This window comes from Semicossyphus pulcher, unplaced genomic scaffold (assembly GCF_022749685.1).
Source record: "Semicossyphus pulcher isolate SPU_LCO1_2020_fin unplaced genomic scaffold, fSemPul1.0.p SCAF_21, whole genome shotgun sequence".
Lineage (NCBI taxonomy): Eukaryota > Metazoa > Chordata > Actinopteri > Labriformes > Labridae > Semicossyphus > Semicossyphus pulcher.
The window spans coordinates 22,716,800-22,785,000 of NW_027211695.1; the positions used below are offsets into that span (position 1 = coordinate 22,716,800).

General features: G+C 44.7%; 5 protein-coding genes across 6 annotated transcripts in view; 2 read left to right on the forward strand and 3 right to left on the reverse strand.

The window, feature by feature from the left end:
* Nucleotides 1-7,186: 7,186 nt before the first annotated feature.
* On the reverse strand, nucleotides 7,187-9,666 carry LOC138600686 (early growth response protein 1-like). The gene is made up of 2 exons (XM_069672161.1): nucleotides 9,373-9,666; nucleotides 7,187-9,186 (listed from the first exon to the last, which is right to left on the reverse strand). Exons 1-2 carry the CDS (start codon nucleotides 9,497-9,499, stop codon nucleotides 7,991-7,993), a joined length of 1,323 nt encoding a protein of 440 aa, XP_069528262.1. The 5' UTR covers nucleotides 9,500-9,666; the 3' UTR covers nucleotides 7,187-7,990.
* A 2,845-nt stretch (nucleotides 9,667-12,511) lies between these two features.
* On the forward strand, nucleotides 12,512-18,299 carry cyp17a2 (cytochrome P450, family 17, subfamily A, polypeptide 2). Its single transcript, XM_069672159.1, has 9 exons — nucleotides 12,512-12,762; nucleotides 13,785-13,905; nucleotides 14,164-14,302; nucleotides 14,555-14,784; nucleotides 15,082-15,168; nucleotides 15,889-16,104; nucleotides 16,617-16,786; nucleotides 16,984-17,087; nucleotides 17,171-18,299. Exons 1-9 carry the CDS (start codon nucleotides 12,512-12,514, stop codon nucleotides 17,434-17,436), a joined length of 1,584 nt encoding a protein of 527 aa, XP_069528260.1. The 3' UTR covers nucleotides 17,437-18,299.
* A 522-nt stretch (nucleotides 18,300-18,821) lies between these two features.
* LOC138600668 (uncharacterized) lies at nucleotides 18,822-33,055 on the reverse strand. 2 transcript variants are annotated; one of them, XM_069672143.1, is made up of 5 exons: nucleotides 32,894-33,055; nucleotides 28,531-29,217; nucleotides 28,110-28,271; nucleotides 27,591-27,795; nucleotides 18,822-27,442 (listed from the first exon to the last, which is right to left on the reverse strand). In XM_069672143.1, the coding sequence occupies exons 2-5, from the start codon at nucleotides 28,673-28,675 to the stop codon at nucleotides 25,246-25,248; spliced, it is 2,709 nt and encodes a 902-aa protein (XP_069528244.1). In that variant the 5' UTR covers nucleotides 28,676-29,217; nucleotides 32,894-33,055; the 3' UTR covers nucleotides 18,822-25,245. The 2 variants fall into 2 exon arrangements, with proteins under 2 accessions (XP_069528244.1, XP_069528243.1); XM_069672142.1 differs by having other exon boundaries at nucleotides 28,531-29,223.
* A 15,560-nt stretch (nucleotides 33,056-48,615) lies between these two features.
* On the forward strand, nucleotides 48,616-57,774 carry LOC138600506 (alpha-tectorin-like). The gene is made up of 13 exons (XM_069671925.1): nucleotides 48,616-48,661; nucleotides 52,592-52,721; nucleotides 53,045-53,282; nucleotides 53,462-53,621; nucleotides 53,808-53,889; nucleotides 53,990-54,052; nucleotides 54,163-54,365; nucleotides 55,135-55,266; nucleotides 55,409-55,590; nucleotides 55,704-55,855; nucleotides 55,977-56,213; nucleotides 56,326-56,488; nucleotides 57,691-57,774. The coding sequence occupies exons 1-13, from the start codon at nucleotides 48,616-48,618 to the stop codon at nucleotides 57,772-57,774; spliced, it is 1,872 nt and encodes a 623-aa protein (XP_069528026.1).
* A 6,871-nt stretch (nucleotides 57,775-64,645) lies between these two features.
* Nucleotides 64,646-68,201, reverse strand: part of LOC138600675 (nephronectin-like) — an 8,442-nt gene continuing 4,886 nt past the window's right edge. Inside the window, exons 8-13 of the mRNA XM_069672149.1 lie at nucleotides 67,139-68,140; nucleotides 65,993-66,076; nucleotides 65,542-65,640; nucleotides 65,093-65,279; nucleotides 64,930-65,014; nucleotides 64,646-64,829 (exon numbers count right to left, since the gene is read on the reverse strand). Of these exons, the coding sequence (XP_069528250.1) occupies nucleotides 64,743-64,829; nucleotides 64,930-65,014; nucleotides 65,093-65,279; nucleotides 65,542-65,640; nucleotides 65,993-66,076; nucleotides 67,139-68,140 (1,544 nt within the window). The 3' untranslated portion in view covers nucleotides 64,646-64,742. The remainder of the gene's footprint in view (nucleotides 64,830-64,929; nucleotides 65,015-65,092; nucleotides 65,280-65,541; nucleotides 65,641-65,992; nucleotides 66,077-67,138; nucleotides 68,141-68,201) is intronic.

Here is a 68,201-nt window from a genome sequence, read left to right on the forward strand (position 1 = left end):
GTCTTTGTGGCGATGATAACATGAGTGAGGATGTTCCACAGGACAAACTGCTGAGGAATGAAGCTAACACAAATGGTACAAAATAAAAGCTGCAGTTCCTCTGGTGTCCACTTGAGGCTGCCTCCAGCAGTGAGTCAGTCCCCATAGAGCCCCATGTTAAACTTTACAGCAGAAATAAACATGTTTACAGCCTGGTACAAAAAACAGTTTGGGTCTCTATAGCTCATTTCTCTCTTCATGACGACTGTACGGGGAGAATCTTTATACAGCTCACCTGTTTACATTATATTAAGGCTTAAATTAAAGGGGCGTGGCCTCTTTGAGTGACAGCTGGGAGCTGCTAGCTGTCTGCTAGGTGTCCCCTCAGCTAACTCAGTCACTGAACATAACCTCTGGGCCGTGTTTGTGCTGTTGGAGCCTTTTGGAGATTTGTTCATGTAAATATCAGACAGATAATCTGTGTGTGCTTTATTGGACGAACAGACCGTCCAACACGTCTCACACACTGTTTTTACACTCATCATTGTATTTATATGTTAGCACTGATTAGCAGCTATCTGTGTCTGTGCTCACCACACCTGCTTGTTAGCTCATTCTCTGTTTGTCATGCAGAGATCTATTTGTGGCAGGCTGGGACTTCCGGATGTGCTTTGCCGTGTGAAGACGTGCGTGCGGAGGCTCTGTGTAAAAGTAGCCAAAAATATTGATATCGCCATATTGCTACCATTTTGGGGGGTTGGACAAATAACGTTTAGTTTTGGGAGTTAACAAGTGCACTTTTAGTGCAGTTTAAAACCGAAAATGACTTCTCGGCCGACTCGAGCGGGTGGAGAGAAGCAGCAGGTGGTCAGCAACACGGCCTCCTCAGCTAGCAAGGACACTGTTAGCCCAAAACTTGTTGACACCGGCATACCTCAATGGGCTAAGGATATGATGGCCGAGATTAAAAAAGCCAACGATGGAATTACGAAATACAGAGAGGAGATAAAGACCGAGATTGCGAGGTGTAAGGAAGAAATAGAAAAGGGAAGAAAAGAGACGAAGGTTGAGATGGAAAAATGGACTAAGAGTTTGGAAGAGTCACTAAAGTCCAGTTTGAGTTACTACGTGGGGAGGTGAAGCTGATTGGCGATAAAACTAGCAGTCTGGTTAACAGGATGGACGAACGGAAAAAAGAGGTAGATGAAGTGTTAAATGAGCAGTCTGACACCATAACAGACATGGGGACAAGACTGACAGAAATGGAGAAGGAGATACTGAAGCTGAGGGGACGAAGTGAAGATCTCGAGGCACGATCACGACGCAACAACATCCGTGTCGTGGGGGTAAGAGAAGGGGCCGAGGTAGGCAAAAAACCGTCAGAATTTATGGCTGGTTTACTGAAAGAAAAGTTGGGACTAGCAGCAACACCGACGCTGGACCGAGCACACCGGACACTCGGCGCGAGACGAGACGGGAACGGAGTACCACCAAGAACATTCGTAGTGAGATGCCATTACTACACAGAGAAAGAGGAGATACTGAAGAAGGCGAGGGAAATAGAGAGAACACCGGAGGGTCGGAGCGGACAGGTCCACATCTTCCCGGACTACACCCAGGAGGTAAACAGTAAGAGAGCAGCCTTCAGAGAAGCAAGAAGCCTCCTGCGGACCCGCAGGACCCTGGTGATCACGCCAGAAGGAGGACAAACAAAAACCTTCGAGAGCCCAAAGAACGCCGTGGATTACATCAAAAAGAAACTGAGCCCCGGGTGAAGCCTGTGGACTGATTTGATTCTGGCTAAGTAAAAACTTGCACACGCTTTCACGGACAAAATGGGATGACTAATATAGGCAGGCTATTGCTGACTAACCTGATAATATTGACAAAGTAATATTTGATTTCAGTGTATATTTTAAAGGGAAGGTATACATATATATATACACATATTTTTTTATTTAATTTGTTTTATATCTCTTTCAAGGAGCTACTGTTGTCCTCCCTCATATTACTGTTTTATGCTATTCAAGGTTTAAGGGTTGATTGTTCCCCCCTGGCTACTGTTGCTTACCTTCTATGGTATTGTTTTTTACTTTTATTTCATTACTGTACCTTATTCAGGGTCTCATTGTGGAGAGCCCCCCCCCCCTGTTTGTTTTTCCCATTAGGGGATTAAATCAAAAGGGTGATGTTATACTTCTAAGACTAAGGGTGTGATATGCACGGAGCTGCACACGGTAGGCTTGGTGTGCAGGAGATGGTGGACCGGTTGGCCACGAGAGAGCTCGCTAAAGAGCATTGTGTTAGAGTTTATGTTATGTGTTATGTATTGACTGTATCTGTGTGTGTGATCCCCCCCCCCTTCCTTCCCAGACCCCCTCCTTTTAACTTTTTTGCTTTTGCTGCCAAATCTTCAAGGTGCGAAGCGGATAGTGGGTACCATAGGGGCGCAATGGTGACATCAGGCTACAGTCTCAGACATGGCAACAACCATGGTTCCGAGCAGAATGGACACAAAACTGATGAGCTGGAACGTAAGGGCGATCAATAAGCCAGCGAAACGGAGTGAGGTATTTTCACATTTGAGAGACCAGGGAGCAGAGATAGTTTATTTACAGGAGACACATTTGTTGAACAAGGACCACCTCAAACTCTGCAGGGGGGGATTTAATCAGGTCTATCACTCAAATTTCAATAGTAAGAGTCGGGGAGTGGCCATCCTTATACACAGGAATGTACAATTTACAGAAACAACTACTATAAAAGATAAACATGGTCGGTATATTATTGTGGTTGGAAAACTGTTCAATATGCCAGTGGTGCTGGCAAACTTATATGCACCCAATTGGGATAATGTTCAATTTTTTAAGGACTTATTCTCATTATTACCTCATTTGGATACTCATAATCTGATTCTCGGAGGAGACTTAAATTGTGTCCTAGACTCAACGCTGGACCGCTCTAGCCCAACATCCAATATATTAAGTAAATCAGCACAATGCATTAACTCTTTTTGCAAGGTATATGGTATATTTGATCCATGGAGATTCGCAAACCCAACCTCCAGGCAGTACTCCTTTTACTCCCCACCACATCGGCCGTATCCTAGAATTGACTACTTCTTATGAGATAATAAACTGACCTCTATAGTAACACATATAGAATACTCTGGTATAGTAATATCCGATCACAGCCCAGTCATATTGAAACTTCACTTTCCTGAGAACACGTCACCTCAGAGAATGTGGCGCTTTAATAACAGGCTATTGGTTACAGACGACGATTTTACAAAATTCATAGACTCACGAATAGACTTTTTCTTAGAGCTTAATGATACTCCTGACGTAAGTGGTGGCATTTTGTGGGAATCCTTAAAAGCTTATATACGAGGACAAATAATTTCATATAATGCTGGTGAAAGGAAAAGAAAGATGAACCGTATCACAGAATTAACGAAGGCAATAAAAGAAGTTGACCTGGCAAACTCTACAGCCCCCTCTGAGGAGCTACATAGAAAGCGGATTTTGCTCCAAACTGAATATGATGTCTTAGTGAATCAACGTGAGGAGGATCTATATCTTAGGTCGAGACAGAATCTCTTTGAACATGGTGAGCGCGCAGGTAAGCTCCTGAGCCACCAGCTGAAGCAATCAGCAGCTGCTGGTATGATGGTGGAGATAGGAGATAATCTGGGAAACAAAATTATAGATCAGAAAGGTATTAACAACCAATTTAAGTCTTTTTATAAGGATCTGTATACCTCAGAAATAAATGACAGGGAGCGAGTGAAGAATTTTCTTGAAAATCTGGAAATGCCGTCCCTAGAGAGGGCAGATAGGGATAGATTAGAGGGACCTCTGACTGCAAGGGAGATAGAGAATGCAATTCGCAATATGAAGACAGGTAAAGCGCCGGGCCCAGATGGGTTCCCGAGTGAATTTTATAAAACATTTGCGCCTAAACTGATACCCCTACTCTGTAGAGTATATGAGGAGGTCCTTGATAAAGAAACTTTGCCTCAAACAATGTCACAGGCTATGATCTCTGTGCTCCTTAAGAAAAATAAGGATCCGCTTAAATGTGAATCGTACCGCCCAGTGAGTTTACTTGGCTGTGATTATAAGATATTGACCAAAGTATTGGCAGCTAGGATTGAGCCTGTTATAAGTAAGATAATACATCCTGACCAGACAGGGTTTGTTGCTGGTAGACAACTCTCCAGTAACCTCCGTCGCCTTTTCAATGTGATGTACGCTGCTGAAGATAATATTGAGCCTGAGATTGTGATATCCCTAGATGCCCACAAAGCCTTTGATAGAATAGAGTATTTCTATCTGTTCACGGCTCTTGAGAAATTCGGATTTGGTCCGAAATTCCGTTCATGGATTGAGATAATATATGCAAACCCCCAGGCTATGGTAAGAACAAACAATATAATATCGGAACCTTTTCCTCTGTTTCGGGGAACAAGGCAGGGGTGCCCCTTGTCACCCCTGCTCTTTGATATGGCAATTGAGCCCCTTGCAATAATGCTGAGGAATGCTGCTGGACTTGGGGGAATACACAGGGGGATGCAAAACCATAAACTTTCTCTATACGCAGATGACCTCCTCCTTTTCCTGTCGAACCCTGTCACAAGCATCCCGGTGGCTCTGGATATTATTGAAGACTTTGGGAAGGTTTCGGGTTATAAAATTAATCTAGAGAAAAGTGTTCTTTTCCCAATTAATAAGCAGGCGAGGAGACTATCATTCCAGGCCTATCCTTTCACAACACATAAAGATAAATTCACCTACTTGGGTGTTAATGTGACAAGTAAATACAAAGATTTATTATTACTTTAAAGTAACACTGGATAAGGCAAAATTAGATATGGAAAGGTGGTCATCTCTCCCCCTATCATTAGCAGGGAAGATAAACACTGTTAAAATGAATGTAATGCCACGGTTCCTCTATTTGCTCCAGACAATTCCAGTTTTCATTCCTAAATCATTTTTTAAAGAACTGAATAAATGTACATCCACCTTTAAAAAAACAGTCCCCCGGATAAGAAGAGAGTTCCTTGAGAGACAGGGAGAGGAGGGAGGCCTGGCTCTACCAAATTATATGCACTATTATTGGGCTGCTAATGTACATAAGCTGTTGTTTTGGGTCTCATAGTTAGATGATGATGAAACCCCAGTGTGGGTACATATGGAAAGATATGCATCTAGCCCGGTGTCCCTACGCTCCCTGGTCTGCGCTCCTCTGCCCTTAAGCAAACACCTTTACACAAACAACCCTGTTGTACAGGACTCTATCAAAATCTGGGTCCAGTTCAGAACGCATTTTAAAAACAGAAACGCCCTCCTATCTGCTCCCGTCTGTGGCAATCATTTGTTTCCCCCGGCCCTTCGGGGAACAGCGTTTAGGGAATGGTATAGAGCTGGGGTGGAATGTGTTAAAAATCTTTTTAAAGATGGGGTATTCATGTCTGCTGCTCAACTGGAGAAGGAGTATGGAATCCCCTCAAAGACTAACTACCTCAGATATTTTCAAGTTCGAGAATTTGTGAAAAAAACATTCTCTTCATCCCTCGCACTACCACGGAGTGGATGGATAGATGAGCTATTGGATACGAACCCGACTCTTAAAGGGATGGTTTCCAGGATCTATGTGAATATCCAGAAGGTGGCTTCCCCATCCCTTGATTACATAAAAAGGAAATGGGAAGAAGAGTTAGAGTTGGACATATCGGAGGTTGACTGGAGATGGGCAGTAGAACTATTACACTCTTCTTCTGTATGTGTTAGACACGGATTGATACAGTTTAAAGTGTTACACAGACTTCATTTTTCAAGGGACAAACTGGCAAGGATATATTAGGGGGCTGATCCGACTTGCCCTAGATGTAAACAGGTGCCAGCCAACATATGCCACATGTTCTGGTCTTGTCCCAGGCTGAAAGACTTTTGGACCAACATTTTTAAAACCTTCTCATCCATTTATAACAAAAATATAGAGCCCGGCCCTCTGGCAGCCATCTTTGGTGTGGCACCAGGGGAAGCACAACTAACGACTGCTCAAAGGAAAGTAATAGCATTCTCTTCATTGTTGGCCAGGAGATTGATTCTATTTAACTGGATAAAGGCAACACCGCCATCTCACAAACGATGGATGGAGGAGGTGATGGCACACCTTAAATTAGAGCACCTTAGACGCATCCTTCTCTTTCTCCTTTTTCTGATTTTTATTTATTTTATTTTATTTTATTTTATTTTATTTTGTTTTATTTTATTTTTATTATTATTATTATTTATTTTATTTTTAACTTTCACTATGATTATTATTGTTGTCATTCTTGTCATTTCTATTTACCTATTTATTTAAACCCGAGAGCGTCTGGACCACGTAGGTGGTGGGTATGTTTGATGTCTGGTACTAGTGTGATCTGTCTTGTTACTGTTTGTCTGTAGTTTAGACCTGTATTTGTGATGTATATTTTGAGTCCTGTTATCTTGTTTTGAATGAGATGTTTGAATATGAAAATCAATTAAAACACTTTGATTATTATTGTGGCAGGCTGTGATGGGAGTCAGGAGGGTTGATGACCTTTCCCTGCAGAGAAGACGGCGGGCCGTAGTGATGAGAAGACTGGTTCTCAGTCAAGTTACCTGGTAGGTGTCGTTCATCTGCCTCTTACTCCCTCACTGGAGATGTGGCCGAGCGAGCGTGCTATGTTCCACGAGCTCTCTGAGCTTCTTTAGTCTGATAAATAAACTCAGCTTCCATCACAAATAAAATCTCTTTCTGTGGAACACATGCTAGTTAACTAGCCCATTAGCAGCTAATGAATTAGCCATGGGCTATCACTCTGATTATTTAGTGTTTGCCAACCCCTCGCTCCTCTCCAGCTCCACCCCTCAACCCTCAAATATGCTCACTTCTGGCTCCAGGAAACCAACATGGCGGCAGCCAAAATGTTGAACTTGACAGCAAAGACAGCAGCGATGAAGATGACAAACACAATCTTTAAGGACAACACAGTTGGTGACAACAATGATGGAGACAACAAAGAGGTGAAGAAGATGACGATGACATCAACAAAGATTGATGACTAAGACAAAAATGAAGATGGTGAAGATGACGATGACAAAGAGGATGATGGGAGGAAGATGACATGACGGTTACGAGGATGATGAAGCAGAGGAAACAGTCGGACTCCATGTTACTGTTTGTTTCTTTGTTTATTGACAGCAGCAGCCTCATGCACATCGAGGAACATCAACCTGCAGCCACTTAGCTGCTGTGTTAACACTGCAGACAAGTATCCCACAATGCATCAGTGCGGCGCTCTCTGTGCTTCTTAACCAAGATGAAACATCAGAATGAAAAATATAAAGTTCATTCAGGGTCATTTCATAGAAAAGTGACATCATGGCACATTTACAAACGCTGGCTCTCTGCTGAAACAGTGCGACATGGAGAGGTAGACAACCAGGCTATAAAAATAGAGATATTTTACAAACATAGAATCCTCAGAAAGGTCGAATATAAAGCAGCTTCACATAAAAATATTTGAGTGGAAACAGAATCACGACATTCTGACGTCAACATTCACAGTTTCTTCACTGTTCACGTCCTCATGCAGAAAAATCAGACATCAATAATTTACATGAAACTGTCCTTCAGTTTGACGGACTGCTCCTTTAAACCCCCCCAGAGACACAGTCGTCGGTCACCTGACGCACCTTCACAGAGCACGTGATGATGAGGGGGGATCAAACCATCTCCACCTCACTTCTCTCCCACAATGCTCCAGGTGGACTGTAGGCACACGCATGCGCCATGAGAAGAGCCACAGTGCGAACTTTAAAGTCCTCTGAACACCTTTAAACACCTGTTCGGCTTCCGGCCTTCAGCTAAAATCGCCTTCAGTGTGACGTCACATGGGAACGTCTCTGACGCTTTCCGGTTGACGGTTCAAATCCTGAAGCTTTAAGTTGATTCCACAGCAGCCTCACGCTGCAGTTCAGACACCTGGCGCATTCAGGGCCAGGGAGTAAGCGGCCATCATCTGCGCGCGCAGCTGCTGCTTGACGTGCACACGCCCGTGCCTCTTTCTCTCGTCGCTGCGCGCGAAGCGCTTGCCACACACATCGCATGAGAAAGGCTTTTCCCCCGTGTGCGTGCGCGTGTGCGTGGTCAGGTGGTCGCTGCGGCTGAAACTGCGCGCGCAGATGGTGCACTGAAAGGGTTTCTGTCCAGTGTGGATGCGCACGTGCCTGTTCAGCTCGTCCGAGCGCGAGAAGCGGCGCTCGCAGCCCTGCACAGAGCAGGGGAAAGGTTTCACTTTCAGGCCGTTCTTGGTGGGAGCCCTCCTGCCCCCACGTTTGGGGGCTCCGGTCGTGTGCACGTTGCCGATGTTGACTATCGGGAACGCGCCCTGCAGGAGGGAGGACAGGAGATGAGCGTCCAGGGTGGAGGGGAGGGTGGAGGGGGAGAAGTGCAGGTTGCCCCCGCTCTGCACGAGCTCCGTCTTCACTGCCGGTCTGCTGATGACGTAGTTGTTGGAATCTCCCCCGGTTGCCGGTGCAGCCGCCAAGCTCTTCAGCCAGTCCTCCAGCCCCAGTGGCTCCTGCTTCACCTCACAGCCGGGCTTCAGCTCGCCCTGGCCGGCCTCGGAGCTCAGCAGGGAGTCGATGAAATCAGTCACATCCACCTGTTGCTCCAGAGCAGACAGCGGGAGGAGAGAGTCGGCGCAGCCTGGGTATACAGTATCACTCCCGGTCACTAAAGACTGTCCACAGCCGCTGCCGCAGCTGGAGGTCACAAACTCGCTCTTCACCACCACAGGGGGGGAGGTTGAGGCGGGGGGCAGCTGCTGGGCTGCGGCCCCGGGAGGGACGCTCAGGTCAGAGGAGGGAGCCAGGCATGGAGGTGAAGCGATGAGCTGGGCAGAGGAGGAGGCTGCGGCCGGGGAGGGGGCCGCAGAGGACGGGACCGTGTCGCCCTGCTGCTCCATCTCGGTGCAGATGCCGACGATCTCTGTGATCATGTTGAGGATCGCGTCCGCAGTGCTGCTCAGCCCCGCTGCCGCCGGGACCTGCTCCGGCTCGGTGAAGAAGCTGCCGGTGTAGCCGAGGGAGGGCGAGAGGGTGTCCGAGGAGCAGTCACTGAAGTCGGAGAAGAAATCTGAGTCCGAGGCGTCAGCTCCCGGAGAGAACACTGAGGACAGAGGGGGGGGGGGGGGGGGGGTTAGTGTCATTGCATAATATCAGCTCAGCAGCCCACACACACTGTGGAGCTGCAGCTGCAACACGATGCAGTTTCACATTGTGATCATAAATCTACTGATATTTAACCTGGTGTTATCGATCTGTTATTGACACACACACACACACACACACACACCTTGGCTGAAAGGTGAGCCCACGTCAGAGTCCGCTCCGTCGCTGGGGCTCGAGCCCACACTGTCCACCCAGGCGCTGCATGCGTCCTCAAACTCCGACATGAAGCTGTCCTCGCGCTCCAGAAGCATGGCTTTGCGGGTGGAGGTTTTGATGTGAGATAAAACCGAGGCAGGTGGATGAACCGGTGCGAGTCAGTGGTGTTTAAAGATCCGTTATTAATCCGTTAGCGGAGCTGTCGGTGTGTTCCGTTAGTCCGCTCGCTGATGCTGAAGATGCTGCTCGATGCTGCTTTTATACTCACCGTCTCCTAGGTAACTCCACTCCCGGCCTTATTGGTCAGCACCGGCGCGAGGGATTCCCCCCGCCGCGCGCTTCGTAGCTGCCCAAACATGGGCTGCATCCGGTTGTGACGGCGGGTATCCCCATACCATAAAAGGACAGGCGGGAGAGCGACGTAGACAGGAGAGAAGAGAGGGGTTTCCTTCACTGCGGCACCAGAAGGGGGGAGGGGGGTTATACAAGCTCAGGGTTCATACAGGAGGGATGGAGGGATGCAGCACAGGATGGAGGAGCAGAAAAAAGGCTTAATAGTTGTTTTGATGGAGAAACAGCTCATAAAGCTGCCGTTGTGACCTTGTTTTGCTGCCCTGACTTTTGCCTCACAGGCAGATTGTTTCTACCCCAGAGCGTATGAAGCTCAAACTGGGACTTAGGGGCAGATTTTTTCCCTCTATCAGTAATTTATCTGAACAGAAGTGTCTGACAGCCTCCTCACCTGGTTTTTGCACAAAGGAATAACGTGCTGCGATGAAACGCAGAAAGACAAACTCAGCAGCAGGTTAAAAACATTTTGTCATATTCGGACAGAGAAGTGTTGCAACAGAACCTGCTGCAGCTTTGTCAGCCATGTTTGTCTCATAGCTGAACACAAACGCTGAAACGTTGCACACAGAGGAGACGTTTCCTAAAGAGATTCATGTCGACACAAAACAAACAGTCTGTCGCACCGACACAGCTCTGCAGTGCTGCAGAGAGAGAGAGAGAGAGAGAGAGAGAGAGAGATTATTGCACATTACCGCCCCACATGTGACATTCCTGCACATCAACGCCTCAGCCTCATATGTGATGTTGTCGCCATGGAAACGGGAGGAGATTGAGGCCAGGCGTTATGTAAAATGAAGTCAGAAATAGAAGCTGAGAATTAACTTTCTTCTGAGCATAAAGGTGTATTCAGTCACATTTACTTAACACTGTGCTTAACATGAACCTGCGAACACCCACCTGTGAACTGATACAAGTCCTGCATCCAAAACTGTACTTAAGTAGCTTAAAATTAGCATGCTAACATGTGCTATTTAGCAGTAAACACAAAGCTAAGGCTGATGGGGATGTCATTAGTTCTGCAGGTATTTAGCACTTCCTGTTTATTGTTTATTACCTGTTTGGAGAGCTTTACAGAAACGAGGGACTAGCATCTAGTCTATGCTCAAGGTAGTTTCGTTAGCTGGCTAATTAGAGAGGTGATGACAATGTTTCCCACAGAATGAGATTCTATTTGCGGTGTTAGCTGACCGGAGAATTATCTGTCTGATATTTACATGAACAAATCTCCAAAAGGCTCCAACAGCACAAACACGGCCCAGAGGTTACGTTCAGTGACTGAGTTAGCTGAGGGGACACCTAGCAGACAGCTAGCAGCTCCCAGCTGTCACTCAAAGAGGCCACGCCCCTAATGCTGCATCACTTTAAGCCTTAATATAATGTAAACAGGTGAGCTGTATAAAGATTCTCCCCGTACAGTTGTCATGAAGAGAGAAATGAGCTATAGAGACCCAAACTGTTTTTTGTACCAGGCTGTAAACATGTTTATTTCTGCTGTAAAGTTTAACATGGGGCTCTATGGGGACTGACTCACTGCTGGAGGCAGCCTCAAGTGGACACCAGAGGAACTGCAGGTTTACCATAACTGTTACAGCTATGCGAAACAATAGGAAAGGTGCAAATTCAGTTATGTAAGCAAGGAGTTAGTCAATGCTAACATTAGCTGTTGTCTATAGCTGATGTGATACCAATTTTTTATATTCGTAAGTACTAATTAACGTTTAGAAGTACTGGTTAGTTTTAGGAAGTTTTTGTTGATGTTTCGAAGTATTCTTAAATATTTAGAAGTACTAGTTAATGTTTAGACGTACTAGTTAATGTTGAGCAGCATCTGGTGGTCAGAAGAGGAACTGCAGCTTTAGAAGAACTGTCATGTTTCTACTGAGGCTTCTGTATTTGCGTGTTTGGTTTCTTGACATGATTGAAAACCCGGCTGCTTCTGCTGATGCTCTTCAGCAGATGGATGCTAACAGTAAATACCCATGTGACCAATCAGGCGAGCAGGCTGTAATCTGACTGTGATGGATGACGATGGTGAGGACAGATACCTCTCACACATGTACGCGTGAACGGACCAAATCTCAAAGCAGTACTGAGGGAAGTATGTGTGAGTGAGGGGGCGAGGAAAGAGGGGCTGTTGCCACCTTCTGGTCCCTCCACCTGTCACAAATAACACAGCCTCTGTCAGAGCTTCATGTTCATGCCGTCAGAAACTCTCCCTTCTGTAGATTCACACTTTAGACATCTGTCAGAAAAACTCGATGAGTTCATGAATATAATTTCACTCCTGTGTCACACTAACATGTTTTTGTCTTCTTCAAAACGTAGTGCCTACATTACCCACAATGCAACACTCACTTTGACCGATTCTTTTGAGTTTTTGGCTTTACGTAGTTCAAGTATCACAGTAAAAGTAGCTCGTGTTATTTTATCATAATATACTCATGTACATGAATATGAAATGTTCTCTTGTTTCAAACGAGCGACTGACAGTCAGGTTGAAGGGAAGCAGAGCGGAGCGCCTGATCAGACAGGGACACGCAGCCTGATAACATCAAGGTCGTTTGACCAGTAAACACACACACGTAGACATGGTCAAGGTGAGGGCACAAACACACATCAGTAATAATATCACACACACACACACACACACACACACACAACCTCTGACCTCTCCAAGGTCTCTCCATGTGTGAGGGAGATTAAAACCAGGACTCTCCTGCCTCCCTCTTCATTCTCTCTCTCTCTTCATCACAGACATGTTCTGGTGTCTCCTCTCTTCTCTCCTCTCCTTTATGTCTCCTCTCTCCTTGCCCCTATCCTCCCTCCTCCTCGTCTTCATTGGTGCAGCAGTCGTCTTCTTCCTGATCACACACCGGTCCGTCCGAGGAACCAGACCTCCGTCCTCGTCCAAGATCCCCTGCCTGCCGCGGATCCCCGTCCTGGGCAGCCTCCCCTGGCTGGGAGGAGGCCTCCCTCCTCACCTCCTCTTCAGCCAGCTGGCCCGCAGGTGAGAGCATGGAGCCTCCTCACAGGCGTCATACTTGTTCACCTGTGAGGAGGGGGACAGGTGAGCTTACCTCAACAACTCGTAAATGTGAAGAAATCATTCATGTTCAGCAGTTTATACGTATTATGTTTGGCTTTCAATCAGAAGTACTAGTTAATGATTGTAAGTTCTAGTTAATGATTGAAAGTACTTGACAATGTTTAGAAGTACTAGTTAATGATTGGAAGTACTAGTAAATGATTGGTAAGTACTAGTTAATGTTTGAAAGCACTTGACAATGTTTGGGTGAACTAGTTAATGATTGGTAAGTACTAGTTAATGATTGGTTAGTTCTAGGTAATGTTTGAAAGTACTTGACAATGCTTGGAAGTACTAGTTAATGATTGGAAGTACTAGTTAATGATTGGTTAGTTCTAGTTAATGTTTGAAAGTACTTGACAATGTCTAGAAGTACTAGTTAATGATTGGAAGTACTAGTTAATGATTGGTAAGTACTATTTAATGATCGTAAGTACTAGTTAATGATTGGTAAGTACTAGTTAATGAATGTAAGTACTAGTTAATGATTGTAAGTACTAGTTAATGATTGTAAGTACTATTTATTTTTTCTAAGAGTGTATATTTTATATATTTTGTTATCTAATTTTGTACTTTTTATATATATATCTATATCGATAGATATATATATTTTGATCTTTATTTTTTACCCTCTGTGTGCTGATTCTTTCCTATTGTATTGTACTGTATAAGCTGCTGGAGACTGAATTTCCCAGAGGGAGTCATCCCAAAGGGATCAATAAAGTTGAGTCTAAGTCTAAGTCTAAGTTTAATGATTGGTAAGTACTAGTTAATGAATGTAAGTGCTAGTTAATGATTGTAAGTACTAGTTAATGATTGGTAAGTACTAATTAATGATTGGTAAGTACTAGTTAATGTTTGTTAGTACTAGTTAATTGAAAATATGTATGTTTTCTGTAGAGTTTACTATATTTAATCTGCTCTCGTGATGTTTTCTGTTTCAGGTACGGCTCTCTGTTTGCTCTCTACCTGGGTCCTCACTACACCGTGGTGGTCAACAACCATCAGCATGCCAGAGAGGTCCTACTGCAGAGAGGGCGGGACTTCGCTGGACGGCCGAGCATGGTGAGACATCAGAGAGAGAGTTTTAAGAATATCCACAGCCATAAGAAACGAGACGGTCCTTTAGTTAAGCTTTGTCACACATATTACATTTGTTAAATTTGTGTATCACACGTTTGGCTGCTCTGTTTTTAAAGAAAGGTTATTAACACTGGTTAAAAATGTTTCAAATGAAAGTGTTGGATGTTTATTCTATCTTTTTATTGTTGAAGAAGAATAAAACAGGACCTGCTTAAACCAGCTCGGTGTGTTTCTCTGCAGGTGACCACAGACCTGCTGACCAGAGGAGGCAAAGACATCGCGTTCGCAGACTACTCTCCTCTGTGGAAGGCGCACCGACGCCTCGTCCACAACTCCTTCACTCTGTTTGGAGAGGGAACGAGCCGGCTGCAGGACATCGGTACGCTACACCGTCCAACATATACTTCTATAGCAAAAAGCTTCATGTGTTACTTTGTGTTCCGTTTATTTTTTATTGACTTTGTTTCAAAACTTCTCTTAATGCAAAAGGTGAAACCACACACCGTGCAGACCTTATCCTGCTGAGATTTTCTGATGAACAAAAGCTTTAAGTCCGTTAACATTTCCCTGAAATGTGGTTCTGCAGCTGCTTCACTGTAAATGTGTTTCATTACATATCTTGTGTCTCCAGTCTTATCCTCAGTGGACAGTCTGTGTGCCGAGCTGATGTCCTCTGGGTGCCACGGCTTTGACCCGTCTCCTGCGGTCACCAGGGCGGTCACCAATGTCGTGTGTACGCTGGTGTTCAGTGCGACATACCGCCATGATGATGCTGAGCTGCGGGAAGTGATCCAATACAATGACGGCATTGTGCAGACGATCGCCAGAGGAGGACTGGTGGACATTTACCCCTGGATGAAGGTACATTAACAGAAACTAATGTTGAACTCTTGAACTGTGAAGAGATGTGGACCGTTTAACAGAAATGCTTCTACTTTCCTAAAATGTCCTTCATTTCCTACAAGGCCTGTGCTTCCCAACAAGTCCTTGTTTCTATAAAATGTCTTTACACGTTATAGAATGTCATCACAGTCAAAAATGTCCCCACCTTCCCAAAAGTCCTTACTTTCCTGACACATCCATCATCTGAACATGTCTTCCTTTTCTTTAAAAATCCTTTGGTCCTTGTAAAGCTTGACGTTTGTCTCTGTCTCTCAGGTCTTTCCTAACCACTGTCTCAGTAAACTGAAGGAGTGCATCACCGTCAGAGACCGACTGCTGTCACGCAAACTACAGGAACACAAGGTGATGCACAAACACACCAAAATCTCTGACAGGAAGCTACAAATGTAGTTTGTCCTGAGGGTGGCGCTATGCTATGTGGCATGGCTCATTAAGACTTACACGACTGCTTTTTGTTTTGCTCCTTAAGATGAAGAAGATTGTGATTATGTTTTGTAAATATGAACGTCACATCGCCCTCTGGTGGTCCTGACATGCCAAACACCAAACAGGATATTAAACAAAACATATTAAATGGTCAAAAACATAGAAACTTGTCGAGCAACATATGAACATGTCATACACTCTTTTACCTTGTTAGATACTAACTGAAAAGACCATTGTACTGTCAAATACGGAGAAGCCCTTTCAGAGGTTTTCCGGGCACGTCCAACTGGGAGGAGACCCCGGGGCAGACCCAGAGCTCGCTGGAGGGATTACATATCCCACCTGGCCTGGGAACGCCTCGGGATCCCCCAGGAGGAGCTGGAAAACGTTGCATGAGAGAGGGTAGTCTGGGTCACCTTGTGAAGCCTGCTGACACCGCGACCCGACCTGACGGATGGATGAATCATCTCGTCAAACATAGATTTACTTTTCAATCAAATACTAATGAACTTATAATCAAAATATGAAGTTGTTGAACAAGATATTAACGTGGCAAATAGACTAAAAAGAAACTTCGTTGGAGTAAACACAAGGTCATGTGAAAGGCTGAACTCCCCCTTCTGTTACCTGTAGCAGGCGATGCTGAGTGACGGCGACCCCCGTGACCTCCTGGAGGCCTTGATTAAGGGTAGGATGGACAGCAGGCGGGTTCAAAAGTCCCCTGGATCGGAGGAGGAGGAGATAACAGATGACCATGTCCTGATGACGGCAGCCGAGGCTTTCGGAGCCGGAGTAGAGACGACGTCCACCACACTGCTGTGGATCCTGGCCTACCTGCTGCACCACCCGGAGGTGAAATCATGAAACTACTACTATATATATGTCCTCTTCCATTGTAAAGGTAATGTTCGGGGTGCACAGTCTCGTAACATCTCACATATTTACTGTCAGTCCCTCCAGGATTTCACGGCAGTTATTGTTGTGTGTTGAGGCTTCTTCCTCTCTGTAACACGTCACACACCCACGATGGACGAACGCTCCAATAAAGCCATCGATTGGCTGAGCGAGCTGTCTGTCTTCTAACATTTCTGTGTCAAGATGTGAAATAAAATGTGTAAAAACTGAATGACACTGAAGTCAAAAGCGATGAAGTGCTCGTCTCTCAATGCACGTGCTCAGTCTGTCCACATGTTGATGTTTCAATGTTTCAGCAGTGACGTACTTGTTCCTGGACGGGCTGCTGTAAACACTGTATGTCAAGATGAACTTTCATCAACTATCAGAACCTGATGGGTTTCTGTAGGTCTTGCATTATATTACAAACAGTAATGGTGTTGGTGTCTGCGGTGCCCCACCCCCTCCAGGTCCAGGAGCACCTGCAGAAGGAGCTGGACGAGCATGTGGGCAGCGAGCGCCCGGTGTGTATGTCAGACCGCGGCCGGCTACCGTACCTGGACTGTGTCATCAGTGAGGGCATGAGGATTCGACCAGTGAGCCCTGTGTTAATCCCACACACCGCCATGACTGACAGCAGGTAGGCCTGCACCTATATATTCAATCATTAGAAAGTTTACAGACACAAAATTGGCTCTTTGTATTGTTAAGCAAAAATGAGGATTCAGCTCTAACATTGAAATGTGAGGGTTGGATCTTTTTTAAGACATGTAACTGACACAGATGAATGAAACAGTTAAAGCCCTCTGGTTCTGTCTCTGACTGTCTGCCTGGTAGCATTGGAGGACACGCTGTCAGTCGGGGGACTCGTGTTTTGGTCAACATGTGGTCAATTCATCACGACCCCCAACACTGGGACAAACCCGACCTTTTCGATCCAGGTAACACCCATGAAAACAGGCACAACTATCTTTTTGGTTTATCTAATGTACAAACCACCTTAAAAAAAATGTCCACTTTGCAGGGCGCTTCCTGGACGACCAGGGCCAGCGGGTCACACCCTCCTGCTTTTTGCCGTTCGGGGCGGGACCTCGAGTGTGTGTTGGTGAATCGCTGGCCAGGCTGGAGCTCTTTCTCTTCTTGTCTTCTCTGCTCCAGCGAATTAGTTTCAGTCTGCCAGACGGGGCTCCCCCACCCAACCTGCAAGGGCGACTGGGTGTGGTTTTACAGCCTTTGCCTTATAAGGTGGTTGTCACTCCAAGGGCAGGTTGGGGAGGCAGGAGTAAATGAGAGGGGCAGGGGTTGCTTCTGATGCATGTTCCAAGGAGTAAGATATGCGAAAGTCCAATTTTGTTGCTTTGCTTAAATTTCATGAAAGTGAACATTAAAAAGAAATCCGTCATCATAACCTGCACAGGGTAAGCTCTCGCCCCCACGTAGCCGTCCTTTTGAAAAGACGCCACATGAACAGAAACTGCTTCTTTAAGCTTTAAAACCATTTAAAAAAATACTACTCCACTTTAAAAAGAGCTTCACTGCTCAATAATCGGAGTCATTGCTCATTTGATCAAATATAGTCAAAGTTCATTTTCATCTTCAAATCACAACCCTTCAGTATAGAGCAGCTAAAGGGCTAATTACCAAAGCTAACGGCTAGTGAACCTCTTTTTTATTAAATATACCTCGCAAATTAACAAATATATTCATCACAATAAAAATCTAATCCTAGGCTGGTATGCACCAATTTTGTTCTTTTGCAACTTTGTGCTAATTGTATGCATTTACACAAACAGGTAAATATAAAGTGTTCAGTGATCATCAGCACAAATGTCAACATTTTGTTTTAACATCTGACAATGATTTGATTTTAGTTTGTTCAGTCCCTCCAGGAAGTTGCACAATCTCTGCAACACTTCCACAAATTTGACCAATCAACCTCCCCCATGTGCCTCGACGTGTACATCACCAAGTATTGATCGTCATATGTCTGCAATGTTGTATAAACATCAGAGAGCATCGTGCCTTTAATATCTCCAGAACGCTGCACGCTGGAGACAGACAGCAGATCGTTCTCGCGCCGCGCCGCTGTGATCGTCTCTCTTTCATCAGCTTCCTGACCCTCAAGCGACACTCTCTTTAAGGAGACTTCATACAGTCATAGTCAATAATACATCATAACAAATCCAACAATCTATGTCTTCTTGTGATTATTTATCCATGTTGAAAACTGTTAGCCGTTAGCTTAGCCACTTCCTGGTGCCTTTAACTTTCCACCAGTCAGAGGCTCTGTCACAGATGTGAGTCAGTGGTCACCGTCTCTTATCAGTGAGTACTTTTCAAGGAAATTGCCTGGAAGTGACGGCTTCATTGAAGCGGTTGTAGCTCACAGTGGATGTGCCGTGTGCTACACACAAAAAATGCCTGAAAAAACATCCCGACTTGCAGAGCAACTTAGTCAAAAACCTGCCGCAGTATCGGGCACGTTCGGCCGCAACAATCCTCGACAAAGCTGCGAGACCCTGGAGGGTCTGATTACCATTGTGAGCGAGGTGTATTGTAGCCCAGATTAAGTGCATTGTGCTGTTTTTAAAACGAATAAATCGTGATAAATCTCCGGTATGGTCATTGTGTTTTTTCCTATCACCAGTTAATGAATGTGACACACAGACGGGTGGTAGATTTGTCAGTTTTATTCAGTATATCTTCACACACATTAAGAACAGGCTGGTTTAGTTAGATCACACACATACATCCACACACACACAAACTCACTATTCATTTAGTGATACTAATAATTAGCATTGTTATCATCATCATAATATTAAGGGACTTTAAAGACTCGTCTCTTCTGTGCTTCCTTCGACCCCCGGACAGAAACCTCATGCAAACAGGAAGTACAGAAGAGATCAAGAGAACAACATTCTTTAGACGGAGGAAGGGCTCGTACAACAGAAGGAACATAGTTTGAGTTAATTTAATACCTCTGTATAATCACTCAGGTGAGACGCTTCTCATGGAACAAGTTGATCAAAGAGCCAAAATGGTAAACATTCCATGAGGCCCAAATGTGTACAACCTAAACTGGGTTCACATTTCCATCAGGATTGGTTTCCCATCCAAGACTTATCTGTCAATATCTCAAGCAACGGAAATCAATAAGGTATCCCCCTTCTCATGGTGTCCTCAGGCCTGTTTCTATAAGCACTGAAGCTCATGCCAAGACCAAGCAGATGACAAATCTGCTCCCCAGAGCCTTTCTCAAACTACTGAGGCCGACAGTTTGTCATCTTTTTTTTACAGTTATAAAATCGATCAACTCCTACAGCGGGATTTCACGGTGGTCAGAACTCGTGATGCATGGCAGGAAAAGTGTTGCTTGGACTGAGTACCTTTTCATCTACCGGGCAATGTGTCCCCGGCAATCTGCTGAAACGTTCTGATGATCCAGTTGTTCTGGACTTTTGATCAAAATGTCGATTTTGAACTCAACTTTGACTCAATGACTCTCAATGTGTTGCAGCAGGGACGCCCTTTGGAACGGTGTAGGCCGTGATATCTGACTTGGGTGTGACACTAATATAAGTGATATGTACAGAGTCTAAATCTAATTAAACTGAGTGACTACAAGAGATTTTTAAAAACATGTCTATAATAGGTGTTCCAAGAATGTGACCAATGATGTTTGTTTAGAGCGAAAAGGTTTGTTGTGCTTTGGTCGACTGAAATGAAGGATCAACTGAAGACAACGAACGCCTCTGCGACATTAAAGTGAAGACCTGCCACTTTGCCTTTTTAGCACAGATGCATGTAAACGGGGCAAACTGCTGGTTGGAGAGCAGCTTGTGTTCTAAAAGGATTTGTCAGGTCAGTTACCTCCAGAGCTCTAGTGCTTAGCGAACTGTAGATCGCCTAGCATTCGCTCAGTTGCAAGGTTTGTCAAAGACAGGTACAAAGCATTTTTATGTAGGTCTGTCTTTGTAGGTTTCATCTCGTCTTCATCTTTCGCTTACACGTCACAGAGGAACGGATAAATATTGTAGGAATCCTCATAAGAGGTTGATGCATCAAAACTCCTCAACCTTTACTTTTTAAGGTAACTTTCAAGATGAAAAGAAGTCAGTAAACGCTTCATGACGATCGTTGTGGAGTCAAACTTGTTAAACCAAATCTGACCTGTCAATGTGAATCCAGTCAGTGTGAACTCTTCTTTCAGAGGGGGCTAGTTTGAACGTTTTTGTCCACCAGAATTTGATGGACAACTTAACGGATTGCTCAACATAAATTGATAAAGATGGTTTCCTAACGTTCGGCCAGCCCTGACATCAGCCTCACGCATATGGATTCGTGCCAGCCATGAATACGACTCCACCACTATAAGCCCCAGGACACCAGGATAGTTGACATCTTGCGTGACAGGAACTTCAGGAATTAAAACCCCCACCCTGGCACTGCAGTTGACTTGTTGTACCCATTGAGGTAACTAAATGGAAAATGACCAATCTTATAACTTTCTAATATCTTTTACCTCTGTTGTGTGTCTACCATGTCAACTTCTGCTGTAGTCAGCTGTTGATGCCTCAAGAGAGCATCATGGGAGCTTCTTCGCTGGTAGAGGTGAGCTCTGGTACATTTTCAGATAATTCCAACCAATTGTTAAAACCGTTTGTTCTGACCACGAGTCTTCATCAATCTGGTTTTACTCAAGAAGGTTTTCATGGTGGAAATGATATACACCATCACCAATGTTTGTGAATGTCCGGATAATGTCAACAATCTCCTATTATTGGGAGGAGACTTGGATAAAATCCTCAGTGAAATGTCAGAGGTCACACCAAAACCAGCCGAGTTCACCTTGAGGTGGCTGATCTCAGAGCCGGAAAGCATTCGGGAACCTGAACGACAGACAAACTTGAGACAACATTCCCCCAGTCACTCTGGTCCAAAGTCCACATCCACACAGAGTGACAACATCTCTATCTAATGCTAAGTAGTAACAGCTGTCAAGTAGAAATGGCACTCTGTAACCATGGAGATATACAACCTTGTAAGTTCAGGTAAACAAAAAACACCACCAACCACAACATCAATGGATCACCCTTGAGCTTTCTTGAGGAGGTCCTTCAGCCTCTGTCAACTCTTAAGCCTCAGTCAACAGATGCACCTTTGGCCTGTATTCAGTCAAACACGTCGTAGTTGTTGAACTGGTCCAAGACAAATCAAAGAGGAATCTGCTGAGCACTCCTCAGTCCACATATGCTCAAAACCAGATTCCTATATCACTGAATTTAGATCTTTTTTATCCTTTCAAGTAGGAATCAGAGACTTGTGGCAGACCAGAAACACCCATCTGCCAACACTGTGAAATACAATTGTCCGTCGCCAAGTCACGTCCTTTCCATGGCAGGACCATGCTTTTTTATAATGCGGTGCAACATACAGTAGTGTTAGGGCCTCCATATGATGACCTCTGTAAGCCACGGTATACCCATCATCCTTTGTAAGAATGGGTAATCAAGTACATGAAGTCCTCTTTGTAATGCAGCATTGACGCAGGGTTTAAGGATCAATCAACCAGATTCAAGGTCTGTCCACGGGAGACGGTTGAGTTAAAGGTATCCGTTAAGGAGACAATTGTCCGGTGACCAGTTCCCTGTTTCTTTCGCAGTAACCTGAAAGCCACACTTTTGTCCGAGGTTAAACTGCTGCAACCTCCTGTGTTTTTCATTTCTGAGACCATCGCTGAACTTTCTAACTTAGATGAGTTCTGGTTTCAGTACAATCTCACGTCACTGCACACTCGTGTCTTCCATCGGCTTGAGGTCAGACTTCAGTCTCTGGAGTCTTTTCCAACATGCTCCAACGTTTGGCTTGAAACAACACACATCTGTGAAACTTCTAACACATATTACATTAACAGCAAAAAACAAGTGCACTTTGTAGGATTAGGTACAGTATACCAAAATTTGATGGCAAAAAGAGACATGTCACTTTTACACTCCGACCAACTTCTGTGATATTTTTAGTCCCGATCACATGGAAAGCGTCCTGCCGAACAAGGCGGTATGTTCTTTACTGCTGAGACTAGATTTTGGAAAAGCAGTTGATGTAATAATAAAAATCTGTTCATATAAAAATGACACAAAACATTTGTGAAAGTGTCAGGTGTGACAGGTGATTATCATGACATGGACAAGGCTAACAAACGTACAATGCGTTATTTTAAATTCCTTTGACTTTGATTTTTCGACACTGACACGAGTAAGGGCTATCATAAATGAGTGACGTCTCTTAAACACGGCACCAGCTACAGTATAACGACTACTAAACAGCTGTTGTCGGGTAAAAACTCGCATCTGACCATAAAACTACCCAAACCACAGCTGAGCGTTGAATATGTCCAAATTAAAAAATGGAAACGTTTTCATAACAAGGCCAATGTATTGCTTTGCTATCAAGGCTTTCGGGGGGAATTTATTTACACACAGACGCTTGCTGATGAAAAATATTGCTAATTGCAGTTTCTAAGGATACTTGAAATACACCAGCATTGTTAATAACTCTCTGTCAATGACAAAATATAGTCTACCTTTATGTCTTTTTGTCACAAAATATCAACTTGTCTATCAATCTGAAAAGATATAAACATCAATATAGTACAGCCTCCTAAAGTAGTTTTCTCCGGTTCCTAAAGAGCAATGACATTTTTTGTAGGATGATGTTAAAGTCCATCAAGTTATCAGTTCATCATTCATTAAATTCTGTGGGTTCAGAGTTCAGACTGGGACTGAATGTAATTTGTGCGATGTCTTAAACGACCTCAAATTCAGAGAAAGAGACAAAAACAGGAGTGATGACGTGTTCATCTCGGTTTTGTTTGCTGCTTTGTTTCGGTCTAAAAGTGCCCATTGTTGATTCTGGTTTATACAAAAGCTGTTCTTTGCTGAAAGACTGACGCACAGAAAACCAACTGATCCGTGCACCCTAAAGCCTTCAGTACAGGATCAAGTTTCCACAAACGCAGAAAATCTGACAAACTGTCTCCCATTTCATATACTACCCACCTCATTCCACTATCCTGACAGACTTCTTCACAAATATGTCCTCAGCAATGAATGAATCAGTCTTCCCTCTGTCAGTCACAGTGAATCATCCTCCTACATTAGACCCGGCATGTTTCCAGATTTCCGTCATCACCCAGGACAAGTGAGGTGTCTTCTGCCAAACGTCAACTGTATAAAGTTGTCCTTTTCTTGTTCCTACATTCCTACAGATGTAGGAATTGCACCGCCATTTCTGTCGGGGGCATGAAGCGCCCTCTGGTGGCCATATTTCATTTGTAATGGAAGTTTTCAAAGGGAAAGATTCTCGTGCTTACGACGTGAGGGTGCTCACGTCATTACAACACCCAAGACGATTGTGTAACAGCGTTAATAGTAGATACTGTGGATGGACATATAAGGTTATATCCATTGAATTTGCTTTTAATTTCTTGAAAGAATGTTTCATTTGATGTGGACCAGTCCAAGTTTTTCTGGCACTTCTGTATTGGTTCAGGTCGTAAAGTTGGGAGAACACAGATTGTAGAAAATGGAAACCTCCCTGTGGTAAGCACAACTTAGATGTCGACATGAATTCTGTTTGCAAGGTGGCAGTTATAATTCTAACTTCAGTTTGGTATGAGCACAGCAATAGCTTTTGAAATATCTCACTAATTGTGTTTGCAAGTTAGATAACATCGTCCAATCAAACGAATTTCGCTGGTCAACTGTTAGTGGCTAATGATGACCAAGAAACTAACAATGCCTTCGGGGAATGCCAAGACGTTTCATATGAAAAGTACACGTGTAAAGAATATACGTTTGGAGTTGGGCGACTGACTGACATGGCACAAATTCAGTTTTTTCGAAAGCTAGAATTAAAGCTTAAACGGGTAACTGTGCCACCTTAAACTCCACATGAACCTTCTGAGACTCTGTTACTAACAACATGGCAACACTCGCTCTCCTTTCATAGCCGCTGGATAAGGCCGAGACATTCTTTGTAATGTAACACCTTTTTAATGACAGATAAAGGTGGATGCAAACTTAATAAGGGCAGAAGTCGTCATTTTCTTGTCATTTTATAAATCACTGAGAGCTCTGTCGTGCATTAAGCCGATTTCCCACTTGTCAATAAACCTGCTAACACCCGCTAACACCCGCTAACATCCGGCTTTTTTACTTAGTGTGAGAGGTTACAATCTGCATTCAGACCTGGGTCACATGACTCTGCGTTCAGACCCGGGTCACATGACTCTGCAGTAGACCCGGTTAATTATCGCCTCAGCTCTGATCGGCATTGATGGGAACACCAAACCCGTGTCGACACGCTAAAGCTCCGCCCCCTTCCCGGCGCGTTGCTATGCTCCGTCGGTAACTTCTGCGACTCCTCGTCATCTCAGCTACAACCTCCGCCCGTCTATGTCCGAGCAGCGCTCGAACATCGTTCTAAACTTGTCGGCGCCGAGTTTGATAAACAGACTGAATGAGTGACAGATACAATAAAGACCTAACCACCGAAACACCTTCACTGGTTACTAACCCTGTCTCCTGTTTGTGACGTCAGACGGTGACGCAGCAGAAAAGAGACCGACAGGAGGATACTTCACTGGCAATGGGAAAAGAGACAATCGACATCTATAAGCGGGTCTTCCTAATTTTAGGTGTGAAAGGGGTATTTGTTGTTCAAATTGAATTAACCCTTGATGAAATCTGAGTAAATGCCTCTCCTTAAAAACACAGATACGACAGAGTAAAAGCTTCCAAATCAGAGCTGACCTAAATTCTAGCTCCCAGTTGAAGAAACCATTTGTAATTACTTCGTGCTTCCAGCGGACTCTTTTCCCATCAAACTTCCAACAGGCAAGATAGTCCCTTCAATAACAAATGCTGAATAACCTAAATGTATCAATGTGAGCTAACTCATCCATAATTACCAGCATCTGTGTTTAAAACCTCCCCGATTTTTCAGAACAAGCTCAGCAAATATGTCTCAAAAGGTGGATGCCAACATTCATGTTCTGTTCTTTCCTTGTCTGGGTGACGAACGAATTTGAGTCAATCACACTGTCTCCATGACAAGAACGACTTTGCCACCATCCTCGGACGTCGGTGTTGTGGTGGAGGTTGAGTTACAAAGTAAATGTCCTTCTTCTGTAGTTATCTGACTTCTGGCGGGGCAGTCTGCACTGTCATGGAGATCAGTGTTTCCACCTCCTTTTTTATCTCTCTCCCCTCCGCCTCCTCTCCTGCCATCCTCAGTTCTTTTCCCCTTCTCATCCTCATCCTCCTCTTCCCCATCTTCCTCCTCCTCCTTTACCTGACACCTGCACACCTCAATCCCAGAGTCACCTGTAAGTCGTCGATGTCTATACTGGCTCTCATCTGCTCCCATATCCTCATCTTCATCATCATCATTTTCCTCCTGATCCTGCTTCTCATCTTCATCTTCCCAGCTTTCAGGTCCCGGTTCAAAGATATCCACACAGGGGGAGAACAGAGTCTGTTTGGGAGGGGACTGACTAGCACGAGGCGAGGGGGAGAGGGAGGAAGCGTGGCCAGAGGAAGATCCACCTTTGTTGGGCTGGTGCAGAGCAGTGAGGGGGTCCAGGAGTAAAGCTGGGGCTGGGAGAGAGGTAGGAGACAGGGCTGGAGCAGAGGGGAGGGGAGGAGGAGAAGGAAGTAAAGGGGGTGAGGGTGATGATGGGGAGAGGACTGTAGGGGCAGACTGACAGTGAGCAGCTGAAGATTCAGTTATGGTTGGGCAGGAGGAAGAGGAGGCGGCATGTGTTGGGGAGAAGAGCTCTTGGGCAGGAGTGGACAGTGGACTTGATATGAAACCAACACTAGAACATAATCCAGAACCAGTATTGAAACCAGCCTGGACATTTAATGGTAAGGGACCAGTAAGGTCTGACTCTGACAGCAGAGGCAGAACCAAAGAAGGACCTGAATCTGCTGCCATCACATGTGGATCTAGACAAGATACAAGAGCAGTGACAGCCCCTGGTTGCTGGGGCGATCCTGACCTTGGGCTGGCAAGGCCCAAGGATAGACTCGACTCAGGCGACAGTTCTGGAATCTGACAATGGCCTAATATAGGTGAGGTGGGAGATGAATCTGTGGCTGGGGTACGGTTTAAATCTGCCGGTTTTGGAGTCGGAATGGGGTACGGTGAGCATTCTTGGACAACTGGGGTTTTCGGCCGTGAATTTGGGCTAAGTTTTGAAGGTACCGGGTCTGGAGCTTGGGTAACAGTTGTTTGTACTGGGTCTGGAAAGGGAGTAAGGTTTGTACTTGCTTGGACTGACATTTGGGTATGGTTTGAAGGTACTGGGTCTGGATCTCCGGAAATGTTGGTAAGTAGCGGGACTGAAAATTGGGTAGGTTCTAAAGGTACTAAGTTTTGATCTTGAGTATATTTTGTCGGTACCGCATCTGGAACTTGAGTAAGGTTGGCAGGTACTGGGCTTGAAGCTTGGGTAAGGTTTGATGGTTCTGGGATCAGATTAAGGCTGGGAATTGGGTCCTGTGTTGAGACAACAGGAGAGCCAGCTATAAGATGTATCATTCTTTTAACATCTGTGGATGGTACTGATGTTGGGCTACTTGGAACAACAAAAGTTTTTGATAGATCAAGGGTCTCTTGGGATTCGGTGGCTGTAGGGATGTCAGAATTGCAAGCTGCTGTGGCAGATGGGTCTAACATTGAGGTGGTTTTAGGTTCGTGGGTAGTTTGAGGGATGTCTGTTGGGCCCTCAATGCTTATTTTTTGGTTGTAGGAGAGTGTTGTGTCAACACTTGGACTGGGGAGTGTATTTGGGCTACACATGGTGACGATGTGGGTACAGGGTGCTAGGTCGAGCTTTATGGGAGACAAAGTTTCTACTGGAAGAGCCACCTCTGATTCAGTAGAGGGCAGAGGGTGAGTGGGGACTGCCTTGGTTACAAGCGCCACAGTAACAGTCTTGTTGGGAACCGATGAGTCCGTGGCAATAGGTTCCTGTGCCTCAGAAGCAACTTCATCATTGATATCAATGGCTACAGTGGCAACCATCCTCTCTGAATCAAATTGTGTCTGATTTACCTCCAAACAGTATGCCGCAGCAGAAATAGTCTCCATTGTGACATCAAGAGTGAAGGGCACCGCCTCGCTGGGAGTGGTGGCGTGGCTTGTGTCAGTCTCATACGTAACAGGTGCAGATAAGGAGGAGCTACATGGCGAAGAGGGGCAGCAGGAGTCACAGGAACAACTGGAGCTACAAGATAGGCACAGTTTTTATTCATTTAAATTTGACAACATGAGCAAATGTAGTGTATATTCAAAGACACCAACTGTCATCAGTATTTCCTGACTGCTAATATTAATTCCTGAATGGTGGTACCAGCGCTGGCAGTTGTTGTTACCTGTTGTCGGAGCTGAGAGAAGATGGACCATCGCTGAGCGTCTGGTGCAGCAGCGGACCATGCTGCGTAAGCAGGTGGGGGTCAGTGGTGCGGGGCGGCTGTGGGTAACGAGGGGTGGTAAACACTGAGCTGTAGGGCGGAGGAGGGGTGGAGGGTTGAGCCGCCACCTCCTCATAGGATGGGAGCTTCAGAGACGCCAGGAAACCTAAAATCAGCCGAATGGAGCCAGGTTAAAGCTAATGTGACATGTGAGCAGGGGGAAACACTGTGAGCCTTTGGAACAGCCGTCCCTAACTGTACTAACTGCTGCTGACCAGTTAAAGAAAAAAAGGATTAGGAAAACTCAAAAGGAAAACACTCACTAAATTCAATCTTTAAGACAAAGTCGACTGACCTCAGAGCTGAACATTTTCACTAAGTCACCTGACAGCCAGGAGTCAATCACAAACACACCCAAAATGATGCTGAGAGTTCAGTTTGTAAGCAGCTATCAGACAGACAGACGGACAGATGTCTTACTGAGGTCCAACATGGAGGAAGGGTAGGAGTTGGCTCCGTGGTAGGCCAGGAGGCTGATTTCTCTCTGTCTCTGCTGCTGCTGAACTCTCAGTTTGGCCCGACGGTGTCGGTAGGCACAGCAGCAGCTGAACAGGATTAGGACCGTCCACAGCAGCCAGAACCCTAAACACAACACAAAAACTTTATTAAGAATAAACCACTACAACTCCAAACCTGTACGGCCAGAGCATTTCTTTTTCTGACATATTCTAAATTAACTAGGTAGCATCTTAATTCTCAATAGGTGGGGACTGATTCCTGAATATGATGTTCATATGATGTTTAGGCAACTGAAAGCCCAGGTTTAAGTATACGTAGGATGCTGATGCTAACAGGAAGTACTATCGTGCTAAAAGCCTGCAGGAGAGCATATCAAACTTACACCATAGTTCGTAGTAGTAGGTGCAGCAGCCGGTTTCTCCACAGCAGTGTCCTGTCTCGCACAGATAACCTCCGTTAGCATTGGCTCCGGGGCAGTATCGCGGTCTCCCCAGCAGGGGCAGGCTGCCACCAGAGTGGTACTCCATCACACCCCTGCTCTGCCCTGAGCTAGCCCCGCGCCACTGCTACCTGTTGCTGCCTGTCGCTAGCAGCTAACAAGCTGTTAGCTGCAGACACTTAACCTTGGTCAGTGTCCAACTACATTTTTTAGGTTATTTATTTTCCAACTGAATTTCTGTGTCTGGTTTAGATTGATTCAATGTGCTTGCTAACTGCAAGTAGCAAGTACAAACAAATCTACATTTTCGGAGCAGATGAAACGCTTGTTTTGTTTGTGCTGCAGCTGAGATGGTTTCACAGTAAAGCAGCAGCTAGCCTGACAGGTTAAGTGTGGTTTCGTTTATAAGAAACTACTGCACTCATAACCCAGCAAGATTATATAGACAGATTCGGGCATGAGTCAGGGCTCCCCTAATCTGAAGCCCCTAACAAGCTAACAGGCTAAGGCTCAGTTAGCACCAAAGTGTGTTTGCAAAGCTGCTCTTCAAAGAATCGTTCGTCCTCCTCGTTGAAGAAAACCAATCAGAAGTTTCACTGCATCTCTGCTAACAGGTAACAACTCTGAGTCCTGCAGCTGAGAGAGAGAGAGGGAGAGAGAGAGAGAGAGAGAGAGAGAGAGAGAGAGACAGACAATAGTTTATTGATAAACAGAGCAACAGAACGTCTCTCACACATACAGCACAAACTACTACAGGCCTGTTTGATATTCATCACTGCACCGGCTCAAACCACAAGCCGACACAATGCTCCCTCTCTTTCTGTGACACACACACACACACACACACATCTGTACATCTATACTTTTGAGGACCATTACTTCCATAATGTATTTATTCTGTGGCCTCTGTCAGGACTTGAAACCCAACTTCAATACATTCACTGAACTTTGTTAGCACCAACTGTGTTGCTAGGATACCATCGAGCACCGTATTCTGAAATGTAAGACGTGAGTCTCATCAGCACCTTCAGAAAACAAGCATACAGCATGCGTGTAGCTCTGTCCGGTATCTGCGAGTAAGCCTGCCAGTGGTTCAGGTGTTTTCATCACTTTTGGGAGGTAAAGTTTGATCGTTGCATCGAGTTCAGTTTGTTTAAAGTTCAAACAGAGTTTTAAGATCACACCCTGAACCTTCAGCCCAATCTTTCCCCCTGCCTTTGGAATGTTCAAACCAACGTGGTACCAGTCCTCAGCTTCCTCATGGACCTGATGAGGAGAGACAAGATACACACACACACACACACACACACACACACACACACACACACACACACACACTGCTGCAGTTTCAGAGCAGAGTGCAGCTGGGAACACTGGTGGTCTGTGAAGTCTTCTGCCTGCATGCTGCAGTGCTAGACTCAAACACACACACACACACACACACACACACACACACACACACACACACACACACACACACACTAGGAAACTTCTATAAACTCTGACAGCGTCTGCTTTGGATAAATTGAGAGCTTATGGTCAGTAAATGCAACACACACACACATTCATAAATATATAAGAATCAGAGGCCGGCCTGCTGGAGGAGCACAGCTCACAGTTGATCCTTTTAAGCCCTGTGTAACAACAATTCTGCAATATTCCTACAACTATGGAAGCCTGGAGCGGACATGCACCCATACATGCCATTTACTCCATTTTCCTGTGATAATGAGTTATCAAGATCTCAACTCATTTATCTCGTTATCTCGAGATAACAACGCTGGTTTCCTCGTGATAACGGGATAATTCTCGGTCGATGTAGAGAACAGAACAACAGGCTGCTCACTGTGATGTTACAGAGCGGGACATGCTGCCACGCCCACGCTGACGAGGTAACCCAGCGAGCAGGAGCGTTCCCCTAACATCGGCCAACATTAGCCACCAGTCCTAATTATGTTTGAAACAAATTGTTTTAATCTAATATTCAAAGAACGTTTAAAGATATTTATCATTTCAAATAAAGTTCTTGTAACGTTAAACTGAAACTAAGACAAAACGTTTTAACTGCAATGTTCTGAAGATCTGTTCAGGATGTTACTGAGGACGGGGACGTCAGAACGCCTTTTATAAAACGCTTGCTCGACGTGACATAAAAACAAAGGTAGAACGTGCTGACTGCAACACTCTGAGGATCCTTTCAGGACGTTAGCTCGGCCTGAACTTTCAGAACGTGATTTATAAAACGTTCCTGAAACGTGCTTTGAACATTCTCACTGCAACTTTCTGAAGATTTCAGAACACGTTCTCCTACTGTAGGAGCCAATAAGCACTCCGGAGCTTATACATGGGAACCACTGTTTGTCTGGTCAGGTGTTCAGCCCGGAAGCTGAACAGTTTTTGAACACACACACGCTGCAGTAACTGGTGGCAGCGGTTTCTCGTGTTGGATGTTTGTTGCATGTATTTGTATTTTCGAGTTTATTGGACACTAAAAGGAAGAGAAAATAAACGTTAGTGTTGCAAGGAAAAGCTTGTCTCTCGGACTTTAATTCAACGGACATGCATCAGACCCGGGTAAGGTGCGTCAAGCAAGTAACCCGTGGTGTAGCACCTCAGCCTTAAAGCGTTGGCTTAGCCTCTATACCTACTGTTAAAAGGAACATTCTGGGAACCAAATAAAAACTTCCGCCGCGCGTAACGTTCTCAGAACAAAACTTTTCCAGCTGGGAGTTATGATCATGTGACGTTACCGTGGTGCAGCGCTGTTATCGCGAGTTAGACGCGATCTTGAGAAAACAACTGAAATGACTCGATATAGCGGGAAACAGAGTAAATAAAATGTATGGATGCTGGGGCTGCAACTAACCACTATTTTGATAGTCGACTAGTCATCGATTATTGAAACTATTAGGCTGGTCCACTAGTGGGATCATCATTAATTGCATAATTAATCAATGGCTCTTATTTAGCTACCAGCTTTAAAAGCACTAGCAGTGCCCATGACCTCAATTTCAGAGCGCTTCTCGCAGGCACTTACTGTTGCTAGGTTACGAAAGTTGTCTGGCGACACGTCCGCTTCACTTGGTAGTGATAGTTAAGTCTTTTCTAAATGGCTCTGTGTGCTTCATATTTGCTTTAATTCACTACATTGTACAGAGAAATGTTGGAAATGAATCGTGTCCTGGAGTCAGCAGCAGCTCTGGACCCAGAAACTATACACTCGAAAAAACCAAACGATCCACTTCTCCTGTGCCATTGTTGTTGACAAAGTCGATATCTGAAGTCTCGCCTCTTCTTGATTTTGATTGGTCGGTGAGGGAGAAGTGACATTGACGAGAGCGACGGTGTTCCAAAAGTTGAACTATTTTTGTGCTGAGGACGCTGAGCTGCATGTGTTTGGACGTTAGTGGACACAGGCCCTCTCTGCACTGGCTTCCCTTGAAAGCTAGAACAGAATTTAAAATCCTTCTTCTTACTTACGAAGCTCTTAATGGTCAGGCATCATCATACTCTCTCACCTGCTCTTCTTTGGCGTGATGTAATTAAAAAACCTCCTGTATTTGGGACTTGCCTTCCCTGATCTGGTTGAGCACTACCCAGACCATCTTGTATTTTACTTCCGACTATTACTTTAGAGAAAATGAGGCGTTTGTTCAGCCATAATACAGAATGACGAACATGTATTTGCAGAAATTCTCCTGTATTATTTAATAAATGATCAGGACCAGCACACGGCCTGGTGTTACCGGCCTCTTATGACCAGGAACCATGAGGCCATGCTGGGCAGTAATCCACACAGTAATCTGTTTAACAGCAGCAGCATCGGTTCAGGACCACGGAGAGCACACGGCCGGAGTGCCACAGGACTTGACTGAACTGTTTCTTCAGGTGTGGATCCTTCAGCTTCACACCAACCTGTTGTTCATATGAAATCAGAATTTTAAATACTCTCTGCCTGACATGAATCAGCGGGGTTTTAAATCAATTTTGAAGATGTTAAAAATAAAACAGTTGGAATATTGTTGGGTCTCCATACAGAGCTGGCCCAAGCCCCCACCCCCCAATAAACCCGCTATTGATAACAATAAGACACACAGAGGCCACACGTGTGCGTACGATATAAATATGACCGTGAAACACCGTCTACACAGAGAAACACACTCATCATACGACCCGAACTAACGCAGTAATAACTACGTATTTATTTCAAGTGTGAATATTCTCAGCTGCCCAGCCTGCAGGCGGACCCTCCAGCAGCCGTTAACGGCGGAATCCACCGGTAGCAGATAAACAAAAACAACCGTACCGCTCCATCCATCCGTCCGTCCTCCTCGGTGTCAGCTCGTGGGCCTTGCTGCTCTCTCCGTCGGGGTGGATGGTGTGTGACTGTCGGTGATCGATACCGGCCTGCTATCTCCGTTTCTCCGGTTCCCCGCCTTCTCGCTCTCCCTCCTCGGTGCGACCCTCCGCCAGCCCCGCCGCCATCAGCGCCAGCGGCACGTAGAGCTCGCGCGGCATAAGACGAAACACTTCCGCCTTCTCGCCTGTGTAGATTTCAGAATAAAAGCCCTTTCGACCTGAACGTTGGTTTTATTTTCCCATACGAGAATATTATACATACGGAACATATATTCGAAAAGAACGTTGTTTAAAAGACAGACAACTAATATATAAACAAATGTTCCAGTATCAGAAACAGGCATGTTGTCAGAACATGCTTTAAGAAACATATTTATAAAATATTTGTATTTGAGTACTTATTTGCGATCTTTATGCCTTAAAGGCTTAATATGCAACATGTTACACATGAATATATCATAAATCAAGTAAGTCCTGTGTAAATGACTTCCTGAAGCAGAGTGAAGTCAGACTCCCTCTGTGTGTACTGTTCTCCGCTCTTTCTTGACATGGACTGGACGGCTCTGCGTTCCCGTTTCATGCTAGTTCATGTACTAGAGGAACATTAGGGACGATAGCTAACTCACTGTTTATTTGAATTTGTACTGTTACGCTTGCTCAGTGTTCGCAGCAGTACAATGCTGGCTGCGGTCTACTGCAGCCCGAGCTCTAACATGCATTCTGCCTACATGAGCCTGTACAGGCCTCCCAACCAATGTCCATTGTTTGCTCTGTTATAATTATGTTCTCTTGCTGCTACATAGTAGAACATAACACTTAGCAATGTCTCCCAAACGGTACAGCAGATAGGCCGGGCGGACACAGTAGCAGGTTGTAGGTTGGGGGGGTGGCTGCTGTATTCCGGAGGTGTGGCCAAAAAGAGCGTTTGTTTTGGTTTCATGCTGGTGCTCAAGTGCGACACCTACTGGACATGAAAGTCCCATATTCAGCCTTAAAATACGATTTGATTTTTTTAATGAAGATATTGCAGATTAAACACCTAGGGCACAGGGATATCGGAGTGTTATAATACCTACAGTCAGGTATGAAACCTGATCCTTAACATGACTTGACTCTCTGTCTGCCTACCACTTCTCCTTTCACACATGGAACAAGCTTTAGCTTTTAGCTGGATCAAAGTTAAGGCTATGTGCGTCTGCTTATTACTTCCATAACTGTCAAACACTCTGTCCATACCTCTTATAAAAATACATTCTGCAAGGACAGTGGAATATGTTTCTTGTTATATGCTACATAAAGGAGGTTTATGTACAGTTGCAGTAGGTAGACAATAATACACACTTTTAACATCTGACACGACTTGTGCATCATATGTCTGATACTTCTAACATCTTTAATGCACTTATGAGTCAGTCAACCTATTCTCAAACATGGTGTTCGTTAAACTTCCAATCTCGAAGATTTCCGTTTCGCTCTCTCGGGCACCCCCTAATGCGATAAACGGTAATTGCAGGAGGACACTTCCCAGTTTAACCCAATGACTATATAAAGATTGACGACGCGTCTCCATCTGCTCCCATTGTACAAAAGTATAGCATGGCTGATGGAAAACGCGTCACTTTTTCAGTCCACAATAATACTATATACTGCAAATGCAAAGGCTTTCATCAGTGGGCCACAGGCTCCGTCAGCATTGAGTTACAGTGATAGAGACTCAACAGACATTTATTTACATCTTAGAGATTATTACTTTAAACTACTTGAGCACGCTTGGTCCCATTCTACCTCCTACAAGATGTGGTAAATATAATATCTTCTCGAAATACTTTCAATTTGTTAAGATCATACGATTTTTTTTACTCAAACCGGAAGTTCCGCGTGTGCCTGTTGTTTGAAACTCGACGGCCCCGCCATTACAGCCACCCGCCGGTAACGGCACCGAGTCTCCTGCAGTACATGGTCATCAGTGTGTCGCTTCGATCAGAGCAGGACACAGTAGAAATAGAGCTCAGAGGAGCCGTTTCTCTCTCTTCTATTGTTCTACTCCAGCATCCGTACAGGAGACGGCCTGATTCTGCTCCAGTACGTGACAAACATTTTTTTAAGTAATGCCCGCGTGCAGGAAATATTGATTAGAGGAGCAATCGGTAATAAAATGAACCAACTGGCCCCGCGTTCATCTCTACGTATTATTGATAATAAATCGTAGTCGTTATAATGAAAAAAAAAGAGAGATTATGGATTCTCATTGCGGACGCACTGGCTTCTGATTGGCCCGAGGCGATGGGCTGCGGGCCAATCAGAGTGCGCGCTGTGAGAGGCTGCCGCTCCTAGCAACAAGAGGGAACTTTTTTTTTTTTTTTAAGAGCTGCAGGGAAAAAAGCTCCCCGTACATTTCCGCAGGTACTCTACTACTGAAACTACACCTGTACTTTACCTGTAACTTTGTACTTCTACTCTTGAGACAAATGAATGCAGCAGTAACATTCATCTCACAGACTGTATTAAAGTAAGACACTGACAGGTGCGATCTTTCTGCAGTACTTTTATTTCTCTGTCTGCTTTCACTTGATTTAACGTGTTGAACAGTTTCAACATGAATACAGCTACTTCTTTGTACTACCTTATACTACCTTCTTTGTGTACTTTTTAAGGTGATTCATCGAACACAGAAACGCGTGGAATTTATTTAGCTTATATGGGTTCAATGTTGCAATAAACAGTAACATTACAACATTACGTAACATTACTTAAGTACAGAACTTACATATTTATATATATACTGTATGTATTTATAGGGTTAGGGTTATACACACAGCATATATACTGTATATAACAGTATAAATGTAGTACATCCCACAGTCGCCCCTCCTCGAGCAAAGTCACACCTTGATTACCTGCTTGCTGTATGAACCAGGGTTCCTTACAACAATTCACATTTAAACAGAAGATCTGAAAAACATTTTTACTTTAGCAGTGTAAGAATTTCTTCTTTGTGGCTTTATGGTTTCTGCTATAACAGAAACTCTGTCCGACAATGTGAGTTAACATCAACACTTAAATTGTGATGCTAAATGTAAATGTCCAACATGTAGATAAACATGTAGATGATGAAACACTTTATTTTAACAGTACAAAATACATTTTTATGGAAGCCCTAAGCAGACATGCATACATGCATTTTATTTACTCCGGAAATTAGCAGATATTCACGCTGATGGAAAGTTCAATGACTGTAGTGTTAGTGTTAGTTACGTCTCCTCTCACCGTTCCTCCTCTACTCTGCTACTCGGGAACAGAACGCTGCAGGAGCCCCATTTGTCAACAGAGCTGTCAATCATGAGGCCACACCCCCTTTTTATAGCATCAAATAACTAATTAAAAGTAAACTTGTCAGAAAAAATAACTCTTGGTCATAAATCAGCATGATAAGAACTAACTAATTTTAATGACAGAAACCATGTTTGAGAAAAATGTATTTGACGTGTATTTTGATTTTATAGTTTGACTCATGTCCCATCTGTTAACATGGAGGAGGCGGGCTTTATGAGCCATTCTGCAGCCAGGCAGCAGGGGGCGACAGAGAGGGTTTAGGGAGCTGTCATGTCGGCCATCTTTTTATACAGTCCATGCTATGAAACACAGTGACTCTTCACTGTGTGATACAGATGTTAATGTAGGACGAAGAGGAAAAAAAACTTTAATTATATTTTTGTAAAGTTCCAAAACTTTACAGCAAATAAAATCATAAAGTTACAAGATTCTCAGGATCTTACAGAGCAGTGAAGGCGCGAAGCGGCTGTGAGCTGCTGGCTTTTTATTCAAGGTGTGATGTCGCCCTCTGCTGGTGGTTTAGTGTAAAGGAGCATCACTGTTTGGTTCTCTCTCTCTCTCTTCACTGCACAACCACACACATCCCTGAATCCTCTCCTCTCAGTATCCTGACTTTAGACACGCGGCCATTTTCACCTGACTGGCACGCACAGTAATGTTGTCCGACTGGAAACCGTCCAGAACAAAGGTTCCGCTTCAGTTCTTCCTCTTCTGTAGCTTGTTACTGCAGCTGCTGTCCCTCTTGCATTACTGCCATCTGGTGGATGAGTTTAAAACTAAATAGAAAAATATTCTAAGGAATAAATGACTTAGAATTAAATAAGGTAAATAAAACTGAAGGGCTTCTTTTAAAATATAAATATTTCAAACCTATTTTATTGACTTTGGTTAAACTTAAAAAAAAAAAAAGGCGGATGAAGAAATGAAAAGAAATAAGAAAAGAACGAAAGATTTAAAAAAAGATCCCTCTGTGGTTGTAAGGGTTGGAGATCTGTGAGAGATAAACAACATTAAAGAATATTAGCCATACATTTAAGCGTTTACATTTATTCTGTTTTTTACCTTTTTAAAATAGATATTTATACATTTTATACATGGAAACAAGTCTTAGCTTTTCTGTTTGTATTTTATTCATTCATGATTTTTAGGTGTTATCGTACCATTCAATGTAATTGACTGGTTGTGCCTTCAAGGAAAGGCAAAAGTGAAATGAAAGAAATACATTAATAAAATAAAAACACACTAAGCAGTCAGAACAAGTCAGTGGATGTGGAGAAAGAATGCCAGCTGGGGGCCAAAACAAACGTAATCCTTCTTCTGTGCCGTTTCTTATTCGTATGTAGCGTTGGCACCAGGAATAGTTGCACTGTTAACATGAGGATTTGATAGCACGAGGTTATGATGGCCGGTGAGAGCTAGCATGGAGGGGGTGGCTAACTGTTGAGCCTCCCCGAGGTGTCGGGGGCCTAACTTGACCAAACACCGGTGAAGGGAGGAGCCCACTTGATAACCCTGTTGATGTGCTGCTTCTCGCTGCCCATCTAACTACAAGCTTGAGTTGTGGGGGCATTTAAAAGCCATGTGGTAGGGTAGGTAGCATCGGCTTGGGGTTAAGGTTACCCCCTACCCTTGCCTAAATCCCCCATCTTCCTTATTCTCTGTTCTCTGCTCTCTTGAGCGAGGGAGTAGGGGGAGGTAGAGCGTACAGCCCGACCCGGCGGGGGTGAGTGCTAGCCCCGGACAGGGCGCCTGCTACACACTGTAGCTCTGCTTCTATTCAGTGTTTTCATCTGTTAGCTTTTATTGTGCCTCTCTTGGATAAAGTCTTGTTTTTTATGTATGTATGAATAAATAGACAGATTATATGTTATATATTATATGTTAGTATTAGCTGAAATAAAGCAGCCCAGCCCAGCAGCTGTAGTCTTTGTACAGCGTATGAACACATGAACAATGATAGCACAAAAGTATTCAACAGTTAGCGGCTGAAGATCATCTTTGCACTGGTACACGTCGGGAGTTTGTCCACAGCTCGGGGGAAATATGACCCGTTGTAAACTTGTGTGTAGTCAGATTTAATCTGCAGTCCTCTAAATGCAAGGCCGTGAGGTCGGACCCCTCCGTCCGCCCCCGCCTGTCACCCTCAGCGAACTTCATCTGTCTTTCTTCTTCATCCTCTAATCTCCCACATGTTTGACGGCAGTTGCTCTGAGCATGAACGGCTGCCATGACTGAGTATATATTGGCTGAAGTCGTCCAGGAGACCTACAAACCAGCTCCTGATTAGGTTACGTTATGGCAGCAGTATGAACAGTAAGATGAGAACAGCCCGCCCAGCTTCCACCTCCTGCTCTCACACATGTCGACTTATTTGTTTCCCACAAAACACAAAGAGCAGTCAGAGCTCACTGCCCCAGGTGTGCACCTGTTCTTGCTTAGTCACATTCTGCAGAGGACATTATAAATGATTCTGTTGGTATGTTCCTGTACTGACAACGTGTTTCAATCATACGTCTGACACATGTCTAAAGACTCCAACACTTCATTCAGATATTACATCTGTGTGATGTTAAACTGCTCCTATAATCTTTACTGTGCAGAAGAAGGCTTAATATGAATCAGTCGCGTCCCACTCTTTTCTCATCTGTGACCGTATGATGATATGTATGAGCTTGCTTTTATGTATGTGTTGTGGTGTGGATAAGGGTCTGACTGATTTCTGTTTTATTGAGCTGTTTGTTGTCCCTTTAAGACAAAAACTCAAAGTAACCACGCTGACTTTTCTACCTACAAATCTTTGCGTACCTGATAGCCTGCATTTGTGAGCGTTTATGATCTGGTAATAAAGTATTTGCTGTAGTAAATCGAAACACATTGATTATGCTATTACAATGGCTCCTGTCAGTGGGGGAGGGGGGGCATTTAGTCCTTGAAGTTGATGTGTTGGAAGCAGGACAAATGGGGTCTCCAGACCCTGCAGCTCTTGTGGGGTGTTCCCGGTCTGCAGAGGTCAGGACCTCCCAGAAGAGGTCCAAGGAAGGAACACCAGTGAACCAGAGACAGGGTCGTGGGCGGCCAAGCTCAGTGATGCTCGTGTTCAGCGAAGGCCCGTGTGGTCCGATCCAACAGAGGAGCTGCTGAAGCTCAATCTGCTGAAAGAGTTGATACTGGTTCTGATAGAAAGGTGTCAGAACACACAGAGCACCACAGGTTGTTGTGTATGAGGCTGTGTAGCTGCAGACCGCTCAGGGTGCCCATGCTGACCCCTGTCCACCACTGAAAGCTCCTACAGTGGATACGTGGTCATAATGTTATACCTGATCGGTGTATACAGCCTATGTGTTGTTTAATAACAATGTTTTGATGGATGTGAGTTTTATTTTAACTGCGCATCACTGCAGGGAACATTCTTCACTAATAACCATCGCACACAGCGTCTTTTTCCATGCCATCCGTCATCAGACATGATAATAACTCTGTTGGTTAAACTTAAGCCGTCAACATGTTTCAATCATACCTCTGACATCCGTCTATACATTCACATTCTCAGCATTGTGCAGGTTGATTTACACGCTATGTGTCACATACTGTTCCTTTTGGTGTGGTGTCACATCAGAGGTGGCTCCGACTCTGCCTTCCCCGTCTTCTTTCTAACACACCTCTCTCTACAAACTCTTCTCTATTTTTCTCTTGTGTGTTTATTAAAACATTATTTAGTATCAGTGTTGTCAGTGCCAGGAGCTCGCATGAACGGAGCCTGCGTCTGTTGAAGTTGTCCATGCTGCTTGGGTTGCGTTGGTAGGTTAGGTTACCTATAAGTATTGGGGCGAGGGCACAAGGGCAGGGTTCTTCACTGAGCGCTGATCCTCATCATTAGGGCACAAGTATCTTGTGTTTCGACTCATACTGCTGTTATGTGTTTTAATTAACTGCATCCATATATTTACTTTACTTTGTGATTTAATGTACAGACTTTGAGATTGTAGCTCTGCTTCTATTCAGTGTTTTCATCTGTTAGCTTTTATTGTGCCTCTCTTGGATAAAGTCCTTATTTTTTATGTATGTATGAATAAATAGACAGATTATATTTTAACAGTATTAGCTGAAATAAAGCAGTCCAGCCCAGCAGCTGTAGTCTTTGTACTGCGTATAGCTGTGTCCCAATCCAGCGGCTGCAGCCTTCGAAGGCCGTATTTGAAGGCCGATTGCGTCACAGCAGCGCGTCGAAGGCCGTCCCAATTCAAAGGCTCCTTCAGATGCGGCCGACAAATGCGTCCTCCGTTTCCCCCCCCGGCTCCATCGGGTGCATCCTTCGTGGCCCATCGTATCCCAAGATGCATTGCGTGGCAATTCAAACGAGATGGCAGACTTTTAAACGGCCGAGGAACACACTTTAAAATGTAAAAGTTTTTGGTTTCAACTCAATCGAATAGCTCGCCTTACACATGTTTAAGAAAACCAAAGGGCCCTTGAAACAAATTATCTTTAAAATAAGAGGTTAAGTTACGCAACGTTAGTTATGCTAGCTAGTTAGCCCACTAGCTACCTGTTGCTAGGTGACAGGAGCGGCATTTGGTGTCGCAGGGGCAGACCAGACCGTCTCATTTCAGTTTGGCTTTAACGTCTCCGCAGGCTACGAATGGAGCATCCTCCGTGGACCGCCTCCTTCGAAGGCTGCAGCCTGGGGATTGGGACACAGCGTATGAATACATGAACAATGATCGCGGCTGAAAGTCATCATTGCACTGGTACACGTCGGGAGTTTGTCCACAGCTCGGGGATAAATATGACACAGATAGATAGCCTCTTATTTTTTCTTGTATTCGCGCAGCTGGTGGATGAACACAAATTAATTTCACTATGCTATGTGCTGCAACTACATGTGACAATAAGGAACCTGTGACAATAAGGAACCTTGAACCTTAATTTCTGGGGGAAAAGGGGATTCTAATTGATAACAATACTCATAACTTTTTAATACTGTGATATTTTCTTTGATGTTATCGCGCCTTGAAAGTTTCCGTTGCAACCCTTATATACATTAAAGTTTACAGCAGTTTTGTCCTTAACAAAGTAATCAAAACCAGGTCTGCTTCAAAGTAATTATTACAACAACATCAGTAAATAATCATGCTAAATCAACAGAAAACTATTATTTTCTGAAATGACCAATTCTCAAAGTAGCAACCTAATGCAAACATACTACACATCTAAGGCATCTAAGGGGAAGAGTCGCCTCTTTCAGCAGCTACAGAGCAGTTCCCTGGGTTCTATGTTCTCATGTTCCTGTTTAACCAATTTCCTATAATCCACAGTTCCTCATGTGCAATTCCAGGGTCCTGTGTTATGAAGGTCCTATGTTCCCAGGTCCTATGATTGACAGGTTCTATGTTCCAAGAGTTAAATGTTCCAAACGTCCTGTCTTCTACGGATCCTAGATTCAAACGTTCCACGAGGCATGTGTTCACAGGGTCACATATTTAACAGCTGTACATGTGTTCTTCAATGGTCCTGTGATCCCAGGGTCCTTGGAGTTACTGGAACCTTTGTTCCCCAGTTCTACATATGGTCTCCCAGCGTTCTTTGTTCCCATGGTTTTCCCAGGGTTCAGTGTTCCCGACGTCCAATGTTTCTGTTGTTCTATGGTCCCAAAGTCCTTTGTTCCCAGGCTTCTATGTTCGCAACATAATGTGTTCCAATGGTCCTATGTTCATATGGTGCTATGATTGTCTACGCCTCTGGGGTCCTATATTCCTTTTGTTCTATGTTCCCAAGCTTCTTTGCTTACAGGGTTCTTTATAATCAAGATGCTACGTTTCTAGGATATATATTCCAACTGCCCTATGTCCAAAGGGTCCTAAGACCTTATGGTACTACCAGTATGTTCCCAGGGTTATGCTTCAATCTCACTATGTTCCAAAGGTGCTACTTTCCCATAGTCCTTAGTTTTCATTGTCCTATGTTACCAGTGTTCTTTGTATACATGGTCCTAGTTTCGGTCCTTTTCGGGCCTATGTTCCCATGTTCCTTTGTTCCAATTTTTCATGATCGATACAAAATCATAATGGGATCATGACCCAGTGTCCCATTGTTCCAACGTTCTATGTTCTCCTAGTTTTCACCAAGTTTTTAAGTAGCCTGAAGCTTTACAAGTGCATACTGTATGTGTATTAGGGACGGGCATTTCCAGTCATTTTAATATTCAAGTAATCTAATTACCTTATGAACAAGTAATCGAGAACTCACAAATGATATATTTTCTTACCATTAAAAAAACCCTAGGTCAGACACGGACCTCCCGGCCCGGAAATAGTCGGCTGTATGCCTGTAAGAGAACATCACTGTCTAACACTTTCACATTAATGTAAATAAATTGCCATTCAAATACATTCAACCTGAACCCTTCAATTAACATTGTAACATTACATCAAACGTCACAGCGGTAGCTGACTGTATGGACTCCTGTTCTGTGCTGCTTCACACGTAACTCACATGTCATCTGCTCTCGTAGCTGCTGCCCGGCGTGACGGCGGCTCATACTCCGGCTCAACAAACGCCACCAGCTCACAGAAGCCTTCTCCTTCCACAACTCTTAATGGGAGCATATCTCCAGTCACCATGTCTGTTATTAGCAGGCTAATCTTCTCCGCTCTGGTATCATCACAGCGGTGTGTGCTAACAGGGCTAGCTAATGATGTGATGTGAGACTGCCTGTTGTCTGTCTCCGCTGGCTGCTCCTTGTGCTATAAGCGCGTGTGGTGAAGCATCGAACTCATATTTTCACGATCTACAAGTTAAACAGCACATATCTTTATCGTTATCATCGTCTTTTTTGTCACAGTACTTCCAGACGTCACTTTTCCTCGTCAGGGCTGACACGGTGCATGTAACTGAGTTAAACGACTTTAGCCAAAAACAATGCAGGTGCACGAGTAGTGTAACGTTAGTCGAATGATGACGTCAATAACGAGTACTCGATTATTTGAATATTTGCCCCCTTCCCTAATGAGTACTGTATGGTTTTGTAGGTGGTCCATTATATTTACAGATATCTATCACTAAAGCTTTGAAGTAACTCCAATTTTCACTATCCTCAGAGTAGATGAAACAAATGTGGTTAGAGTTTCGATGGTGGCCTTTGGAGTGTACATCACCGCAGGGATCATACTTCTCTAGTAACTATTTCTTGTTCCATTTCATTCCTCTGCTGTGTGACACTCATGACTCTGTTGGTATGTAAAGTACAGTATGTTTGAAGTCTTTGCAGCAATTACGTTTGTACAGCATACCAAAAACATAGGTTGACACATTCCGCAAATAGTGTTACCGATGACATATCTTGATGCAGTTTTGACATGTAGTTCACTATGAGTGAATGCTTGACATGACAACGTGACTCGATTGGAACATACAGACGTCAGCCTACAGAATCATTTTCTTATGTATAAATATATGAAAGTTAACCTGTAAATCAGTTGTCACTTACACTTAACCTCTACACTTCCTTGAATCCCTCTTAAATGCAGCCCTTGGACCAAGTTCTTCGGGAAGGGGTAATCGACCCAGTGGGCCCCCGTCTGAAGCGGACAGTTGAATCGTGACTGGACGAGATGATGGCTGATGTGATCCCATTCATCAAACTTTTCATACGCTCCTAACAAGTGTAGAAGAAATCGTCACAATGTTGTAAGCACATGTGAGCTGAACACAATACTAATTGTAAATGGAACCTGAACCAAAAATAGATTCATGTGGATTGCTCTATACCGTGCTGTGTATACAGGACTGTACAATGCATTTTTATACTCTTAAATATACAACATGTATACTGTAGCATGATGATTATCTTTAATGTGTATCGCCCTGTATGGAGAAGTTGGTTGACCAAACCTGCCATTAAACATGTTGGTGAGCATAATCTACACACATTTGAGCTTTGGGTGTTTGTCAGAATATTCACAACGATCACCTGAAGAACACAAGTGCTTTGGAAATGTTGCGCCAAGTGTGTGGGCTCGCCTTTTTTCATTGATGCTGTTATTCTGATTGCCTGCACTCACGCGATGTGTCCTTCAATATCAAACATCACCAAAGAGTAAAAAAAAACTCTCCTTACAAACCTTTCTCCACCCTTCAGGCAACATTTGGGGATCGCTCACCCAACCAAAAGTAGGTTTCTTGGATGAAACTTGGCGCAGTAGTGTTGCCCAAGGTCTAATGTTTGCCCAGTTCTATATTCCCAAATGTCCATGTTCCCTCGGTCCTATGATATGAGGGTCCCATGATTCCCAGTTCAACATTTGCTCTCCCAAGGTCCAACGTTCTTGAAGTCTGACGTTTCCAGGGTTCTTTTTTGGCCTATGTTTCCGTGATGCTACGGTCAAATGACCTTTACTCCCGGGGTCATATGATCCTAGATTCCTATGTTCTCAAGGTCCTATTGTCTTGATGTTCCCAGGTTCCAATGTTTGCTTGTGTTATACGAAACATAATGGAATCATAACCCAGGGGCCCATTGTCCCAAGGTTCATCTAAAGGAGATGAACACAAACCACTCAAAAAGCCCAGCTTAGCAGCAAACTATCATCTGTTATCACTTTCACTGGTTACATTCTGATCCCAAGACCATGTTCACTTTGCTGTTGAGAATCTCATCAAACCTAAACAATCGAATCATGAAACACAGGGTCAAACATACACACATGCTGTAGGTGTGTGCTGGAGGGAAGCATTCACAGTAACTCCAAACAAAACTACAGTGCCACAATGTTTTTCCATTGTCGTGATGCTCGTGAGAGTAGCTCAACTGATGCTTTAAAAGTGTGTTTACTACATTCATGTATACATTATATAAGTAATTGAGGCGGTAAACAAACATCTGATGTTGGCAGACGTGTATCACAAAGCTTCAAAGCTCCTGACATCTGCTGTTAATCGTACAGTATATGAGAAAGAATAGAGATAGAAAAGGGTACATCACCGCAGGGATCATACTTCTCTAATAACTACTTCTTGTTCCATTTCATTCCTCTGCTGTGTGACACTCTCGACTCTGTTGGTATGTAAAGTACAGTATGTTTGAAGTCTTTGCAGCAATTAAGTGTCTACAGCATACCAACTGACATACAGACTGACACGCTAAGCCGGGAGTGTCATGTGCGTTGTTGATGAGTTACATATCTCCAGGCCGTTTTATGACATGCAGTTTGCCGTGTGTGAATGCTCGACGTGACAACGCGACTCGATTGGAACATAAAAGATGTCCGCCTACAGAATCTTTTATAATCACATTGGAAACGTTTTCCTTTAAAATGAAGTTGACTTGTAAATGGATTGTCAATTTCTGTATATCATTTATGTTATAACCCTAACCCTAACCCATCCTGTATATATACATGAGGGCAACTGTCAGCCTGCTGGTGTGAATAATCTGTGTGTGTGTGTGTGTGTGTGTGTGTGTGTGTGTGTGTGTGTGTATGGTGCCAATCTTTTTTTTCCTTCTCAAATATTCACATTCACCTCATCTGTACACAGTTTTTAATGATACAGCACAATTTTATAATTTATTATACATTTATTATAATTATTTCTGGGACCCCCAGGTCATGGTTTGCGGACCCCACTTTGAGAAGTACTGATCTTGTGAACTCTGTGTCACTGTTGCACTTATTGCTTAAATTGACTGTAATATCAAAAATACAGCTAGGGTTAAAAATGTAACGGTGTTTTGTGCATACTTTGGTTCATTAAAGGTTTCCCAAAAGATTAGGGCACCGGGTTCTGAGGTTGACCTCATAACTGTCTCTAACCAAGGTCAGAGGTTACAGAACAGCAAGTCTTTAGGGTTGAGTGTGCCCTAAAGGGGGGCATCGGTGACACCATCTCCAAACCAAAATAACACAAATAACAAAAACGTGCATCTCAGAACCTTGAGAACAAAGTACTGTTTGGGTAAGGATGAGCAAAACGGTGTCATATTTATTGGTGAATGTGGGTGTGGCCTATTAATCATCATCAAAGTTGTTATGCTTTCACCCAATTTGCTGTTAGCTGGAAAGAGACATCTGAAGTCAATGCCTGCTGTTCGCAGGTGACCTGGTGCTCCTCTCTCCTGCCAAGGAAGGGCTACAACAGCAGCTTGATGTTCTGCACAGCTTCACCCAGACCTGGGCCCTGACAGTGAATCCGACCAACGCTAACATTATGATATTACAAAAAAGACACAGCCTCCAGCACCGCAAATATAAATTCTTTCTAGATACAGTCGAAGTTGAACACATAAAAACTACACCTACCTCGGCCTGAACGTCAGCAGCACAGGTAAGTTCAGCAGAGCTGTGAGCGACCTGAGAGACGAGGGTCACGTTATGAACCCATCTCCCTTTATGGCTGCGAGCTCTGACTTTACAAAACGAGACAAACACCGGACTGAGACTCTGCGTGCAGAATCCTGTAAATCTATTCTCCACATCCAACGGAAACGCCAAACACTGCACGCAGAGCAGAGTCAGCACGATATCCACCACTCATCAGAATCCAACAGAGAGCATTTAAATGTTATAACCCTGTAAAAGAAAGTGACCCCGACACGCTCCGTAACAAAGCCCTCACCTCCAGAGAGACTGGACCGAGCTGCCCCCTCAGCCAGCTGGTCCTGGTACTCCGTTCACAAGCAGAGCCCCCAGACAGAAACCCAGTGAGACCGAGCCGAACAGAGAGCACACAGTGGCAGAACACCTGAGGGCTGTGGACATCACTGACTCTGTACAGACTCAGTGAGCAGAGCCATGGAGAGAGGCCGCCACAGGCACACCTGGCTCCCTACAGAGGACACACTCTGCAGCCACTGCACTCAGCAGGAGGTGGAAACAGAGCGACACCTTTTAGCTACATGCCAACTGTAGCAGGACAAACTGTGCTATGATGTCCACATTTCTTTCAAAGGTGATACAGGGGGACTTGGAGAGTGCTAACACCGAGTGCTGGAAACAAATGTGTGATTCTTCTTAGTGAAACACAATTAGACTTCCTTTTTTGCCTGCAGCACTTTTTGATCTTGAACATCTTGGGGTTTTTTTTTTTGGAAACTTACCCCTGCCCCGCTCCTCCCCCTTCTTGCCTCACTGGGTGTGTGCAGCAGCCAGGATGCAGATAAAAGGAGAGCACAGAGAGCAGAGAGAGCAGAAGGGTCATCTTCCCAACAGCTGCAGAATCCAGAGCAGACGCCTTCATCTCGTCCATCGGGTAAGACCACCTGCACCCTCCTCACCTGTCTCTTGTTCTCTGCAAACACGCAGCAGGTGACGTTTCAATGACTTAATGCCACCTGCGCTCCTAATTATAATCATCACCAAGGTTCCACCAGAGATACTTTTCTTATGATTTGTATATTATTTTAATATCATTGTTTCTAACTTTTATTTAATCTGAACCACCCATCTTTTTGTTCTCTTATTTTCATTTGAAGGTTTTGATGTGCATTACAGTCGCAGTGCTTCTGTCAGCACTTTGAATCCTTGTTTTTAGATTGAACGGTAACACTAAAATACAGTTTGATATATTGATAAAGAGGGAATTTTCAACTAAAAAGACTCACTTTAAAAATGATCCACCAAGTTCACATTTTGCCTTCATTGTAAGAGTTTTATGTCTTACACATTAAAACATTAAAACATCTGAACTGACAATTCTAAAGACCAAAGACACAATATCACAAGAACAAACCGACCAAGGCAGTGAAAGGATGTAACGTCTGTGTGTGGTAAAACTAAAAGGTCTATCTCTGTAGGGATCCTTTCTGTCATGTTGTCACACACTTAGAATAACAATCTGAGCCTGTCAGAGGAAACAACAAGAACTTTTAGTGGCTGACCTTTGACCCATCAAGGATTATGTTGAGTATGACGCTCACACACTGTTTGTACCTGGGAGTCGTTTAGAGCCTAAAATATGTTAAAAAAAAAACAATGTCCACTTTGTAAATTGCAGGATTTTGTAAATGGACTGTTTTTGGTTCGTGGACAAAACGTCACAGTTTAAGTCATTTATGGATCCAAAAAATGTATTCATTGATCAAATAAAGGAGAAATGAATTGACAGGGGAAACAGGCTTTAGTTTAAAGCAGACGTGAATGAAATGATGACATGCTTTCTCAAAGCACTTGTTACTGTGAACCTGGGACTGATCATTATTGATTATTACTCATTTATTGTTCAGTGATAATTGGCTTTAATGTAGAGTCCATGTAGAGTATGAACTTTGTTTGTGACTTTGTGTCCAATGACGTCCAACTGTGTGTCTTCCAGCTTGCTGTTAGCTGATTGACCTCCTCCAACATGATCCGGCTCCTACTCTTGTTGTCGGCTGTCGGCGGGCTGCAGGGTAAGCACACACACGGCAGTCATTTTGAATCTCTACCCACAAGACTGAATCCAAAGCTGTGTCCCAGTTCAGGGGCCGCAGCCTTCGAAGGACATATGTAAAGGCCGATTGCGTCACAGCTGCGCGTCGAAGGCTGTCTCAGTTCGAAGGCTCCTTCAGATGCGGCCTCTGTTTCCTGAAAAGGATCCATCAGTTGCATCCTTTGCGAAATGGCGGACTTTTAAGCGGCAGGGGAATACACTTAAAATGTTTTTAGTTTGAACTCAGTCGAATAGCTAGAGATACACATGTAAGAAAACCAAAGGGCCCAAATTATCTTTAAAATAACAGGTTAACTTATAAGACGTTAGTTAGCTAGGCGACAGGAGCAGCGTTTGGTGACGCAGGGGCAGATCAGACCGTCTCATTTCAGTTGGGCTTTAACGTCTACGCAGGCTACGAATGGAGCATCCTCCGTGGACCGCCTCCTTTCGAAGGCTGCAGCCCGTGGATTGGGACACAGCTCAAATTCTGCTCTTTAGTCTTGAAGACTTTGTGGCATAGAGGGGCTAGGTCGTTTGTCTTAGCTGCTATAACAATAACACTTGATATAACGAACGAACAGAAGGCAGACTAAGAGTATAAAAAAGAACAAGTCGGTGAAAGCTTCGTTGGATGAACGAAATCCTTCAGCTGTGAGCAAAAACGCTAATCGAAACTTCAAGCTAAAGCAGACTCTGCTTACATTAACGTGGGTACAGCAAAACACAACTCATGCTAGCCCGCAAATGCCCAAAAGCTGTAGCTAACGCTTACTTTGAAGCTTACTTTCAGCTAACCATGCCAACAGTCCTCTTCTTCCTCATCGTCCTCATTATCCCCCATGTTTGTAATCTCCACCACATTAGCATTTAGGATCCTCGCCGCCCCCAGCATCATCCGCTCTCCCTTGTGTGTTATCTATGGCCAAAGTAAAACAATCCGTGACCAGCTGATGAACGAAAGCGTTTCTATGTCACTGAATGGAACGTATATTACTGTTGTGACCGAGCAGCAAACACTGGTCCTCATCAGGGCAATAACTCATATGACTGTAGTTCAGTTAGATCCTTCTCTATGTCTAGAGTACATTTTTTATTCCATGTATATTTTGGCCAGAAACAGAGCTCTATATGTGTATGCACTGTATGTATGTATTGATTGTGTGATCGATTGTGTTTTAATGTGCAGCCTTGCTGATGCTTAACCACTTGTGTTTCTCTCCTGTGTTCAGCTACACAAAAAAACCCGTTCCCTAAACCATTCCCTTACTATGGAAAAAACCAAAATGATGTCTACGTGAGTAAAACTGAAGCCTGGTGTTTGAGAATATCTGTCTTTGTATCCGTCAGCTGGGATTATTGATTTCAGTTCATGTTCAACCCTCTGACCAGAGAGAGAGGTGTGATTAAAAAGCCATTTGCATGTGTATCTCACTCGTTACTATAATACAGCACGAAACCAGAGGCTGGCGTCCTCCTCAAAGGGATCTTTGGATCTTTGGACACCAAGTCGTAGGAATACTTGCTCGTAGTGTCGTGGATGCAAAGCTATTAGCTCACTGAGTCCCGTGGTCGGACTTCTGTCCGGTTCTGAACGTACAAGAAGTCGTTCCGGTGAGATGCCAGGGTCATGAAACTAAAAGGTTATACCCTACAGAAGCAACACGCAGGTGATGGTGATCCATTTCAACACAAAATCATCGAGCAAGTGTTTCATACAACTCGGTGTCAAAAAATCTGAACCATCCCTTTAAAGATAAATATGCATTAGAAGCCGTCGGCCCTCAGTCACTAATAAAGGTTGATATAATATATAATATAATAATAGGAACCTTATAGTATAATATAATACAGCGGTCGCACTGCAGGAAGCTGAGTCACTGTATCACATGAAGTCAGGTCAGTCGTGGATCTAAAAGGGAAACACACTGAACGTGTTGCACTTCAGGTCAAACATTGCCTGACTGAAATTAAAGCTGACGAGATTTACATCATGTATTTTTATATGTTACTTAATAAAATGTCGTATTTAAAGTTGTAATCTCAAACTTCTCTGTTTCTCTCTATTTGGCGCCACCTCTGGCGATAAATGGTAACTGCAGGAGCACACATGTGTGACGTCCACGGTTGGCTCCGGTTGTAACTCTTGATTTTCCTGGCTGACGGTCGCTTTCCTTTTCAGACTGTTTGCTTCATCTGAGCGTCGAGTTTGTTTCTTCTTCTTTGGATTTTCACTTCTTGTTGAAGTTGTATCTGTAGTCATCCATCTTTTCTTTGTTTGTTCAGCCATAGTAGATTACTGTTTACTCGCAACACTTGCAGAGAGCGGAGAAGCAGCCGCTTAGCTCCGCCTACCCTCTCTGGCAGACCAACCACTGCTGGCTGATGGAGAACGCGTCACTAACTGGGCGCCGCCACAGACAGCCAGCCCATAATAATACTATATACTGGCTTTCATCAGTGGGCTGTAAGCTCGGTCAGCATTGTGTGACCTCATTCAGAGATAGACAGAGATTTAACATTTATTTACATGAACATGTTCCAGATGATCTCTTGAACATCATTTTGCACCACCAGGACTCAAACTGAAGTGTTGTACCTGCTTGCCTGTGTATGTACTGACTTTGCAGCTCCACCTTTTTTCTCTGAACACCTGTCTGTGAATTATGACCTTATTAGGAAACAGTTTTTTTTGATCGAGTCAGAGTTTTGGTTGAGGGCTGAGGAAAATGTAAGCGCCGTCGGTTAAGAAAAACGGGCCTGAGATTCACCACTTTGATGATTGTGTTGAAGTTACAACATGCTGGCATTAATCTGAGCTCACCTGTGTCTCTCTGATATCAACAGATGGAATTGAAGGACGAACAGACCTCCCTTTGTTTCAAAGACTATTACGCTAAAGATCCAGTACAGGACTGCATTTTATTGATGGCTAAGTTATCACATGTATCCACTGAGTCAAAGGCATTAACAAACTCATACCAAGAGGACATAACTGCTAACCTTAATGAAATTAAAATAGAGGCAACAGGAGTACTTGAAATTAAACTGCTAAAAAATGGAAAATTGGTGAGTGTTGCTCTGATCTTCACTGCATTTATTTGGCTCTTGGATGAAACTACCTGTTTAAACACAAACATGACTTCCTAAAAATGTTTCTTTCCAGATCGAAATTAGATTTTACATGGCTGGTGATTATGGAGGTGTAACCATTTCTGCCGAAACTGAAGTGGTGAGTATTAAAATATGTGTATTATAATCACTTCACTTCATACTTTAGACACAGGTTGTTCAAACAGTGCAAAGCAACGCTGCAGATTCCTCCTCCTCTTTTCCGCCTGTAAGCTCACAAATGTGATGTGGCACTCGATTCTCTCTCACCTGTAAACGGGTCACTGTAGAGCGCCTTAACTTCAACATGATACAGATGAATACCTGATAACATACTTAGACACAGTTTCATACAGATTTTCCCCACGGAGACTCCAAAGCGTGTCGCTTGTAGAGGATATCTCCAGAAGGCCCGAGGGCGGCTCTTTTACAGCCCCTTCGGATCAGTGTAAGGCGTGCAGCATCAGTTACCATGGGGCCAGCTCAGTGACAGTGAAAAGTCTGACTTTTAGGCTCAACACACCTGGTGTTGTGCAGACAGCCCTCCGTTGTCTCTGCTGTGTGGCTGTAACATTGCTCTTTGTTGCTGTGCAGGAGGTTAGGTATCTGGTACAGGGTAACATCCAAAAAACTGCCAGTTATACGTCTAGAAAAGGCCAGCACCTCACCGGATGCAGAGACTCATGTAAGCAATATTGTAATATTTTAATGTCCATGTTTATTCTGGTTTTGCTTAAAGGTTGTAAACTAGAGACTGAACTATGACCCTTTAACCTCATGTTAACCTTCTCTCTCTTAGCGGGCAACGCTGCGATCCTTGGAGAAGACACTAAGGGGTCCAACTGTGAGACAATATCCTGTAACAGTCCTGGAATCTCTCCAGTGATAAAGAACTGTCCAACCAACGAAAAGTGCAACGCTAACAACAAGTAAATCAGTGGGCTTCACATCTAGAAGAAGGGGCAGGGGTTATAGAGGGACTCAGTGCTCTGAAGCAGCAGCAGGAAATGTAAGACAGCAGTGTGAGTGAGAGCTGCTGTCCTCCACAGCACGGCGTCATGTCGACATTAAAGTGAAAACTGGCATTAGAGCCCCAGTCCATGTAAAATCAGCTGGACACAGTTTACACTCAGAGATTCAGCTTGATAGAAACAGAACAGTGATCTCCTGTAATCCTTTTGCCTGAGGGCCTCAGCAGCAGCAGCTCATTGTGGTGTTTGTTGTTGTTTCTGTCCCTCTCCGCATCCATCAGCTGCGAGTACAGAGCCACCTGCACTTTCACCGGACCCACTGCCATCGACATCTCTGGCAAATTAACCACTGTCAAGGATCGATGTAATTACATTCTGCTGGAGTCTACAAAACTGCTGAGTTTTAAGGTGGAGGGAGAATACAGGGAACGCCGTCGTAAACATATCAGCCATTTGGAAAACGTGAAGCTGACAGTTGACACAAAAGTTTATATACTGAAGCAAGGCGGCCGTGTTGAGGTGAGCGAGCTACGGCTACATTTGTTGTTTTTGAGCCTCACAGCTAAAGACGTTTTCTTTCACTTGATGTTCTTGTGTACAAGCTGCTCCAACTAAGTTGCATCGAACAGTCCTGTTGTCGTGCCTGTGAACTCAGTGTGTCTGTGATGTCCGAGTCATTGTTTTCTCCACTTTCATAGAAGGGGGATGGCCAACTGCTAACCCTCACAGCTACTGAGACGAAGTTTGACTCATTTAGTCTGGCTAAGACCGATGCTGGAGTGACCGCCAAGTATTCAAAAGACGGTTTCGAGATATCTGTCTACTTTGACGGCCATACTCTTCAAATACTCACCACAGGTACAGAAACCATTCATCGATCAATGTGCCATGATCAATAGACTTTTGGATGGTTTATCTTCTCTGTGCAAAGTACAGCTAAAAGAAAAACCTTCATGCTTTCAATTCGAAGGAATGAATCAAGGTGTTTAAGAGCATGGTTTCAGGGATGTACTGATCTGAACATTCTGTCCTCGACCCGTCTAGGACCTACAACAAAGGATCCAGGTCTCAAAAAAATATGTGCCGACATAAATGAACGTGTGGCAGTGAGGACCATAGTAGACAGGTGAGACCTCAACCACAACCTCCACATCCCACTAAACCATCCTGATAAGCCTGTGTTGCTGTGAACCCGCCCTGAGCTGATGTTGTTTGTCTCCCCCTAGCTGTGACAAAGCGCAAACTGACGCAGACGTCACTAAGGACGTGTGCGACAAGGCGAAGACTAGGTACGCAGACATCTCATATTTTTGGATCAGCAGGAATTTATGTGACGTGATGCTTCAACTGTCCTGTGTGTCCACGTCACTGATCATGTCCTTTTGCTTCTGTGGAGCAGCTGTGATGTCCTGAAATCGACCCCCTTCACTAGCTGTAACGGGGTCGTCAAGCCGGATCCCTACATAAAGGCCTGTAAAGAGACGATGTGCAAATATCCTGCAGAGGACAATCTCATGTGTAGTTTCCTGGAGGCCTACGCCAGAGCCTGCAAAGTTCAGGGCAGACAGGACGTGACGGGCTTTAGGTCATCTGCCAGCTGCCGTAAGACCAAATCTAAACTCCTGTCTGCCCTAGATACATTACTGACTGCTCCTTTATGCACACTTCTCTAAACTTGTTGTCCCACAGTAAAGAATTAAAACAATATATATAAAATCCCTTTAGAAATCAGAAGACCATCACTGAAATGAGCCACTTTCAACCTTTCTTCAATCCAGACAAACAAAAAACAAAAACACCACGTGAAACAAACATCACTTTGTTAGGACAGAAGCGACCCGTCATCATTCAGTCAGGGATGTGCATTTTAGGACCGGTTCACCGACAAGATTAAAATGAGAGGAGAGCGACAACAAGCTGTCCATCATGTGCGCTCATTCTGATGCACACTCTCCCTAATGCTCGCACACACACACACACACACACACACACACACACACACACACACACACACACATATTACAGTCCAATCTTACATTCAGAACACAATAACACAAAGCCTAACCCCACCTGACTGAAAAGAATCAGAAGTCAACCAAATAAAACTTGAAGTTACAAAAAGTTTAATGAATGAAAAGAAAAATGCAAATTGGATAAAGAAATGTTCCTGGGACGGGTTGGACAAGTAAAAAGATTGATTACTACAGACCATGAAAGTTCAAAAACAAACGGATTGAACAATTTGATGTTCAGATGAAGACAAGCAGTCAAAATGGTTTCGTCTGTTTCTTTGAGTTTAACTTTCAGGTCTCAGGACATTTGAAGTTGTCTGTTACGATCCTGACATGACTTTGTTCTGTCTCTCTCTCAGCCACCACCCATAAGGCCTTCTGTCCGGGCAAGTCCTGCGCTTCTCAAGAGTTCTGTGCCCTGGAGAGCGGTGACTTCAAATGCCGGTGCCGGCCAGTTTTCGCAGCTCCGTTCATCAAAGACAATTTATTGGGTAAGATGGCGACACAACGCGGTTACATGTTTCGACATAGACAGAACATGTCACCAAAGCAGGATGTGATGGAGTCTCTCCTTTGTAGCTCGTTCACTGTTACATCTGTTAATCATCCTTGTGTGTATTGCTGAATGTTCAGGGGATCCCACCGTCTGCTCTGCAAACAGTGCTTCGGTTACTCTGATAAATTGTCTCCTGACTGATAAAAACATCGACTACACTACCCTACACCTCAAAGATAAAAAATGCCCGGGTACCTTCAAGGACGGCAACGTGACCTTCACATTCAACAGCGATAGCCTGTGTGACGCGGAGGTCAAGGTGGGTTCTGTCCTCTTGGTTCTCAGTAATGTTGTTACACTATGAAGCTCATTCTCTCACAGTCTAAGGGTTAAGAGTCATGAATCATAGCCGGATGCCCTGTGACCCTGCAGGCGACCGATACAGAAGTAACCTACAAAAACAACATAATGTCCTCTACCGATCCCAACGCCGCCATCATTCGTCAAGACCAAGTGAACATCGAGTTCAAGTGCACGCAAACACAGCCGGCAATCCAGTCTTTCAGTTTCAAGCTGCAGCGCAGGTGAGGGTCGACTGTTACAGTTAGATTAAAATACTTTGCAACTTGTTGTTTCGAGGTTTGTGAGTATAAACAGCTAAAGTGTATGTGTGTGTGTGTGTGTGTGTGTGTGTCTTCTCTTCAGCTCTGTGAGCAAAGAGGTCAAATCTGGAAGCTATGATTACACTGTGTCCATAGAGGCCTTCACCGATGCCGCCCGCCTACAAGCTGTGACCGAAGTTGTTTTGAACCAGAAGGTGTATGTGAACGTGAAGACTACAGGACTGGACGACAAAGTGATCGCTGTGGTGATTGACTCCTGCTATGCATCCAAAGACAGTGATCCCACTAAGGACCCAAAATACCAACTGATCACAGCAGGGTGAGACACGTGCAGCGGTGGCGGTCGCCTGCCGCAGTTCAAAATGAATCAAAAGCAGTCATTTGTGATTGAACGCTCTGATGCCACGTGTGTGTTTTCTGTCTGTGAGCAGCTGTGCAAACAAAGAAGACAACACAGTGACGGTGGTGGGAAACGGAGTGAGTACGTCCAGCTACTTCTCATTCAACGTGTTCCAGTTCCCCAACAGCAATGGTGATGTCCACCTGCACTGCAAAGTCAAGCTGTGCAGCACTCAGGGCAAGAGCTGCCTCCCGGTGAGCCTTCTTTCTAAACACAGAACAAAAGAACTGGACTTATACTGTTCCTCTCAAAGCTGCTTCTACACTACATGTCACATTCACACAAATCACATCTATGCCCATTCACAGCCCATGGCTGGGATCAAACCACCACCACACACGAAACCAGCTGTTGTTCCCTGGAACACAGTTCATAAACTGCATTACCTGTTGTGTCGTCACAGTGTAATAGGGATGCACGATATTATCGGCACGTTATTGGTATCTGCAGATTTGTCATTTTTCTGCTGATATATTATTTAAAAACGTTTGATATAATGCTGCGTCTTTAACTCGGTGCGAGTGTGTGCGCACTGCCTGCGCAAAGTTCTCAACAAGCTACAAATAAAGACTGAACAGTCACAGAAACTCGAGACGATGAACAGAAGTTAAACAACTTTCACAGCTCTTAACGAGCTCACAGTTGGCTCACATTCTCCTCATTTTACCGACTGAACATCAAACACGCTGAAAATACTCTCGCGGCCAACAATGCTTACAGAGAGTAACATAAATATCAGAGCAAAACTAACTCACATATTCACGGACGCACACACGATAAAAAGAGTCCGTCGGCGATCACTGATGTCTCCGTAGTAGGTGCAGTAAACAAGTCCGGGCATGTCTCCCTAACTGCCGTGTTTCGGGGGATGTTGCATTCAAGTGCGCTCAGAAACGGGAGTGATCAGACGCATGACCTTTTTTACAACGCCTCTTCTGTCAGGCGTGAAGAAGGGTGCAAGATGTCTGCAGTGTGGCAGTTTTTGGCCACTACAATAAGAGCAGGCATGATATCAACTCCACTACAGAGAGACGAGATGTTCTCTGCACTTAGGTGGAAAAAACATGTGACTAATATATCGGCATCGACATCGGCAAAAAGGGTTGGAAAATATCGACATATCTGATATCGGCAAAGGATCCGATATGGTGCATCTCTAATATGTACCTATCTCAGCTGCCAATCCACCACGGTGTACAGACGTGTCCGACTGCTGCTCTGCTTCTTGTTCCAACCTGTTTGACACAAACTGCATCACTTTGGACTCAGACCACCTCCTGCGAGGTCTGAGCTCAGTTTGTCTCTTCCACTGTTCCAGAATTAAACACGCAGATTGTAAAATAGGTGACAGTGAAGAATCAATGTGTCTTCATCTTCCTCTGTCTTTAACCCCCAGGATTGTACAAAACAGCGACGACGCAGAAATGCCATGCCGATGTATCTGGATGAAGCCTTCATCACCATGGCCTGGAACAGCTAGGTAAGAAACAACTTTGCCTTCGACTGGTGACATGCACAGCAGCAGACCAATGAGGTGCAACGATCACTCTCACCTTTGAATGAAAGCTGTTGCTGCACCATCGCGATCACGAGTTGTTACCATTGGATCCTCAGTTTCATTTATTGCTCGACATTGCCACAGTTTCGAAATGAATTCAAGCAGAGTCGAACAACAAATCACTCACTGTTTGTTCTGCTTGTCTTCTCAGGTTGTTTCCACGGTGACTTGGACTGATTGCAGGCTCTCGACCTTCGCCACGATTCCTGACTCCCGCTTGTTGGCGGTCCAGAGTGTGGGTTTAAATCCCACGCTTTCAGATCCGTCGGCTCGGTTCTCACGGGAACGCGAGAACTTTCTTTTGATTTTACTATCCGGTGAAGAAACTTGTGTGTGGGGAAACTTTTATCTATCTCCTCTCCTTAAATCAATAATCACATATTGTTTTGGGTTACTAATAATGAGCAGTCATTGGAGTGAGTGAGAGGAAAAGGGTCGAGTGGGGAACAGCTGTGTGGACACTCCTTTGAATTGAACTGTCATGAAGGTGGGATGAGCCGGGGCTGAGGGTTGATCTGTTTCTTCTTTCTCTTCTTCTTTCTCTTCTTTCTATTGTAAGCATACCAAAAATACAAAAAAAATAAAACGGCATGTGGGAAATGAAAACGAGTTTGCTTCATTTGATTCTGTTTTTCACATCATCACAGCTTCCTCAGCGAGCCGGTCTTACTCACATGGATCTGATCGTGCACTGAAGTTAGGGTCGACCTCAGCGTGTGACGGGGGTTTCATATACTTTATTGACACACTTTGAAAGCGTGATTCTCTTACTGAACCAGTATATTTACATGTATTAAATTCACACAATGATCTCAGCACAGAACATTCTTTTGAAACTACACCAAGCTACACCTCTGTGAGTGTTACAGCGCAGCCAGTTTAAAGGCTGAGAAATCTTTCTGTTTTATTGTGAATCTTTAATGGCATCAATCGAGGGCAAAATGACCCGACCAAAACAAGCTCTGTGAAGGAGCTTTTCTCCACTGAGGACGCAGACGAGGTCATCTGTAAGGTGAAGTATGGTGGAAGCAGCAGATTAGGACGTCCTCACTGATGTTCATACATCATGCACCAACTGTCTCTTACATTTCTCTGCATTTTCAAAGTCAGCGCCGGATGCACCAAATGTTCTGCACTTATCTGCTCTTACCCAGGAGAGCTGGATGATGATCTCAAATTGAAATTAGCATAGGTAACGCCCCTTAAACACCATATAAGGGCAGCTGCATGTTTTGCCGTGTGCACAAGGAGAAGAAGAAATGCCACCAAAAAAAGGTAGTGAGAAGAAGAAGAACTACAGCAGTAGCGAAACTGAAGTACTTTTAAATCAACTTAAAGATTTAATCTGAAGATGTTCATGTAAATAAATGTCTGTAAGTCTCTCTCTCTCTGAGGTCACACATGATGACTGAGCCTATGGCCCACTGATGAAAGCCTTTCATCTGCAGTATATAGTATTATTATGGGCTGGGTGTCTGTGGCGGCGCCCAGTTAGTGACGCGTTTCCCATCAGCCAGCAGTGGTTGGTCTGCCAGAGAGGGTAGGCGGAGCTAAGCGGCTGCTTTTCCGCTCTCTGCAAGTGTTGCGAGTAAACAGTAATCTACTATGGCTGAACAAACAAAGAAAAGATGGATGACTACAGATACAACTTCAACAAGAAGTGAAAATCCAAAGAAGAAGAAACAAACTCGACGCTCAGATGAAGCAAACAGTCTGAAAAGGAAAGCGACCGTCAGCCAGGAAAATCAAGAGTTACAACCGGAGCCGACCGTGGACGTCACACACGCAGCGCTGTCTGGATACCTGGGAAGTGTTACTGTTTATCGCCAGAGGTGCCGCCAAAGAGAACGCAACTGAGAATTGCGTTACAGGTACATCAAACATGCAGCGATGGCTAAATATCTGTGAAGCTGTGAATGCCGTGTCAGCCGAGGGTCGCACGGTGACTGAAATAAAAAAAGTGGTTTGATATGAAGATGGAATCTGAAACGCTCAGCAGCCATTCGTCCGTCTCATGTTAGGTCAGTGCGCTCTGTGCGTAAGGCCTGGATGGCCAAAGCAGCTAACAGCAGCTTGTAGGCCATTCAGAAGCAGGGAGCACACAAGCATCCAAGGGATCAACTGACCAATAGTATCTCTTGAGCCCCAAAACTAAATAATCCAATCATTATAATTCCAATAAAAACATATCAAAATCTCAGTTTGATTACATGATGTATTTTTATATTTCTCAGTGCATTGGACAAGGGTGCTCTCCACCAATCGTAAAATGTTCTCTTACCGAAGAAGAGCAAGAAAACAACGGCGAATCCCGGGAACCAATGGGTACGAACAAAATAAGAAAAAAGATCAAAAATAAGAGGGGGTTTGTTGGTATACAGCTTCTCGCATGAGGCCCAGTGTCTCATGTAGAGGTCCGGACTCCTACCTGCTCTGTATGGCAGCCAGCTGAGAGACGTGTCGCCTGCTTCTGTTCCTGAAAAGTCAGCTGGCCTGCGCCTCATGAGCAGAGGAAGAAATCACAAACCTCTTATCCCCCTGCAGCTCCGCAGCGTCGCTAGTTTATTTCAGAAATGATACAGCTCTCTCCGTCTCTGTGTGATGAAGAGGAGTTCAAGTAGAAGAAAAAAAAGTCTGTTAACTTAAACATGTATTTATGTTGTGTAGATTTTGAGTAGGCCATCTGCAACAGTCTTCAGCCTCTGTATGAATCCTCGTGTTCTTCTGTTATCAGAGCACCCACACGGGAGAGAAACCACATCACTGTGACCTCTGTGGGAAGGTTTTCACACAGTCCGGTACTTTAATACTCTACCAGCGCAGAAAGTCTGTACGGAGAGAAACCGTACAGCTGTGAGGACTGAGGATCATAAACATGGGCACACCGGGGACAAACTACTTCAGAGTCAAACCTCCCCTCAAAACCGTCCTCACACAGTCGGATTCGGGGAGACGCCAGTACACACGCAAAGCAGGGAAGCTCTACCCCTGTCAGCTGTGTGAGCGGAGCTTCAATCATAACTCGTCACATACCCCTTCCCACCCAAATTAGTGTGTTGATGCAGGTTTTTCAGACCCGGGGAGACCCGCTTATACATGCCGATTGTCTCTCTTCCCATTGCCAGTGAAGTATCCTCCTGTCGGTCTCTCTTCTGCTGCTTCACCGTCTGACGTCACAAACGCTCCGCAGACAGGGTTAGTAAGCAGTGAAGATTTTCTCTGTTATTCATTCAGTCTGTTTATCAAACTCGCCAACAAGTTAAAACTGCATTTTCAGTGCAATTAAAATCCCCCCCCAGGAATAAAAACTCGTCAGCACAACTGTTAAGAACATCACCTAAAACAACTAAAAAACCCATCCTCTCAGAAGCTAAAACCGGAGCATAAACATTCACTAAAACCAGCTTCACATCTTCATATTGCACTTTAACCTTTAGGATATGGCCACACATGATCTCCTCCACGTCCACAGCAGAGGGGGTGAACCTCTGCGAGAACAGCACAGCGACCCCCCCGCTGTTAGACAACTTATGGCTGAGGATCACCTGCCCAGGCCACTCCTTCTTCCAGTCAGCCTCATTGTCACTGTCACTGTGAGTCTCCTGCACAAAGACTATGTCTAAGTGTTTAAAACCCATCAGTTTAAAAAGAGAGGCTCTCTTCACGTCACTTCTTGCTCCATTTATGTTTAAAGACCCAATTTTGATGTCAGCCATGGAGAGGAAGAGACTTAATAAACACACACACAGAGCCAGCACGAGGAGACAGATTCTGGGTTTAGTCATCATCTTCAGTCAGCTGGGCTTTGACTTTGGTCACCATTTTCTTGAGTCTGTACACCTCCTGCTCACTGAAAGCATCTTCTTCCTTTCTCAGACGCACAACAGATTTAACAAACCCTCTGAGATCAGGGAAAAACTGATCTATTTTCACCCTCTGACCTTTAGTTTCCAGGAGAAACTTTTTAATCTTCTCCAGAGAGTAGCACACAATGGACTCCTCCTGTGAAGGAGTCCACTCACACTCCTCATCAGACAGATCCTCCTGCACCTTTTTAGCCTTAGAGCTGCTCTGCTCCTTATCAAGGTTCTTTCTCTTATTACTTCTGTTCAACAGTTCATCCTCACACATGCGTTCATCTATCTGAGCATCACTCACAGCGCTGCAGCTCTCGACATTTTCTTTACACTTTTCCTTTTCTGTCTGTTTGGTTTTACCTGCTTCCTCACTGCTCTGCACGATTTCTACATGTTTCACTGTCTTACCTTGATCCTGAGTCACATTCAGCTCTCCGTCCTCCATGTCCTCCGCTCCGTCCCGCACCTCCTCCGCAGTCCTAGACGAGCCGAGAAATCCCGACCCGACCGCGGGCCGAGCCGAAACGCCGCCCCTCGGCCAGAGGACGACGCCGAACCGCCGCCCATTTGCCGCGCACCAGCTCCAGGACAAGCCCGAACCAGGTGTCCCTCCGCCCCGCAGCCGAAACACTTCATTGTTTCAGAAGTGGCGAACACGTTGTAGGCGAATCCATCCACTCTGAAACTGAACGTTAGGTTCAGGTCTTTGCTGCTATCTTTTAATAACATAAAAACCTGTCTACGGTGACAGACGACGTGCTTCAGCTGGGATGATTTGCAGCCCAGTAGAACCATCTTAATGGGAGACACGAGCTGCCCGTAACGTGATAGCTCTTTAGCTAAGTCCTCGTTTCTGATGAACGGGGGGGCGTTAGAAATCATGACTTTTTTCGCCGGGTTTGATAACGGGAGGACGGGGGTGAATGTGCCGCGGATCACGACTCCTTCCTCCACTACCTGCTCTGCTTTAATCACCTGGTCTAAAAAGATGACTATGGCGCCGTTCATCCGGGAGGCCGACTTGACACTGTCGAAACCAACAGCCTCCCCGACAGCATAGCTGGCCTCCTCCACCGAGAAGCCCCCACCCGACAGCAGCTTCACACCGTGTCGGCGTGTGAGCTTCTCCAGCTCGGCATGGCTGGCCTAGCTACCGACACCCCTACCTGCAAACTCACCTGTCTTACCTGATCTCACCTGTTTTTTCCACTAAGAAACACAAAAGAAACAACTTAACTATTAAACTGATTAAACAAGAGATAAAGATAGAAAATAATCAAAAACACACTCCAAACGCTCTCTGACCAACACGCTCACTCCCACCATGCACTCAGACAGAGAGAGAGAGAGAGAGAGAGGGAGGGGGGGGGGGGGGGGGGGGAGAGAGAGAGACAGGGGGGGAGACAGAGAGAGGGCAGAGAAGGTCATTGCAGTAATTACAGGTTTAACAAACACACACACGTTGTGCATCTATAAAACGAGGAATCTGTTGAGCTAAAGCACAAATCAGACTGCATCACTGTGTGTGTGTGTGTGTGTGTGTGTGTGTGTGTGTGTGTGTGCTACCCCCCTCTCCCTCCCTGCAGTTGAAGCTGCAGAGGTCAGAGGTTAAAGGTCCTTAATCACTCGTCTAATCACTGAATCAATACAAAGAGGGAGGTGTTTGTGTAATGAACATGTGTAAATCTCTCGTGTGTGACATCAGATTAATACGCTGCACGTTAATGACACATTTAGACGTGTTCTCTCAGACGCATCAAACTGAGCACAGAAACATAAAGCACCGTTTAAAGCAGAATGTTTACGTTCATATCTGATAAGAACAAAAGAGTTTCGTTTATCAGTCTCTGCTGTGGATGTTTATCAGTGAAGCTCGATCAATATCTGTCTGAATATATTTCATAAAATCAGACGGTAAACAGGAAGTGTTTGACCACTCTCTCCCTCCTCCCTCTCAGCTTCAGCTCACAGAGCTCCTGAATCAGAGACCTGATTGGTCAGTCGGTGGTGTTTAGTTCAGACTGATCTCTCATGCTGCATTCCAGACAACTGGGAAACATGGTAGAATTCAGAGGTCCGAACTCGGAGCAGATTCATCTCGCCTTCACGAGAATCAGATTTCTGACGTCACACAACAATGGCTGCACCCACGGAGAGGCACATCGTTAATGGTAAACTATCAACGGAAAATCAGTGTAATATATATTTGACTGCATTTAATGACAAACAACTACTATCATATAGTAGCACATGTTCTGCGTGAAAATGTTTATGAGGAATGTCGATAAGGTAGCCGGTGACTTTAGATAATCTCTCAAAGTCATTCTGGAAACGTTAAAAATGCAAAAAACAAGTTAAACTCACCAAAGAAACATCAGTTCGTCACGGTCGGCCATGTTTTGTATTTACATTTGATGTCATGCACCTGGAACGCTCTGAGGTCAGAAGTTTCTTTCTTTTCTTCAGATTATCTTTTTGAGAGAGGACAGAGGATAGTGTTGGAAACAGGGGAGAGAGGGGACCTGGATAACACCTGATCCTGCTTCATAGCGTCATTCCAAAATCTTTTTAGTAGTTGATTAGTTGTCAAGCTTTCATATCTGGGACGATACTGGAGAAAACAGCATAGGGAGCTTTATTTTGAAAGTATTGCACCTGCAGTTCCTCTGGTGTCCACTTGAGGCTGTCTCCAGCAGTGAGTCAGTCCCCATAGAGCCCCATGTTAAACTTTACAGCAGAAATAAACATGTTTACAGCCTGGTACAAAAAGCAGTTTGGGTCTCTATAGCTCATTTCTCTCTTCATGACAACTGTACGGGGAGAATCTTTATACAGCTCACCTGTTTACATGTTTTATTTCATCCTGTGCTGTGATCAGCCCACAAAGGACGGAGGTGTATCTCCATGATGTGTGTACAAACGTATGAACTCTCTCTTTGAACTAAAGCTGCCACACAAAGAAACAACAAATCTTAAAGAATCTCAAAGTTTGTCGTTTAATGAAAAACTCAAACTGTCAGTCTGTGTGTGATGTCACAGACACGCCCCCCGCTTCAATGTGACATTATCAACAGCCATCTGTCCTCGCCGTCCTCTCCTCCGCTCGGCCTTCAGCAACACCTGCACGCACACGCACACACACACACACACACACACACACACACCTGTGAGCACAACACCACTCACACAAAAAACAAGTTAATGTGTGTTTGAGTCTCACCATGTCCACAGACTGCGCTGTCAAGGTAACCTGCGTTTGTCTCCACCCATGTCCACCTGTCCTGCTCCAGAGGGTGGGGCTATACCTGTAACAGCCAATCAGGAGCCGATGAGTCAAACAGATGTTACTTTCATGTTTGTCACTTCCTGTCTGAGCTTGGTACCTCTGCTCTCGTCCCGTCTTCCTGATGAACAGCTGCAGCACGCCCACATGATGACCCGTCAGCCAATGGAAGAAGGACAAACACAGGTCGCCACGGCTCCAGAGCGGTGCTATACGGACCGCCAATCGAGCACCAAGAACGCTCCTCTGTCCCGCCTTCAGCTCGGGGATGGACAGGTACAGCCCGCCTGGGACACAACACTCATTAACACTGATGTAAAACTGGTGTTAAAAAAGAACAGGATTGTTTCTGTAACACATTATTATTGAAGCAAACAGTCTTCTTACTACGCCATCGAGTGACAGGACACCTGTACCCGTGTGACAGGACACCTGTACCCGTGTGACAGGACACCTGTACCCGTGTGACAGGACACCTGTACCCGTGTGACAGGACACCTGTACCCGTGTGACAGGACATTGACCACATTATTTAAAAGGTGTGTGTACCTGCAGGGTTTCGAGCCACCTCCCAGTGTAGATCACCTTCTCTGTCTGACAGCCAGTCACACAGACCCTGATCGAAGGTACAGCGGAGCACATCCACTTCTGCAACACACACACACACACACACACACACACACACACACACTTTATTTCAATAAGAATCTTTGACTTTAAAGTGAAGAATCAAAGTGCAGATCCACCTTTTTGATTGATTTGATAAACCTTTTATTCTGTTCCATAACTACCCAACGAGAGGGGCTGGGAGTTATTTAGTCGTTTTCTGTGTATGAAGAGAAATTTGTAAAATGCTTAGCTGTCTAAGAAAGACTGTATAGACTGAAGCAGGAAGTGCGTCTGTAAGCTGTGATGGACCATGTTCCTCTTTTCTTTTGATGATGACGCAAACCCTGAACTACCAAAATAAGAGCGCAGTTATAATAAACTATCAGCTGACCTGGATCATCTCTGGCGTCCTCAGCAGTGTTTCCCAGCTCGATGTTGAACTCCCACACCTGGTTGTGACTGGGATTTCGAGGGACTGCAACACACACACACAAACACACACACACACACACACACACATTAAAACTAAGCAGCCCAGGAAGCTGTGATTTTGTGTTCCCACAAATTCAACCAATTGCTGCAACTTTTTCTCCCTCCCGCATTTTTGGCTGTGTTCCTAACTTTACACCAATCAGAGGCTCTGTTACTGATGTGCGTGTCAGTGCTGCATCCTTCGAAGGACGCGGCCTACGGAGGAGGACTCACTCGTAGCCTGCGTAGACGCTAAAGCTGAACTGAAATGAGACGGTCTGGTCTACAGAGGATTTCCTGTTTGCGGCACCAGCTGTCCATTCGTGATTCATTCCGTGATTTTTGTGCTTCTACCATGGCTGAGTACACTACTTCATGAAAAGAGTTCTTTTTTCGAGATTTCTTAAAATAAACGGGAAAAAACGCGACTCTGTACCAGTCTGAACATGGTGTTTTATTTTGAAATTACCGGATGCTGTATGCTGCTTTCCTGTGTGACTTCCTGTTTGGAACGATCTGCTCTGTTGAGCTTGATGCGTGTTGAAGCGGCCTCCGTCAAAAATAGACCCAGCGGGTGCTGTGGAATCACGAGCATTGACTTGAATGGGCGCGATCGACTCCGGAGGTCGCGGTACACACGGAACGCGCTGGAGACGGATCCTGTGGAATCGAAGGGTTACCCTTGTGTCACAAAATGCCGCTCCTGTCACCTAGCAACAGTTAGCTAGCTAGCTAACTAGCTAGCATAACTATCGCCATGTAAAGTGTATTCCTTGGCCACTTGAGAGTTCGCCATCCCGTTTGAATTTCCCCACAATGCATCTCGGGTCGTTATGATATGAAGGATGCTCCCGATGGATCCTTCGGGGCATTTTTCAGCCGCATCTGAAGGAGCCTTAGAAATGTGACGGCCTTCGCCGCGCCGCTGTGACGCAATCGGCCTTCAAATACGTCTCACGTCTTTGTACAGTGAGATAGTAATCCTCCTGTCTGAAACAATTTATCAGTGATCAGGCTATTAATCATTGCAGTCCTGGAGTGTGTCAGTTTGAGTGTGTGTACTTACTGTGCACATCTCCTCTCTGTCTGTGTGTCACCTCCTTATTGATCCTGTTGTTCACTGTGCTCGTTACTGGGGGCGTGGTGGAGGGCAGCGTGGCCATCAGGGCAACTGTCACAGGAGTAGTAGTTGGCTTGGTTGTAGTAGTAGTAGAAGTAGGAGGAGGAGGAGGAGGAGGAGAAGGAGTAGAAGTAGTAGAAGGAGGAGGAGGAGAGGTACTAGTAGCAGAAGTAGGAGGGGGAGGAGCAAAAAGAATAGTAGTAGTAGAAGGACGAGGAGGAGGAGGAGAAGGAGTAGTAGTTGTAGAAGTAGGAGGAGGAGGAGAAGGAGTAGTAGTAGTAGAAGGACGAAGAGGAGGAGGAGAAGGAGGAGTAGTAGTAGAAGAAGGAGGAGGAGGAGAAGGAGTAGTAGTAGTAGAAGGACGAAGAGGAGGAGGAGAAGGAGGAGTAGTAGTAGAAGAAGGAGGAGGAGGAGAAGGAGTAGTAGTAGTAGAAGGACGAAGAGGAGGAGGAGAAGGAGGAGTAGTAGTAGTAGAAGGAGGAGGAGGAGGAGAAGGAGTAGTAGTAGTAGAAGGACGAAGAGGAGGAGGAGAAGGAGTAGTAGTAGTAGAAGGAGGAGGAGGAGGAGGAGGAGGAGAAGAAGTAGTAGGAAGAGGAGGAGGAGGAGGAGAAGGAGTAGTATCCAGTATCCAAGTATCCAGTTCAGTTGTAGAAGACAGAAAGGTAGAAGTACTAGCAGGTGTACTTGAAGTAGTTCTGGTTACGGGTGTAGTAGCAGTAACAGGTGGTGTAGTGGTAGTGGGTATTTCAGTGGTCCTTTCAGACGTGATGGGAGGAGCAGCAGTCGAAGTTGCGGGCGTGGTTGTGGGGCTGGCTGGCTGAGCTGTCTTTGTTGTTGTCGTGGTGCTTGTAGTAAGAGGAGTGGTGGTAGTACCAGCAGTAGTGCTAATGGGAGTTGTAGTTTTGGTAGTTCTCGGCCTGTGCGGCTCCAGAGTGACTTCGAGGACAGCTAGGAGAAAACAACCATCACAATATGAGAATCTGTTCTTCGGCTGATGATGTGATCTTCG

Coding starts and splice junctions, on each gene's coding strand:
- LOC138600506 (XM_069671925.1), top strand. CDS start 48,616: ATGATCCGGCTCCTACTCTTGTTGTCGGCTGTCGGCGGGCTGCAGG. Junction 48,662..52,591: donor GGCTGTCGGCGGGCTGCAGG/GTAAGCACACAC, acceptor TCTCTCTCTTAG/CGGGCAACGCTGCGATCCTT. Junction 55,267..55,408: donor CATCAAAGACAATTTATTGG/GTAAGATGGCGA, acceptor CTGAATGTTCAG/GGGATCCCACCGTCTGCTCT.
- LOC138600686 (XM_069672161.1), bottom strand. CDS start 9,499: ATGCTTCTGGAGCGCGAGGACAGCTTCATGTCGGAGTTTGAGGACGCA. Junction 9,187..9,372: donor GGGCTCACCTTTCAGCCAAG/GTGTGTGTGTGT, acceptor CTCTGTCCTCAG/TGTTCTCTCCGGGAGCTGAC.
- cyp17a2 (XM_069672159.1), top strand. CDS start 12,512: ATGTTCTGGTGTCTCCTCTCTTCTCTCCTCTCCTTTATGTCTCCTCTC. Junction 13,906..14,163: donor TCGCTGGACGGCCGAGCATG/GTGAGACATCAG, acceptor GTTTCTCTGCAG/GTGACCACAGACCTGCTGAC. Junction 14,303..14,554: donor GAGCCGGCTGCAGGACATCG/GTACGCTACACC, acceptor TTGTGTCTCCAG/TCTTATCCTCAGTGGACAGT.
- LOC138600668 (XM_069672143.1), bottom strand. CDS start 28,675: ATGGAGTACCACTCTGGTGGCAGCCTGCCCCTGCTGGGGAGACCGCGA. Junction 28,272..28,530: donor CTACTACTACGAACTATGGT/GTAAGTTTGATA, acceptor TGTTGTGTTTAG/GGTTCTGGCTGCTGTGGACG. Junction 27,443..27,590: donor TCTCTCAGCTCCGACAACAG/GTAACAACAACT, acceptor CCTATCTTGTAG/CTCCAGTTGTTCCTGTGACT.